The sequence below is a fragment of the Triticum urartu genome, chromosome 2A (genome assembly GCF_056163025.1).
Source record: "Triticum urartu cultivar PI428250 chromosome 2A, HENAU_Tu73, whole genome shotgun sequence".
NCBI classification, from domain to species: Eukaryota; Viridiplantae; Streptophyta; class Magnoliopsida; order Poales; family Poaceae; genus Triticum; species Triticum urartu.
Genome location: NC_141874.1, coordinates 91,681,076 through 91,752,485, shown reverse-complemented (window position 1 = coordinate 91,752,485; position 71,410 = coordinate 91,681,076). Strand labels below are relative to the sequence as shown.

The 71,410-nt window shown below is 48.9% G+C and overlaps 3 protein-coding genes and 1 non-coding gene across 4 annotated transcripts; 3 read left to right on the top strand and 1 right to left on the bottom strand.

The window, feature by feature from the left end:
• Positions 1-29,662: 29,662 nt before the first annotated feature.
• LOC125542015 (U6 spliceosomal RNA) lies at positions 29,663-29,764 on the bottom strand. The gene has a single exon (XR_007297800.2). It is a non-coding gene; the product is annotated as a U6 spliceosomal RNA (small nuclear RNA).
• Positions 29,765-40,297: 10,533 nt separating this feature from the next.
• Positions 40,298-41,320, top strand: LOC147983997 (uncharacterized). The gene has a single exon (XM_087539661.1). The coding sequence runs from the start codon at positions 40,298-40,300 to the stop codon at positions 41,318-41,320; it is 1,023 nt and encodes a 340-aa protein (XP_087395787.1).
• Positions 41,321-41,870: 550 nt separating this feature from the next.
• Positions 41,871-50,050, top strand: LOC125535910 (SNARE associated Golgi protein family). The gene is made up of 9 exons (XM_048698978.2): positions 41,871-42,391; positions 43,784-43,845; positions 44,174-44,228; positions 44,347-44,445; positions 44,779-44,865; positions 45,341-45,457; positions 45,883-45,975; positions 49,392-49,422; positions 49,600-50,050. The coding sequence occupies exons 1-9, from the start codon at positions 42,296-42,298 to the stop codon at positions 49,773-49,775; spliced, it is 816 nt and encodes a 271-aa protein (XP_048554935.1). The 5' UTR covers positions 41,871-42,295; the 3' UTR covers positions 49,776-50,050.
• A 139-nt stretch (positions 50,051-50,189) lies between these two features.
• Positions 50,190-52,752, top strand: LOC125535144 (protein trichome birefringence-like 11). Its single transcript, XM_048698194.2, has 4 exons — positions 50,190-51,522; positions 51,616-52,008; positions 52,083-52,241; positions 52,324-52,752. Exons 1-4 carry the CDS (start codon positions 51,089-51,091, stop codon positions 52,640-52,642), a joined length of 1,305 nt encoding a protein of 434 aa, XP_048554151.2. The 5' UTR covers positions 50,190-51,088; the 3' UTR covers positions 52,643-52,752.
• Positions 52,753-71,410: the final 18,658 nt, after the last annotated feature.

Here is a 71,410-nt window from a genome sequence, read left to right as displayed (position 1 = left end):
GGCACGAATCGAGACTGGGATTTGTCACTCCATATGACGGAGAGGTATCTCTGGGCCCACTCGGTAATGCATCATCATAATGAGCTCAATGTGACCAAGTGGTTGATCACGGGATCATGCATTACGGTACGAGTAAAGTGACTTGCCGGTAACGAGATTGAACGAGGTATTGGGATACCGACGATCGAGTCTCGGGCAAGTAACGTAGCAATTGACAAAGGGAATTGTATACTGATTGATTGAATCCTTGACATTGTGGTTCATCCGATGAGATCATCGTGGAGCATGTGGGAGCCAACATGGGTATCCAGATCCCGTTGTTGGTTATTGACCGGAGAGTCGTCTCGGTCATGTCTGCATGTCTCCCGAACCCGTAGGGTCTACACACTTAAGGTTCGGTGACGCTAGGGTTGTAGAGATATTAGTATGCAGTAACCCGAAAATTGTTCGGAGTCCCGGATGAGATCCAGGACGTCACGAGGAGTTCCAGAATGGTCCGGAGGTAAAGATTTATATATAGGAATTCCAGTTTCGGCCATCGGAAAGGTTTCGGGGGTCGCCGGTATTGTACCTGGACCACCGGAAGGGTCCCGGGGGTCCACCGGGTGGGGCCACCTATCCCAGAGGGCCCCATGGGCTGAAGTGGGAGGGGAACCAGACCCTGGTGGGCTGGTGCGCCCCCCCCCCTTGGGCCTCCCCTGCGCCTAGGGTTGGGAAACCCTAGGGGTGGGGGCGCCCCCCACTTGGCTTGGGGGGGGGAGCCACCCCTTGGCTGCCGCCCCCTTGGAGATTGCATCTCCTAGGGCCGCCGCCCCCCCCCCCAAGGCCCCTATATAAGGAGGGGGAGGGAGGGCAGCCGTACCCTTGCTCTTGGCGCCTCCCTCTCCCTCCGTAACACCTCTCCTCCCCGCTTACGCTTGGCGAAGCCCTGCCGGGATCCTGCTGCTTCCACCACCACGCCGTCGTGCTGCTAAATCTTCATCAACCTCTCCTTCCCCCTTGCTGGATCAAGAAGGAGGATACATCTTCCCAACCGTACATGTGTTGAACGCGGAGGTGCTGTCCGTTCGGCACTTGGTCATCGGTGATTTGGCTCATGACGAGTACGACTCCATCAACCCCGTTCTCTTGAACGCTTCCACGCGCGATCTACAAGGGTATGTAGATGCACTCCTCTCTCCCTCGTTGCTAGATGACTCCATAGATTGATCTTGGTGATGCGTAGAAAATTTTAAAATTCTGCTACGTTCCCCAAAAGTGGCATCATGAGCTAGGTCTATGCGTAGTTTCTATGCACGAGTAGAACACAAAGCAGTTGTGGGCATGGATATTGTCAATTTGCTTGCCGTTACTAGTCTTATCTTGATTCGGCGGCATCGTGGGATGAAGCGGCCCGGACCGACCTTACACGTACGCTTACGTGAGACTGGTTCCACCGGTTGACATGCACTAGTTGCATAAGGTGGCTGGCGGGTGTCTGTCTCTCCCACTTTAGTCGGATCGGATTCGATGAAAAGGGTCCTTATGAAGGGTAAATAGAAATTGGCATATCACGTTGTGGTTTTGGCGTAGGTAAGAAACGTTCTTGCTAGAAACCTATAGCAGCCACGTAAAAACTTGCAACAACAATTAGAGGGTGTCTAACTTGTTTTTGCAGCATGTGTCGTGTGATGTGATATGGCCAAAAGGATGTGATGAATGATATATGTGATGTATGAGATTGATCATGTTCTTGTAATAGGAATCACGACTTGCATGTCGATGAGTATGACAACCGGCAGGATCCATAGGAGTTGTCTTTATTTATTTATGACCTGCGTGTCAACATAAACATCATGTAATTACTTTACTTTATTGCTAAAGCGTTAGCCATAGTAGTAGAAGTAATAGATGACGAGACAACTTCAAGAAGACACAATGATGGAGATCATGATGATGGAGATCATGGTGTCATGCCGGTGACAACGATGATCATGGAGCCCCGGAGATGGAGATCAAAAGGAGCAAATGATATTGGCCATATCATGTCACTACTTGATTGCATGTTATGTTTATCATGTTTTACATCTTATTTGCTTAGAATGACGGTAGCTTAAATAAGATGATCCCTCGTAATAATTTCAAGAAAGTGTTCCCCCTAAATGTGCACCGTTGTGAAGGTTCGTTGTTTCGAAGCACCACGTGATGATCGGGTGTGATAGATTCGAACGTTCGAATACAACGGGTGTAAGCCAGATTTACACACGCAATACACTTAGGTTGACTTGACGAGCCTAGCATGTACAGACATGGCCTCGGAACACAGAAGACCGAAAGGTCGAGCATGAGTCGTATAGAAGATACGATCAACATGAAGATGTTCACCGATGTTGACTAGTCCGTCTCACGTGATGATCGGACACGGCCTAGTCAACTCGGATCATGTTTCACTTAGATGACTGGAGGGATGTCTATCTGAGTGGGAGTTCATTGAATAATTTGATTAGATGAACTTAATTATCATGAACTTGGTCTAAAATCTTTACAATATGTCTTGTAGATCAAATGGCCCATGTTGTCCTCAACTTCAACGCGTTCCTAGAGAAAACCAAGCTGAAAGATGATGGCAGCAACTATACGGACTGGGTCCGGAACCTGAGGATCATCCTCATAGCTGCCAAGAAAGATTATGTCCTAGAAGCACCGCTAGGTGACGCACCTGTCCCAGAGAACCAAGACGTTATGAACGCTTGGCAGTCACATGCTGATGATTACTCCCTCGTTCAGTGCGGCATGCTTTACAGCTTAGAACCGGGGCTCCAAAAGCGTTTTGAGAGACACGGAGCATATGAGATGTTCGAAGAGCTGAAAATGGTTTTTCAAGCTCATGCCCGGGTCGAGAGATATGAAGTCTCCGACAAGTTCTTCAGCTGTAAGATGGAGGAAAATAGTTCTGTCAGTGAGCACATACTCAAAATGTCTGGGTTGCATAACCGCTTGACTCAGCTGGGAGTTAATCTCCCAGATGACGCGGTCATTGACAGAATCCTTCAGTCGCTTCCACCGAGCTACAAGAGCTTTGTGATGAACTTCAATATGCAGGGGATGGAAAAGACCATTCCTGAGGTATATTCAATGCTGAAATCAGCAGAGGTGGAAATCAAAAAGGAACATCAAGTGTTGATGGTGAATAAAACCACTAAGTTCAAGAAAGGCAAGGATAAGAAGAACTTCAAGAAGGACGGCAAGGGAGTTGCTGCGCCCGGTAAGCAAGCTGCTGGGAAGAAGCCAAAGAATGGACCCAAGCCTGAGACTGAGTGTTTTTATTGCAAGGGGAGTGGTCACTGGAAGCGGAACTGCCCCAAATACTTAGCGGACAAGAAGGCCGGCAACACTAAAGGTATATGTGATATACATGTAATTGATGTGTACCTTACCAGTACTCGTAGTAGCTCCTGGGTATTTGATACCGGTGCGGTTGCTCACATTTGTAACTCAAAGCAGGAGTTGCGGAATAAACGGAGACTGGCGAAGGACGAGGTGACGATGCGCGTCGGGAATGGTTCCAAGGTCGATGTGATCGCCGTCGGCACGCTACCTCCACATTTACCTACAGGATTAGTTTTAAACCTCAATAATTGTTATTTAGTGCCAGCTTTGAGCATGAACATTGTATCAGGGTCTCATTTAATTCGAGATGGCTACTCATTTAAATCCGAGAATAATGGTTGTTCTATTTATATGAGAGATATGTTTTATGGTCATGCTCCACTGGTGAATGGTTTATTCTTAATGAATCTCGAGCGTAATGTTACACATATTCATAGTGTGAATACCAAAAGATGTAAGGTTGATAATGATAGTCCCACATACTTGTGGCACTGCCGCCTTGGTCACATAGGTGTCAAACGCATGAAGAAGCTCCATGCCGATGGACTTTTGGAGCTCTTGATTACGAATCATTTGACACGTGCGAACCATTCCTCATGGGTAAAATGACCAAAACTCCGTTCTTAGGAACAATGGAGCGAGCAACCAACTTATTGGAAATCATACATACTGATGTGTGCGGTCCAATGAGTGTTGAGGCTCGCGGTGGCTATCGTTATGTTCTCACCCTCACTGACGACTTGAGTAGATATGGGTATGTCTACTTAATGAAACACAAGTCTAAGACCTTTGAAAAGTTCAAGGAATTTCAGAGTGAGGTTGAGAATCAACGTGACAAGAAAATCAAGTTCTTGTAATCAGATCATGGGGGAGAATACTTGAGTCGCGAATTTGGCACACACTTAAGAAAATGTGAAATAGTTTCACAACTCACGCCACCTGGAACACCTCAGCGTAATGGTGTGTCCGAACATCGTAATCGCACTCTATTGGATATGGTGCGATCTATGATGTCTCTTACCGATTTACCGCTGTCATTTTGGGGCTATGCTTTAGAGACTGCCGCATTCATTTTAAATAGGGCTCCGTCGAAATCCGTTGAGACGACACCGTATAAATTATGGTTTGGGAAGAAACCTAAGCTGTCGTTTCTAAAAGTTTGGGGATGCGATGCTTATGTCAAGAAACTTCAACCTGAAAAGCTCGAACCCAAATCGGAAAAATGCGTCTTCATAGGATACCCTAAAGAAACTATTGGGTATACCTTCTACCTCAGATCCGAAGGCAAGTTCTTTGTTTCCAAGAATGGGTCCTTTCTAGAGAAAGAGTTTCTCTCGAAAGAAATAAGTGGGAGGAAAGTAGAACTTGATGAAGTATTACCTCTTGAACCGGTTAGTGGCGCTGCTCAAGAAAATGTTCCTGAGGTGCCTGCACCGACTAGAGAGCAAGTTAATGATGATGATCATGAAACTTCAGATCAAGTTGCTACTGAACTTCTTAGGTCCACGAGGACGCGTTCCGCACCAGAGTGGTACGGCAACCCTGTCTTGGAAATCATGTTGTTAGACAACGGTGAACCTTCGAACTATGAAGAAGCGATGGCGGGCCCGGATTCCGACAAATGGCTGGAAGCCATGAAATCCGAGATAGGATCCATGTATGAAAACGAAGTATGGACTTTGACTGACTTGCCCGATGATCGCCGAACCATAGAAAATAAATGGATCTTTAAGAAGAAGACAGACGCGGATGGTAATGTGACCATCTATAAAGCTCAGCTTGTCGCTAAGGGTTATCGACAAGTTCAAGGGGTTGACTACGATGAGACTTTCTCACCCGTAGCGAAGCTGAAGTCCGTCCAAATCATGTTAGCAATTGCCGCATTCTATGATTATGAGATATGGCAAATGGACGTCAAAACGGCATTCCTTGATGGTTTCCTTAAGGAAGAATTGTATATGATGCAGCCGGAAGGTTTTGTCGATCCTAAGAATGCTGACAAGGTGTGCAAGCTCCAACGCTTGATTTATGGGCTGGTGCAAGCATCTCGGAGTTGGAACATTCGTTTTGATGAGATGATCAAAGCGTTTGGGTTTACGCAGACTTATGGAGAAGCCTGCATTTACAAGAAAGTGAGTGGGAGCTCTGTAGCATTTCTCATATTGTATGTGGATGACATACTGTTGATGGGAAATGATATAGAATTCTTGGAAAGCATAAAGGCCTACTTGAACAAGTGTTTTTCAATGAAGGATCTTGGAGAAGCTGCTTATATATTAGGCATCAAGATCTATAGAGATAGATCGAGATGCCTCATTGGTCTTTCACAGAGTACGTACCTTGACAAGATATTGAAAAAGTTCAAAATGGATCAGTCAAAGAAGGGGTTCTTGCCTGTATTGCAAGGTACGAGATTGAGCACGGCTCAATGCCCAACCACGGCAGAAGATAGAGAAAAGATGAGTGTCGTCCCCTATGCCTCGGCCATAGGGTCTATAATGTATGCTATGTTGTGTACCAGACCTGATGTAAACCTTGCCGTAAGTTTGGTAGGAAGGTACCAAAGTAATCCCGGCATGGAACACTGGACAGCAGTCAAGAATATCCTGAAGTACCTGAAGAGGACTAAGGATATGTTTCTCGTTTATGGAGGTGAGGAAGAGCTCGTCGTAAAGGGTTACGTCGATGCTAGCTTCGACACAGATCTGGATGACTCTAAGTCACAAACCGGATACGTGTACATTTTGAATGGTGGGGCAGTAAGCTGGTGCAGTTGCAAGCAAAGTGTTGTGGCGGGATCTACATGTGAAGCGGAGTACATGGAAGCCTCGGAGATAGCACAAGAAGCAGTCTGGGTGAAGGAGTTCATTACCAACCTAGGAGTCATACCCAATGCGTCGGGCCCGATGACTCTCTTCTGTGACAACATTGGAGCTATTGCCCTTGCCAAGGAGCCCAGGTTTCACAGGAAGACCAGGCATATCAAGCTTCGCTTCAACTCCATTCGTGAAAGTGTTCAAAATGGAGACATAGAGATTTGTAAAGTACATACAGACCTGAATGTGGCAGATCCGTTGACTAAACCTCTACCTAGAGCAAAACATGATCAACACCAGAACTGCATGGGTGTTCGATTCATCACAATGTAACTAGACTATTGACTCTAGTGCAAGTGGGAGACTGTTGGAAATATGCCCTAGAGGCAATAATAAAATGGTTATTATTATATTTCTTTGTTCATGATAATTGTCTATTATTCATGCTATAATTGTGTTATCCGGAAATCGTAATACATGTGTGAATACATAGACCACAACACGTCCCTAGTGAGCCTCTAGTTGACTAGCTCGTTGATCAAAAGATAGTCATGGTTTCCTGACTATGGACATTGGATGTCATTGATAACGGGATCACATCATTAGGAGAATGATGTGATGGACAAGACCCAATCCTAAGCATAGCTCAAAGATCGTGTAGTTCGTTTGCTGTAGCTTTTCCGAATGTCAAGTATCATTTCCTTAGACCATGAGATTTTGCAACTCCCGGATACCGTAGGAGTGCTTTGGGTGTGCCAAACGTCACAACGTAACTGGGTGACTATAAAGGTACACTACAGGTATCTCCGAAAGTATCTGTTGGGTTGGCACGAATCGAGACTGGGATTTGTCACTCCATATGACGGAGAGGTATCTCTGGGCCCACTCGGTAATGCATCATCATAATGAGCTCAATGTGACCAAGTGGTTGATCACGGGATCATGCATTACGGTACGAGTAAAGTGACTTGCCGGTAACGAGATTGAACGAGGTATTGGGATACCGACGATCGAGTCTCGGGCAAGTAACGTACCGATTGACAAAGGGAATTGTATACGGATTGATTGAATCCTCAACATCGTGGTTCATCCGATGAGATCATCGTGGAGCATGAGGGATCCAACATGGGTATCCAGATCCCGCTGTTGTTTATTGACCGGAGAGTCGTCTCGGTCATGTCTGCATGTCTCCCGAACCCGTAGGGTCTACACACTTAAGGTTCGGTGACGCTAGGGTTGTAGAGATATTAGTATGAAGTAACCCAAAAGTTGTTCGGAATCCCGGATGAGATCCCGGACGTCACGAGGAGTTCCGGAATGGTCCGGAGGTAAAGATTTATATATAGAAAGTCCAGTTTCGGCCATCGGGAAGGTTTCAGGGGTCGCCGGTATTGTACCGGGACCACCGAAAGGGTCCCGGGGGTCCACCGGGTGGGGCCACCCATCCCGGAGGGCCCCATGGGCTGATGTGGGAGGGGAACCAGACCCTGGTGGGCTGGTGTGCCCCCCCTTGGGCCTCCCCTGCGCCTAGGGTTGGGAAACCCTAGGGGTGGGGGCGCCCCCCACTTGGCTTGGGGGGAAGCCACCCCTTGGCCACCGCCCCCTTGGAGATTGCATCTCCTAGGGCCGCCGCCCCCCCCAAGGCCCCTATATAAGGAGGGGGAGGGAGGGCAGCCGTACCCTTGCTCTTGGCACCTCCCCTCCCTCCGTAACACCTCTCCTCCCCGCTTACGCTTGGCGAAGCCCTGCCGGGATCCTGCTACTTCCACCACCACGCCGTCGTGCTGCTGGATCTTCATCAACCTCTCCTTCCCCCTTGCTGGATCAAGAAGGAGGAGACGTCTTCCCAACCGTACGTGTGTTGAACGCGGAGGTGTTGTCCGTTCGGCACTTGGTCATCGGTGATTTGGATCACGACGAGTACGACTCCATCAACCCCGTTCTCTTGAACGCTTCCGCGCACGATCTACGAGGGTATGTAGATGCACTCCTCTCTCCCTCGTTGCTAGATGACTCCATAGATTGATCTTGGTGATGCGTAGAAAATTGCTACGTTCCCCAACACAGAGCAACCGGGAATGAACATTGTGTCTGATACCATTATTGATGACCTTTCGGGATGTGGCTCGTGAATTATATACGAGGCCACGCACGAGGAATAGCTTTGGAAACCGGGGGTGTACAGGAGAGTCAGGTTTCGATCCTGTGGAACTGTGGGTTATGGGCCCACCATGTGGGTTAAAAGTAGGAAAGGCGGTGACGTCTTGCACAATCATGTAAGCAAGGCATATCAGAGGATAGCCTGTTGGTTATGTTGGCAACAATGTTGGTACCAAGGGCGAGGGACGAAGAGAACCATTTTCCTGTTCGTTGAACAAGGCGAACCATTAGGCAAAGTTCTCGTCCATCGGTGGCTACCGGAATGTCATCAACAATAGCAATAGGGTCTTGCTGACAGAATTGTACACCGGGGTGTTTACATAAGCAGGAGAATATTACTGGTTATATCATATAGATCACAAGAAACGTTAAACCAACCAATGGAAAAGAAAATATGATTATCAGATTAAACAGAACAATGGAAAGGAAAATGTGTTTAAACACATATTTCAAGGGTATATCCTTCCCAAGGACAAGCATAGCACGATATCCATGTCAGGATGTAATGAAAAAAAATTCTTTAGGTAGGGGAGAGAAATTTCATGGTATTACCCATACAGCAGTGTTTGGATAATTGAGCAGGAAACATTTAGCTTTGGGCTTCAAATGTTCTTGTTGAAAATCGGAGTACCACAGACACGCTTAGAGATAGCATTGGCATGGTCTTCAAGTAAAGATCAGACTTTGGATACACAAATGATCCATCAAGGACAACTTATAGAATAAGTCTTACAATTTCCTCATGGAATAATGGCTAACATTGCTAAAAAGGAAACTATAACAATAGGTCCTCTGGCCAAGGGTGCTAAGCAAAGACACCACCTTACCGGGTTATGTAGAGACCAATGTTATAACTCTTGGAAATATGTCCCAACCATCATATCTGACCGAGATTCAGATCCGATTGGTGTCAGGATACCTCAGACGTCAGGGTGCCTGAGAAGAGAAGGTGCAACACAATTTGAGGAGATGACCTCACAAGATTCTCGGGAAATGAACTATGGAAGCGAGTGCTGAAACTTGAGTTCATCATTAAATCAAGGAGAGGATGAGTCGGTGGCTGATGGACTTGGAGACAACTCATCGAGGTTTCCAAAAAAATGGATGCTTGAGGAAAACACACACAATTAAACGTTGGTTGAAAATTGCACCCGAGATATGGGCTTAGGTAGCATGATCAATTTAAGAATGGTGATGGTGAGAAGTATCATCATGCCGAGAATTTGTAAGAGGTGGAGCAATCCCAACAACATTCTCGACATAATAGACAGTAATACTTCAAGGCAGAACACAACACTAGCTGGAGAGCAAGTTGCATTCATTATGTGGACAAGTTCGCGATGAAAGGAAGTCAAGGGTGTTGTCGATGATAATAAAAATCATCGAGGGCAAGGAGGGTATTTCTCATCATGAACACAGTTGACATCTCGGAAGAAGTCAAAGTGTTGAAGGTGATCTGACACATTTGTCGGGAGGTTTCAAGAGAATGCAATCAAATAACAACGGCAACAAGCAAGGAAATGATGAAGTGGCAAGTTATAGGATCAATATATAAGAGGCAAGCTCGGAACCAAAGTTGCCTTTCAAGGCAAGCAACAAGATGTTGAAAGCTTGACGTAAGTCGTGCTCACACACTGAAGAATACGTGCACCAGAGAAGGACAAGGTAGCACAGTCAAAGGTAGCAAGACCAAGATGCAGCCGATAGTCTAGGAATGACCAGATTGAGTTCAGAATTTCCTAGTAAAATACTAGGGGTATTTGATTTGTAGTGCGGAATAATTTCACTAGTCGGTGTCCTCGGTTGATAACAACCCAGAACCCGTAGAGTGATTACGACAAGGAAATACATTACTTCAACAAAGTTAGTAAGTTGTGGTGCAATGGCAAGACATCTCCGAGATACGAGGAGCTAATCCCCAAAGGTAGAACATGATAGAAGTAGAACCAATTCATTGACCTATGACAGTAGATACTTCAACCTTGCCAAAAATAGACGAGGCACTGGAATGAATTCCCATAAGATATATCAGATCAGGACAGCATGGTCGGAACCATAACTGTAAGGAATCAATTTCAAGAATACCGAATGAATCAAAGCTGGATAATCATTTTGCAAGTAGCTTCCGAGACGGTCTACATCATTATCATGGGCATAAACACAAAGTTCAAGGTCGACTCCCACTTCTTTAATGCAGATCATTTCATTCACCTCTCACTTTGATATAACTGTAGTGTTGGAATTTTATCTGGTAGAACACTGAAAGAGTATGACTTGTGAAAACTTTCGGGTTCTCACGGATTAGGGGAAGGCATAGGTTCAACCCATCGGGCATCTTAGTAACATATACCACAAGTTTTAAAAGTAAATACACAAGCTCGAAAGCAGAGCATGGTTGGCCAAGCAGAGAATACAATTTACCAAAGGCATTATGTATCAGGGAAAGAACTCACAAGGTGATTGAATATGAAAGACACTGTCGGATAAAAAATTCCAACAATGGATCGGGCGATCCACGACAAAGCTGATGTGAGTATCGGTACTCACTCATAGAAAGAAAGAATGCAGAGGCATCAGATTCAAGAATCACCTAATTAGTCTGATGCTTAGGTAGAAAGAAATTATGGTTCCCAAAACGAAGGATTCGAAGCAGACGCTTTGATCAAGGATGGGTAAGTTGAAAACACTTAGTTGAAAAATCAATAGAGGTTTGAATTGCCGAGAACCAACTCATGTCCGGAATGACGCCTGAGCCGGAAAGATGATCTTAAAAAGGATAACCTGATGACTGCGGGCGTACGCACATATTGAATCAATATGCTCAAAATAACTAAGACAGGGGATGTTATAGAGGACTACTATTCATATGGAATTAACCATAATGCAAGCAAGCAAGAATTTCAGGAGCAATAGGTTGCTCAGGATTTTCGGAAGACCGAATGGTATTTCGAAGAATTTTGTGAAATACATGAATCATCTGGGATGAGCGGATACTCGATAAATGCGAGAAATTACCCGTAGGGGTATTCATGTGGCAAAGAACTGCAAGGCAGTAGGCACAAAGTATTATCGGGGTATCTTACAACAACAAGATCGACTGGGAATAAAAGTAAGCACGACAGGTGTAAATACTTATCCATAGGGATATTTCAGTGGTAGGGAATTGCAAAAGCAATGGCACAAAGTCTCAGGAGAACATCGGAGAGTATTGTCAGAATCTTCTGTTGAAGAAGTCGATCATCTGTAATGAAGGGGCTCTCCGGCAGGAAGTGGTAACGAGAACCTAGAGTTAGATTTTAGCAAAATCACTTAACCCGAATAGAAGAGAGATCAGAATCCCAGAGTATGGACGAGGAATAAAAGATCCTAGTACCACCCAATGGCGACATGGGCCCGTAAGGCACACAGCCATGTTAGTAAAAGTTTTGTAGTGTCTAGACTCAACTTCGGCCAAGGAGTTTGGAAGGGGGATTCCTACAGGCAGTCGGCTCTGATACCAACTTGTGACGCCCCCGATTCAATCGTACACTAATCATACACGCAAACGTGTACGATCAAGATCAGGGACTCACGGGAAGATATCACAACACAACTCTACAAATAAAAATAAGTCATACAAGCATCATATTACAAGCCAGGGGCCACGAGGGCTCGAATACAAGAGCTCGATCGTAGACGAGTCAGCGGAAGCAACAATATCTGAGTACAGACATAAGTTAAACAAGTTAGCCTTAAGAAGGCTAGCAAAAACTGGGATACAGATCGAAAGAGGCACAGGCCTCCTACCTGGGATCCTCCTAAACTACTCCTGGTCGTCGTCAGCGGGCTGCACGTAGTAGTAGGCACCTCCCAAGTAGTAGTAGTCGTCATCGACAGTGGCGTCTGGCTCCTGCGCTCCATCGTCTGGTCGCAGCAATCGGGTATAGAAAGGGGGAAATGAGGGAGCAAAGCAACCATGAGTACTCATCCAAAGTACTCGCAAGCAAGGAGCTACACTACATATGTATGCATTGGTATCAAAATGGAATAAGGGTATCATATGTGGACTGAACTGCAGAAAGCCGGAATGAGAGGGGGATAACTAGTCATGTCGAAGACTACGCTTCTGGTAACCTCCATCTTGGAGCAGGAGAAGAGAGTAGATGGTAAGTTCACCAAGTAGCATCGTGTAGCATAAACCTAACCGATGATCCTCCCCTCGTTGCCCTGTGAGAGAGCGATCACCGGTTGTATCTGGCACTTGGAAGGGTGTGTTTTATAAAGTATCTGGTTCTAGTTGTCATAAGGTTAAGGTACAACTCCAAGTCATCCTGTTACCGAAGATCACGGCTATTCGAATAGATTAACTTCCCTGCAGGGGTGCGCCACATTTCCCAACACGCTCGATCCCCTTTGTGCGGACACACTTTTCTGGGTCATGCCCGGCCTCAGAAGATCAACACGTCGCAGCCCTACCTAGGCACAACAAAGAGGTCAGCACGCCGGTCTAAATCCTATGGCGCAGGGGTCTGGGCCCATCGCCCATTGCACACCTGCACGTTGCGTACGCGGCCGGTGAGCAGACCTAGCCTCCCTTATACAAGAGCAGGCGTTCCAGTCCAACCTGGCGCGCGCCGCTCAGTCGCTGACGTCACGAAGGCTTCAGTTGATACCATGACGTCGAGTGCCCATAACTGTCCCCGCGTAGATGGTTAGTGCGTATAGGCCAGTAGCCAGACTCAGATCAAATACCAAGATCTCGTTAAATGTGTTATCTTGAAATAACCGCGAACGCCGACCAGGGCCAGGCCCACCTCTCTCCTAGGTGGTCTCTACCTGCCCTGTCGCTTCGCCACAAAGATCCACACAGAGGGCCGTCGGGAAAGTATGTCCTTCCAGCCCCCAATTCGTGAATCAACCGCGGGTACTCCTCGAGCCAACCCGACTTTAGTCATCACATGTATCATGTATAAAGTATATAGCATATACCCGTGATCATGGCCCGATAGTATAGCATGGAAGACGGACAAGAATGTAGGGCCACTGATGATAAACTAGCATCCTATACTAAGCATTAGGATTGCAGGTAAAGGTAACAACAGTAGTAGCAAGGACAGGCCATGCATCAGGATAGGATTAATGGAAGGCAGTAACATGACACACTACTCTAATGCAAGAAGTAGAGAGAAGAGTAGGCGATATCTTGTGATCAAAGGGGGGGCTTGCCTGGTTGCTCTGGCAAGAAGGAGGGGTCATCTTCGATGTAGTCGAACACACGGACATCGGCAGCGGTCTCGGAGTCTTCCGGAAAGAAGTAACGAAGGGGAAACAAATAAATAACAGAGCAATCAATAGCATTACAAAATATAACAAGGCAATACGCGGTGCCAGGGGTGAGCTAACGCAGGGATAGGTGATACCGACGAAGGGGGAAAACATCCGGGAAAGTATCCCCGGAGTTTTGCGTTTCGGATAGATGAACCGGAGGTGAAAAGTTGCGTGTTTGCTATGCTAGGGATGTGTAGCGGACAAACGGGTTGCGTATCCGGATTCGTCTCGTCATTCTGAGCAACTTTCATGTACAAAGTATTTTCATCCGAATTACGAATTATTTTATATTGATTTTTAAAGTTTTATTCCTTTTCTGGAAATTCCTGGGATTAAAGTTAATTCGAAAATATACATGAAAATGCTAGGTGCACCCAGTCCAGTGCACCCGGCAATGCACCAGAGGCTGACAGTGGGGCCAGGTCAATGGCCCAGTCAGCAGTTGACTAGTCAGTTTGACCAGTCAGAGGGGTCCAGTGGGACCTTCCTGTCAATGACTAGGCTAGTCCAGTCAGCAGTTTGACTTGGTCAAACTGGACAGGGGTCCACCTGTCATAGGCTGATATTTCACTAAGTTTTTTTAGCTAGTTTAATTAACAGTGAAGGCCCACATGTCATGCACTGATTAGCTAGGGGGGTTAGTGCATTAATCCCGTTTAGGACCTAATTGAAATTTAGGCCGGCCTGAGATCCAGAGAGTCTGATGGCCTCTTTGGTTGGGCTGCACGCTCGCGTGGGAGGGCGCCGGCGGCCAGTGGGTGGCCGGGGTGCTGGGAGGCGACGACGACGACCCTGGCCGGCACGGCCAGGCGCCGGCGACGCGGACATGCGGCTAAGGCGATGGGGTGCGGAACGGCGACCAGCGGGGCTCGGCAGCGGGCGCGCGGGGCCTGGCGGCTGCAGCGGCAGTATAGCAGCGGCGGAGCAACACGAAGAAGCAGCGGGCAAGAGCGGCTGCGGGCGCGAGGAGCGGCGGTCGGAGGCGGCAGCGGCCGTAGCAAGCAGCAGCAGTGCGGGGTTGGGCAAGAGCGGGTGCACGCATGCGGGTGGGCACGGCTGTTCAGGGGGCGCGATGGATGGGGGGTGAGCGCGAGCTCGGGCAATGGTTGCTACGGCGGTGGATCAATGGGAAAAAGAGGGGAATCGGCCCGGGGCTCACAATGGTGGTCGATGGCGAGGTCGGGGAGGTCGGGGAGGTCGGGACGCGACGAATCCGCCGCCGAACAGGGGCGGCCGGGCTTGAGGACGACGTCCGTTGGCGACGAGCGGGGGCCTTCAGCTCGAACTTGCCCTCGCGGGTGAAGTGGACGACGGAGGCGCGTCTCCTGGAGACCTTGGAACGGCGAACGCTGTCCGATAGACACAGTGATGACGAAGACAACGATGAGCGCGTTGACAGTAGCTCGGGCGCGAGGAAAATCGAGAGGGAGAGGGGCGAGAGCTGGGAGGGGAGGCGATCTAGGGTTCGGGGCACCACGGGGCAGGTCTTGTAGGCGTCGGGGAGCTGCCGGATGGCCGCCCCGTGGCCATCGGCGCCGTGGATGGATGCTCTGCATCCACGGGGGATGCGTGAACAGGGAGGAAGGGGATGAAGGGGTGTGGGCTAGCCTTCGGGTGATCGAGGCCCAGGTGAGGGGGGTTGGTGCCTTTGTTTCTTTTGCTCTATCTGGCTTTTCTCTTTTCTTATTTTTCTTTCCTGTTTTATTTCTAGTTTTATCTCATTTTAGTTTTATAAAAACATAAAATCTGTACCTAAATGAGTATCACTAATTATACCTTTTCTACAAAAAGTTCAAACCCCTAAATAAGTAGTTTAACATTTTCTAATTAATAAAAGGCATTTATTAAATTGGTTATGCAGTTGTTTTATTCATGTTAGAGTTTTTAAGCATTTTATAAATGTGTGGTTCCTCCATCATAATTACCTATGCAATATCTGGTTCACTCCGAACATTTTGGTTTTAATATTTGAAAACTTTTATTGTTTGCTGGATTTTGAATTTAAATTTAAATGGTTTTCGAACTAACGCGAGATTAGCAACAGAAATCGAAGTGACGTGACATCATTAGCAGAGTTTCACTGTATCTTAATTATCCGGGCGTCACAGGGTGGCCCTGGCGCCTTTCTTATTTTGACAATAGAGCGTCCCAGAGCTGGTTCTGGAGGTCCTTGCTTTGTCACGGCGGCTGACTATGACTCCTTCATGCCAAGTGGAAGCAACCAGGTGAAAGATTGTGCTCTAATGTCGACGACGACCACATCTATGGGTGTCGCCTTCCTCCTTAGGACGTTGTTGTGGTTTCGCTTCGCATGTCAGGGTTTCAAGTAAAAACATTTGTCTGCTCCAGCGAACATGATGGTGGCAACACTTGTCGGGTGGTAGGTGCGACATATGCCAACGGGTGGCTTATCATTGTGGGAGCTAGTAAAACATCGCCGGTGCCTGGAAACGGGATGAGGCGAAGACATGCATGCCGGCGAATCTTACCCAGCTTCGGGGCTCTCCGTGGAGATAACACCCCTACTGCTGCTCTGCGGGGTCTCCGCATGATCACTAGATGAACAAGTAGCTACACAATGCTCCTTGAGCTGTTTGGTGGGAGGAGGAAGAAGGGCACGGCTCGCTCTCTTCTCCTCCTTGCATGGTGTCTAGAACTAGCTGGGATCAACCCTTTGCATGGGTGTCCCGGGGGGTTTATATAGGCCTATCCCCCGGGGTTACAATGGTAATCCGGCTGGGCGCGGGGCCCAGCCGTCTGTGACTACGCTCGCCAGCATTCGCGCCAACCGCTGGGGCCCGCCGGCTGCCGGCTCCTTGGTCAACAGGCTGGCCCCACTGTCCAGGGTCTTGTCGGCGGCTGGTTACTGTTGCTCAATCCTGGTGACGAGGGCTTCGTCGAGGTAAGCGTGGCTACAGTGCCGCCGTCCGGCGGGAAATCACTGTAGCCTCACCGCGTCTTGTCTCCTTAATGGGGCGTCTCCTTCGAGGGAGGTGGCAGGCCGGCTGTGGGGAGCCAGCTCCATCTTGGGTCGACTAGGGGAGGCCTGGCCGCCTTCGGGTGTCTCTCTGCCCGAAGGGGCCCACCGCCCGTGGGCCACGCTGGCGGCCCGTCATGGATGACATCAGGGTCAATGTGGCAACAATGCCGCGCCGGACGGGCCATGTCCGCCCGTACGGCGCACTGTGCCAGTCATGCTCCGGGATTCGGGGGTGGCAGGCTTCACTGTAGCCACGCCCCGTCACATCGCCGTTATGTGGATGCAGACTCCGAGGGTACAGTCTTGACCGCTTTGTGGGAGCCGGCTTCTTGGAGTCGGCCTTCTCGCGGCCGGCTTCTCGAAGCCGGCCCTCCCGTGGCTTTCTTCACGAGGGCTAAAGTCGGGCCGCCTTCCGATAGCCGGCCTGGGAGACAGCCGGCAAGGGGAAGGCGGCCCCATGTCTTGGATTCTTGAGAGCCGAACGGGCTCGTAATTTTTTCAGAAGGGCCAGGGGAAGCCGGCTAGGCTACCCATGGCTATTTACTCCGACAGTAGTCTCCGAAGCTGATCGAGCTTCGAGGCTGACAAAGGGATGAAAAGCTTGGACAGCTTCCTATCCTGAGGGGCCGTCTTTGCTGGTGTGTGCCAACTTCGGAGAGCTCCGTTTCTTGTAGGCGGGAACGCGGTCGACCCACGAGCTGACCGCACGCCTTCCCGCGGGCCACGTGGCAGTGAAACCCTGCCAGTGCATGCGCGCGACGAGACACCGCTGCAGGCCCGGGCCCGCCACTCCTAGGCCTCGTCCCGAGCGCGGATCTTCTGCGGCCCACGCGGACCGCTCGCCTTCCCGTGGTGATTTTATTACGCCATTAGGGCGCAATAATCGCGGGACGTGGGGGAGTGTGCACAGTTGATCCCCACGTTCCCCCACGCCACGCCTCCTCGGCTCCGCCGTGCGGTCTATAAGTAGGGGGAGGAGGGGGAGCGGCAGAGGCTTCGCACACTCTCCCTCGCTCCGCCCCCTTTCGCCTTCATTCTTCTTCTTCTTGTCGCTGCAGCCACCCACCGCTGCGCCGTTCCACTGCCGCATCGTCTCGCTTCCATGGCGCTGTCGAGCTCATGGGATGGCTCCAACGTCCATGAGGACCACGTCGAGTTCCTCCGCCAGACGCGACGCCTGCCCGGCGAGAGCTTCGTGCGGGTCCGTCGAGCGCCGGAGAAAGAGATTTCGCCGGCACCGGAGGAGGGCGAGCGGGTTATCTTCCGCTCGCACTGCCTGCGCGGCTTCGGCCTTCCGGCGAGCGGGTTCCTCCGTTCCTTCCTCGAGTTCTACAACCTTCAGCCGCATCACCTCACGCCCAACGCGGTGATGCTGCTGTCGGCCTTCGTCACCCTCTGCGAAGGTTTCCTTGGGGTCCTCCCCATGCTTGAGCTCTGGGGGGAATTCTTCCAGAGCAAACTCGGCACCGTCGTCGCGGGCGTGCCCGCCCCCTGCAGGGCCTATATCGCCATGAGGCGGTCGGGCGAGAACAACCCGTTCCCGCCCATCCCGCTGATCCAGTCGGTGAAGCTCTGGCAGAAGTCGTACTTCTACATGAAGAACGTCGCCCAGCAAGGCGACTACGTCAACCTGTCGGCTTACGTAGTCGGTCCGCTGGCTGGGAGGCAACCCTCGTGGAGCTACCAAGCCAGGTCATTGTCTCAGGCCGGGAACGCAGCCGTCTCCCGGCTTCGGGTGATGATCCAGGCGGAAGGCCTGACCGGAGCCGACTTGGTGGCCGCCTCCGTGGAGCGCCGGGTACTTCCTCTCCAAAGCCGGCCTCACATGATTTGTCAGATGAGCGGCCGCTTCGACCCAAGCCAGCTGAGCACCAGGGAGATGCCTCATGCAGAGGTGTCGTACATGGTGAATTACATCTCCAACTGCAAGCTCGCCGAGGACTGGCGCTACGGCAAGGCGTCGTACTCTCGCGCCAACCCTCCGCCCGTGGTAAGTTTTTCCTTCTTTTCTCCTGTTGGTAGCCGGCCTTATGATAGCCGGCTTCTGATTAGTTGGTTCTCCCCTAGCAGAACCCTCTCCTTTCGCCGACGACCAGGGCCGCAGGGGTAGAGCGCCAGCTCGTCCCCGACCGCACGGTGGACGACGCCGACAACCCAAACTTGGGAGCGGCCGCCATGGAATACGCCATCGTGGGGGAAAGCGATGAGCCCGGAGGCGCGGGGCTCACGACCGGCTTCGAGGACTGGCCGGATGATGCCGAGGTCGAAGTCGCCCCGCGCCGCCAGCCGGCGCCTGATCATCAAGGCGCGAGCTCGTCCGCCGCGCCGGCTGCTGGCGGCGGCGCCCAGAAGCGCCGGGCCATGTCGATCCTCTTCGGCAGCCGGCCGAAGAAGTTCAAGGCTTCCACAGCGGCGACCAAGCGAGATGAGGCGGCCGCGAAGGCGGCCCGCTTCCGCAAGGCGGTGAAGCAGCCGCAGGCGATCTCGGCGTAAGTCGTCGAATGCTTGGACGCATATTTTTTGTTGTTCTTTTCGATTGAAAACTCTTCTAAACCTTTCTTTGCTCGCCGTGACAGGGCGCTGCTTTCCCTTGAGCGGGGTCCGGGCGGCTCTGTAGTCGGGCCGACTGGAGGGTCTTCAGGCTCCCGCCGCTTGGACCCCCGCGCCGACCTTAGGGAGGCCACGGAGCGAAACGCACATGAAGCGCGGGAGGAGCGGGAGGAGGCGGAGCGAAAGGCCGCCCAGGCGGCGAAGGAGCAGGCCGATGCGGTAGCCAAGGCCCGGGCGGAGGCGGCAGCCGCGGAGACGGAGGCGGAGGCTTCGCACAACCAGCCTCTGCTGCTCGCCATTCCCCTCCGCGCCGTGGCCCCCAACATCCCAGTGCCCCCGTCGGAGGAAGTCGACCAAGAACCGCCGGCGATGGAGAGGAGGGAGGTCCAAGTGGCCTCCGTGGAAGGGACGCCACAGACGGCGCCGACCGGAGCGGGCCAAGGCGGCCAATCTGCTGCGGCGCCAGAGCAGCCGGCCGGGGGTGAGTCGGCAGCAGGAGCCGGCCTCGAGGTGCAGCCGGCAACGCGCCGGTGCGCAGGGGAGGCACCGCCGCGCCGGAGCCACACCGAGTTACGGGTGCCGGCCAGACGGCGGAGGCCTTGGAGGCGGCCAGCACCGCCACGTCCGAGTGGACTCCTAGCAGGGGGACGGGCGAGCTGAACGTGGCGGCCCAAGAGGTTCGGAACCGGCTTCAGGCCCAGGCCGCCTCGCTGCAGCAGTACACCCAAGAATTCCTAGCGACGCAGGCCGTCATCTGGGTGAGTCTCCTAGCCTTGTTTGTTTTGTTTTCTTGATTTCTTCCATGGGGGCGCGTCAGCGCACCCACTGGGTGTAGTCCCCGAGTTCCGAGTCGGCTGCTGCGCAGGCGGCTCGAAACTTACTATGTCCCGACAACCATCTTATACCTGCCTCCTGTCTGTCCTTTCAGGAGTATCATAACCTCCGTGCCGCCGCCTTCAACTCCCAGGCTCAGGAGCTGGGCCGGAGAACCGAAGACCTGGTCAACAGCCGGAGTGCATCCTTGTTTTTGTTCATCTCCTGTGGGGGCGCGTCAGCGCACCCACTGGGTGTAGTCCCCGAGATTCGGGCCGACTGCTGAGCAGTCGGGTCGGATCTTCCCTGACGACGTCTTCCTCATTGGTTTTGTTTTGTCTTTCGTGCTTGCAGGGGCCAATGCCGACTTGAGGGGGCAGCTCAGCGAGGCGCAGGCCGCCCTTCGCGCTAAGGAAACCGAGCACGCCGCCTTGGTCCTGGAACGTGACCGCCTGGCCAAGAAGCTGGTTGACCAGGAGGAGAGCCACAAGGCGGCCCTGAAGGAAGCGCAGGATAGCGAAGCCGCCTTGCAGGCCGAGTTCGAGACTGAGGCAGCGGGCTGGGCTGAGACCAGGCAAGCGCTGGATGAAGGCTTCGGCCATATTGAGGACTTGATTGACGGTAAGCCGCCTTCCTCGCTCCTTGCCTGCCCCTTGCCGCCTGATTTGTGTTCTGACTTGTGCTGCTTTTTATTCTCTGTGCAGACTACTTTCCCGGCTACTCCGCCTTTGCTACTCAAACCATCGAGGCCCATCGCGAAGCGCGCCGTCAGGCGGGGGCCAACATCGCGCCGGACGCGAGCCGGACGCTTGAGGAGCAGCTCTTGGCGGTCCAAGCGCGGCTGCAGCCGGCTCATCGTATGCTCCGCTGCCTCCAGCGCGCCGGAGCGCAGGTGTTGGCCGCCCTCTGGCCCGGCGAGACGATTCCCCGCACCCCGAGCCGGACTGCCGACTGGCTGGAGGTTGCGGTTGGCCGCTTCGAAGCTTGGAAAGCATCGACGGCCCGGCTTGGAGCTGGGCAGGCGTTGGAGTTCGTCCGAGCTTGGTATCCGGGGCTGAACCTGGACCAACTGCGCACCTGGCGGCTGGCCCTCTTCCAGCAGGTCGACGCCGTCTTCTCGTGCCTCCTTGGCCTCCGCCTCCGTGTACATGGCTACTAGAGGTGAGTCGAACTCGATGTCGGTTGGGATGACCGCCTCGGCACCATACACGAGGAAGAAAGGAGTGAAGTCGGTTGACTTGTTTGGAGTAGTGCGCAGACTCCAGAGGACAGTCGGCAGCTCATCGAGCCAACAGCCGGCTGAATGCTCCAGTGGTACGACCAGTCGGGGCTTGATGCCAGAAAGGATGAGGCCGTTGGCTCGCTTAACCTGGCCGTTTGACTGCGGGTGGGCAACGGACGCTAAGTCCAGCCGGATACCTTGCGTTGCGCAGAAACGTGCCAAGGCTCCCTTGGCAAAATTCGTGCCATTGTCAGTGATGATGCTCTGTGGCACACCATACCGAGTTGTTATATCTGCGATGAATGTTACGGCAGTCGGCCCATTCAGCTTCTTGATCGGCTTTGCCTCAATCCACTTGGTGAATTTTTCCACGGCGACGAGCAAATGTGTCATGCCGCCGCGCGCCGTCTTGAATGGGCCCACCATGTCCAGTCCCCAAACGGCAAAGGGCCAAGTGAGGGGAATGGTCTTGAGTGCTGAAGCCGGCATGTGTTGCTTGGAGCTGAAGAGTTGGCACCCTTTGCAATGTTTAACCAATTCTTTGGCGTCATCCAAAGTAGTCGGCCAAAAGAAACCATGGCGGAAGGCTTTGGCGACGAGTGATCTTGAGGCCGCATGGTGGCCGCATTCTCCTTGGTGGATGTCTCTGAGGATTGCAATGCCCTTCTCTTGCTCGACGCATCGCTGGAGGACTCCAGTGACACTGCGCTTAACGAGCTCTCTGTTGACGATTGTGTATGCTCCGGCTCGGCGTTGGACTTGTCTTGCCTCTATTTCGTCAGCCGGCAGATCTTGGTTCACTAGGAAGTTGAGGATGGGCTGCGCCCATGATGGTGCTGTGACTTCTTCTATTGCCAACACTGCTACTGCGACTAGGGAGAGCGGGCTGGGCAGTGAAATGCTGGAGTCGGCCGCCGCCTGTTGTGTTGGCACGGCTCCCGGGCCGGCTACCGCAGTCCCCGAGCCGAGTATAGCAGTCCCCGGGTCAGGCGTAACTACGGAAGTCCCCGAGCCGCTTGCTGACGTCCCTGGGCCGACTGTCGGAGCCCCCAGGGCACCCGTCTGGTTCTTCGAGCCGGACCCGGCTGCGTCGGGGTCAGGCGGCACGAAGATGGAATCGGACTCTGGAGACGGCTTGAGGAGGCGTTGTAGAGAGACACCGGTTGGTATTGCTTGCCGAGTGGAGCCTATTCAAGCCAGGGCATCGGCCGGCTCGTTGTCGGCTCGCGGTACGTGGAGGAACTAGCATCCTTCAAAGTACCCACTGATTTGCTGAACAAGGAAGCGGTAGCTTGCCATATTTGCGTCCTTGGCGTCCCAGTCGCCGGATGATTGCTAGACCACCAAGTCCGAGTCGCCATAACATAGGATCCGGCGAATGCCGAGTTCTTTGGCAAGCCGGAGCCCGTGTATGAGTGCCTCGTACTCGGCTACATTGTTGGAGGCGGCAAAGTGAATCTGCAGCATGTATCTGAGCTTGTCGCCTTTGGGAGAGGTAAGGACGACGCCGGCTCCCAAGCCGGTGCGCATCTTGGACCCGTCGAAGTGCATGCGCCAATGAGTGGAGTCGGGAGCCGGCGGCAGGTACTGGGTCTCAGCCGAGTCGACGAGGAAGTCGGCCAGTGCTTGGGACTTGATGGCGGTGCGGGGCTGGTAGAAGATCGTGTAGGGGGCAGCTCGATGGCCCATTTCGCCACCCGGCCGGATGCATCCCGGCTGCCTATGATCTCGGCCAGCGGGGCGGTGCATACGAACGTGATGGGATGCTCTTGAAAGTAGGGCTTCAGCTTCTTGGCGGTGAAGTACACACCATAACACATCTTTTGGTAGTGCGGGTAGTTCTACTTCGAGGCGGACAGTACCTCGCTCAAATAGTACACCGGCCTCTGGACCGGCTGGGCTCGGCCCTCTTCTGGGCGTTGGACTACGATGACGGTGCTGACCACCCGGCTGGTTGCGGCAATGTAGAGGAACATGGGCTCTTTCTCAGTCGGCGCCGCCAGGACAGGCGGTGTGGCCAGCATCTTCTTCAGCTCGTGAAAAGCTTGGTCGGCTTGGTCATTCCACTCGAAGTGCGTGGTCTTCTTCATGAGGCGGTAGAGGGGGAGAGCTTTCTCTCCGAGCCGGCTAATGAAGCGGTTCAGGGAGGCCAAGCATCTGGTGAACTTCTGGATGTCTCGAAGCTTGGTGGGAATCGCCATTCTCTCAATGGCCTTGATCTTCACCGGGTTGCATTCGATGCCGCGTTCGGAGACCAGGAAGCCTAGGAGCTGGCCGGCTGGCACTCCGAACACGCATTTCTCGGGGTTGAACTTGATTTGGAACCGGCGTAGGTTCTCAAATGTTTCTTTGAGGTCTTCCAGCAAGGTGCCGCGCTTCTCCGTCTTCACCACAATGTCGTCTACGTAGACGTGAGCATTTCTGCCGAGTTGCTTGAGGAGGCACTTCTGCATGCAACGCTGAAAAGTGGCACCGGCATTTCTCAAGCCGAATGTCATAGTCAGGTAGCAGAAGGCTCCGAATGGCGTGATGAAGGCGGTCTTCAGGCGGTCAGCCGGATCTAACTTTATTTGGTGGTATCCTGAGTAAGCATCCAAGAAACTCAACAGCTCGCATCCGGCCGTGGAGTCTATCACTTGGTCAATCCTTGGCAGGGCAAAGGGATCTTTAGGGCAGGCCTTGTTGAGGCTCGTGTAGTCTATGCACATGCGCCACTTGTTGTTCTTCTTTAGCACGAGGACCGGGTTGGCCAGCCACTCTGGAAAGAAAACTTCCATAATGAAGCCGGCTGCCAGAAGCCGGGCTATCTCTTCTCCCACAATCCTTCTTTTCTCCTCCGACAGTCGGCGGAGGGGTTGTTTGACTGGTTTTGCGTCTTCTCGGACGTGTAGTTTGTGCTCGGCGAATTCCTTCGGAACACCCGGCATGTCCTTGGGGGACCATGCGAAGATGTCCCGATTCTCACGGAGGAAATCGGCGAGCTCGCCTTCCTATTTGCTGTTTAGGCTTGCCCCGATGACGGCAAACCTCTCGGGGTGCTCGGGGTCAAGAGGTATCTTCTTCGTCTCTTTGGCCGGCTGGAAAGATCCTTGGGCATCATACTCCTTGGGATCGGGGGACAGGACCGACTGCTTGCCGGCCATGGTCACGACCCGGTCCAACATCTTCTTCTCTTCGGCAATCACAAGGGACTCGGCCAGCCGGCTGCTGGCGGCGGCGCACTCGGAGGACTTCTTGTAATCGCCGGCTATGGTGATGATGCCCTTGGTGCTCGGCATCTTCATCTTAAGGTATGCATAGTGGGGAACCGCCATGAACCTGGCCAAGGCAGGTCGGCCAAGCAACGCATGGTAGGGGCTCTCCAGGTCCACCACTTCAAACCAGATCGCTTCCCGGCGGAAATGCTCCTTGTCCCCAAAGAGTACATCAATCTTGATCTTGCCAATGGGGGTGCAGGACAAGCCGGGTACGATGCCATGGAATACTGTCCGAGTAGGCATGAGTTGCTTCGTCTTGACATTCAGCTTCTCCAGGGTGTCACGGTACAAGATGTTGATGCTGCTCCCGCCGTCTATCAACACACGGGAGAAACGGGCGGCGCGTCTGTCCGTTGCGAGGGTGGCATCCAGAACCAACGCGTAAGAGCCGGGAGACGGCATCACCTCTGGGTGGTCAGCCCGGCTCCAGCTGATAGGTTTTTCTGACCAATGCATGTGCTCGGCGGGGTTGGCAGCGACCATGCTGACTTCCTGGTGCTCTCGGCGTTTGCCGCGCCGGTCTTCGGGCTGGCTTGTAAAGACGATATAGGCTGCATGCTTGTCGGGGAACTCATCATGCACGGCTCCGACTGCGGGCCAAGCGGTCGGCGGCTGCGGAGCCGGAGGCGGCGGGCCGGCAGGCGGAGGCGGCGCGAACCCTTCGCCTTTGGAGATTCGGGTGAGCCAATGGCACTTTTGGGTTGTGTGGTTGGACGGCTTCGCGCCGCTGTGGAATTTGCACGGGGCGTCGAGAGTTTGCTCGTAGGAGAAGGCCGGCTGCCAAGCCGGCCGCCCGCCCTTGGGTTTCTTGGGCGCGGGCCGCCCTTCGGGCGGCACGTCTTCGACTGTGGCCACCTGCCGACTGGCAGGAGGCGGCGCGGGGCCCTTGCGCTTGTGATCGTTCGGGTGTGGGCGTCGGCCGGAATCCCCAGCCGGCGTCTTGGGCGCCGGGTTGAGTACTTTCCTGGACGCGTCTACTCGGAGCTTGGTCTTCATCGAGGAGTCGGCGGTGGCGTACTTGTCCGCTATGTCCAGAAGCTCATCGAGGGTAGTCGGCTCGTCGCAGAGAAGCTTGTGCTTGAGGAGGGTGCCTTCTCGGCACCCGGCAGTGAAGTATTCTATGGCTTGCACCTCGTGCACCCCCTCGCAAGAGTTGCGAAGCTCGGCCCAACGCGTGAGGTAGTCGCGAGTAGACTCGGCGGGACCTTGTACGCACAAGGAGAGCTGTCTGGGCTTGGGAGCCCGCTTGTAGGTGCTGGTGAAGTTGCGGACGAAAGCTTCTGTGAAATCTAGCCAGCTGTTGATGCTGAAGGGCTTGAGGCTGTTGAGCCAGGTCCGCGCCGTGCCTTGCAGCATGAGGGGCACGTACTTCACGGCAACGCGCCTGTTGCAGTTGGCTATGCTAACCGCCTGGAGTAGTCGATCAACCAATCTTCCGGCTTCACGGAGCCGTTGTACTTGGGCGTGTCTCTCGGGAGCGAGAACCCTTTGGGGAAAGGCTCGTCGCGGATGCGGGGGCCGAAACAAGGCAGACCGACATTCTCTTCTTCTTCCAGCGCCAGGGATCGCGCCAGGCGGTCGATCCGATGGCGGGTGTCGTTCTCGCCGACTCCTTCGCGGCGACCTAGTCGGCCGCTGAGAGTCGGATGCGCCACAGGCGGCAGGGTGGGATATCTCTCTCCACGGGGCCGAGGCGGAGGCGGGTTGCCCCGCCATTCCACGGCCCGGGGATGGTCTTCTGCGTCTCGCTTGATGGAGATTCGGGTCTGGCTTCGGCTGGCAGCCGGCTCTTTCTCGCGCCGTGCGCGGGTGTTGCCCGTAGTCGGCGTCCGGGACGTCACGCCGTGATCTCGGCGCGGGGGAGGGCTTTCCTCGCGGGCGTCGGCTTCGTGCCGCCGCGCGGCCGCATCAATTAGCTGCTGGATGCGTCTGGTCATGTGGGGAGTTCTTCGGCCCCCAATCCGTCTAGCTCGTCTACGGCCGCCTGGGCGGCACGCAGGTTCTCGGAGTGGCATAGACTGCGCGGTCGACCCTCAGCGTGTCGGCGATGACAGCGCCGCGCTGCCTGACAACACCGGCCCGTCTTGGCCCGCCCGGAGCCGGCGTGCCAAAGGCGACACGGTCGGCTTCGCGCTGGTGAGCCTCAGTGAGGCGTCTTATGGAGGCCAGCCTCCGGCCCTCCGCGAGGAGAGCGAGGCGGCGCGCCTCCGGTGCTTCATCGTCGGCATCAGCCGGGAGCGGGATGGACAAGTCGTGGACCGCCGCGTGCGGGGCGTCGTGGGCGCTCTCATCAGCAGCGCCGCCGTGGCCGAAGACCATCACCTCGGTGGTGACAGCGTCGCAGCCATCGGTCCGGGGAAGCGGGTCGTTGTAGATCGTGACGTTGGTGGGGAAGGTGTCGAGTGAGGCCGTGTCGGAGTCGACAAGCATCGGGTCGGTGGAGCCAACCGACTCCAAGTCCACAGCAGGCTCGCCGGAGACATGGAGCTGGCCGAGGAGGTTGACGAGGTGGTCGGTGCCCGCATCGGAGGCGAGCTCGTCGGAGATGAGGGTTTCGTCGAGGAGGTCGGCGAGGTTGCTCGCCACGCAGATGCTGGTGACGCCTTGCAGCGCGTCGTGGCAAGCGCCATCGGGCGTGCCGGGCTGGCTACGCTCGCTGGGGAGGAAGAGGGTTCCCGTCCAGAACAAGTCTCCGGACGACGGTGCACCTGGCCCCACGGTGGGCGCCAAATGTCGGGTGGTAGGTGCGACATATGCCAACGGGTGGCTTATCATTGTGGCAGCCAGTAAAACATCGCCAGTGCCTGGAAACGGGATGAGGCGAAGACATGCACGCCGGCGAATCTTACCCAACTTCGGGGCTCTCCGTGGAGATAACACCCCTACTGCTGCTCTACGGGGTCTCCACATGATCACTAGATGAACAAGTAGCTACACAATGCTCCTTGAGCTGTTTGGTGGGAGGAGGAAGAAGAAGGGCACGACTCGCTCTCTTCTCCTCCTTGCGTGGTGTCTAGAACTAGCTGGGATCAACCCTTTGCATGGGTGTCCCGGGGGGTTTATATAGGCCTATCCCCCGGTGTTACAATGGTAATCCGGCTGGGCATGGGGCCCAGCCGTCTGTGACTACGCTCGCCGGCTTTCGCGCCGACCGCTGGGGCCCGCCGGCTGGTGGGCCCCGCCGGCTGCCGGCTCCTTGGTCGACAGGCTGGCCCCACTGTCCAGGGTCTTGTCGGCGGCTGGTTACTGTTGCTCAATCCTGGTGACGAGGGCTTCGTCAAGGTAAGCGTGGCTACAGTGCCGCCGTCCGGCGGGTGATCACTGTAGCCTCACCGCGTCTTGTCTCCTTAATGGGGCGTCTCCTTCGAGGGAGGTGGCAGGCCGGCTGTGGGGAGCCGGCTCCGTCTTGGGTCGACTGGGGGAGGCCTGGCCGCCTTCGGGTGTCTCTCTGCCCGAAGGGGCCCACCGCCCGTGGGCCACGCTGGCGGCCCGTCGTGGATGACATCAGGGTCAACGTGGCAACAATGCCGTGCCGGACGGGCCATGTCCGCCCGTACGGCGCACTGTGCCAGTCGTGCTCCGGGATTCGGGGGTGGCAGGCTTCACTGTAGCCACGCCCCATCACATCGCCGTTATGTGGATGCAGACTCTGAGGGTACGGTCTTGACCGCTTTGTGGGAGCCGGCTTCTTGGAGTCGGCCTTCTCGCGGCCGGCTTCTCGAAGCCGGCCCTCCCGTGGCTTTCTTCACGAGGGCTAAAGTCAGGCCGCCTTCCGATAGCCGGCCTGGGAGACAGCCGGCAAGGGGAAGGCGACCCCACGTCTTGGATTCTTGAGAGCCGGACGGGCTCGTAATTTTTTCAGAAGGGCCAGGGGAAGCCGGCTAGGCTATCCATGGCTATTTACTCCGACAACACTTCTTGTCGTTTTCCTGTTGAGGGCGTGGCCCTGGAACTCGGTGACGTTAGTCGTGTTGTGGTGTAGTCTTTATGCCCTCCCGCATTCTTGCTCGGCAATGTCGTCGTTCCAATGTGTGTTGTCCATTTGTTTTCCTAGGCCCTACTTCTTTGAGGGATTCCTTGTCATCATGTGTCATTCAACTATAAAGCAGGGTGAAAGTCTGCTTCGTGTGAGCAGAGGAGGGGGGGACAAGGGAGATTGCAAAAGGCGAAGAGGAGGAGGGTGAGGCAGATCGGCAATGACCTCGACATGCTAAGACAAAGCGCATGTGTTCTCCCACCTTTGTCATCACTGCTCCTCACAGCTGCTCTATCCTCGGGCTTCAAGGCTGCGAGGCTCGCCGAGGAGATCAGCTTAGTTATTAGGACGGCAGTGCTGTCATCAAGAACGGCGACAACAAGATGGTGGGGGCAACTCCCCCAAAAGATTTGGGTTTTACAAGTGGTTTGCGCGAGGAATTTCACGAGTTGTACGCAAGTTCATGGTTGTGATTATATACGCAAAGTTGGTCTGTCTTTGACGGGATGTGTCATGGGGAATTTTTGTAGGTGAACATGCATGGGACTATTCTGTGAAAAAAAATGTTTACATGTCGCCATGGAAATCGAATGGCCCAATTGGCCTTGGGGAAAAAATGAAAGAGGGTACAGCTATGCCCAGATTGCCTAATTGCTTCGATCGCTTCGTATGTCCCTCTCCCTCTCCTATATGCGAGCCGACGCACACACTCAGACCAGCGATCAGAGCGACTAGGCCTTCCTTCCTCGTGCAGTTGTGCCCTTCACTTAAAATTGAAACCAATCTAGCGGTTGGCGAGCCAGAAGAGCACGGCAGAACACCAAGCTATCTCCTCCTTACGTGCCTCAGATTTCCTTTTTTCTCTATGGAACGTACCTCAGATTCTGTTGTGTGAAAAATAGATATAACTCTTTGCAAGGAAAAAAATTGTGTTAAAATGATTTAGTAAAAAACAATGAAGAATATTCAACAACCATAAAAGAACGAATAACTTAGCAAACCCAGGAACATACAAGGTGAAGGGACTTGATTGAAGAGAAGTGAATGATGGAAGGACCTTATTGCATAGGGAAAAATGAAGGGCAAAAAGGCAACAGAGGAAGGCCTAGGCATCTACGTAAGATACAGGGACCAGTGTGCAAAATTTTAAGCGAACACGAGAAAGGCCGGGGCGTGTCTGTAAGATGATAGGGACCGGTGCGCAAAATCTTAAAAAAATTAAACCATTACTCAATTTGTGCATGTCATCAAGGGCCATGCTAATCTTCTCTATATCGTTCCAATTTTATCAGAGACCAGGCAGCGAGCGCGGGGCTTATAAACTGGTTGAAATGTCTGTTGCCGGGCGATGTGGTACTAAAGAGGGGTGCTCTGCTGCGCCCCACGACTCCACGCGCACCGGAGGCGTGGAATCACACCAAACGGGCAAGTGGGCTGCATCCTCGTGCAAACTGGATCTTTCTCAGCTGGCCCATTGGCCCAACTTAAGGGACCGACGAGCTGCAGGGCGCTCGTTCGATTTTGCTCATAAAAAATAGACCTGCATTCGAGGTTTGAAGTTACGTGAACTCGTTCCATAAAAAAAAGGTTACGTGAACTCGTCCTTCTCAAAACAAAAGTTACCCGAACTCGGTGTTGCACGGCCGAAGGAGGGCTCTGATCATTCTCGATGTACTTGGGATTGGACGGAGGGAGTAGGATCTGGATTTTTCCTTCTGTTCCATGATCATTCGTGATCAAGAATTCATATAGAGTAGCTTAATTTTATATCGCTCAGGTTTGTAATCTTTTGTATATCCATAATAGTTAGTTTTTTTTCCAATGACTAATAGTTAGTTCTCACAAACATATTTCAAATGTATTTCTCTCAATATGCAAGCAACCACATTGTAGATTTTTTAAAAGTTATTTGTTTAGATCGCTAGTTTCCACGGATTCGAGCAGTATTGTAAACTCTTCAACACATCGTTGTGCTGTATCATACATTGATATGATCATGGCCTTTCTGAATTGCAGTTTGCATTCGGATATGCTTCTGCTGAATGAATAAATGCCGGACTGCGGAGCTTAAAAGAACATTTTACAACTATACAGTAGTAATACACAATAAATCACATCATTTTTTCTCATATTATTGATCTGAATATTTATGTTTCATACAATTAAATCTCATTAAAATATACTACAATACATGTGAGCCACGAGTGGAAAATAGACATTTTATGTGGGACTCTTTGAGGAGGTTGTCAAGACACAGTACACTTCCATGAATGTTAGTTGGCGACTTTAATGAAGCTATGTGGGATTATGAACACATGTCAGAAACACCAAGGGCACCGGGTCAGATGTTGAGTTTCAGAGAGGCTTTGGAAACATGTGGGCTGATTGATATGGGCTTCATGGGTTATCCCTTTACCTATGATAATAGGCGGGGTGGTAGAGCCAATGTTCAGGTGAGATTGGACAGAGCAGTGGCCACTAATACTTGGAGGGATATGTTTGCTGATGCTGTTGTACGTCATCTGGTCTCACCGGCGTCAGACCATTGTCCAGTGTTGGTCTCATGTATTTTGGATACGGCCCCTCGTCCAGGCCGATGTCGCCGTTATGAATTGATATGGGAAAGAGATCATGCTCTTAATGAGGTAGTGGCGGAAGCATGGGGTGCAGCAGGAACTAAAAGAAACTTAAGTGATGTTCAAAAGGCTCTTGGCCATGTGATGGGTAAGTTGCATACTTGGAGTAATAAAAAATTGGGAATGTTACAAGACAACTTGAGAAATCTAGATCAAGATTGGAGGAACTGATGCTTATGAATGCGGACAGGGCAGATATTAGGAAGCACATGACGAAATGAATGAACTTTTATTCAGGGAGGAGATGTTGTGGTTACAGCGCTCGCGCATTGCTTGGCTCAAGGAGGGGGACAGGAACACTAAGTTTTTTCACAGAAAAGCGGTGTGGCGAGCCAGAAAGAATGCAGTACGAGGACTATTGGATGCTAATGATGTTTGGCAAACTAATAAAAACGTGATGTTGGATATGGCCCGTACCCATTTTATGCAAGTATTTACAGCTGATCCGAACGTCAACCCAGAAGAGGTAGTGAATCTATTCCAAGCTAAAATAACGGATGATATGAATACTGCTCTTTGTGCTCCATTCACAGATAAGGAAATAGGCGATGTGTTGTTCCAGATTGGGCCACTAAAAGCTTCAGGTCCAGACGGATTTCCAGCTCGGTTTTTTCAGCGGAATTGGGCTTTAATGAAAGAGGATGTAATGGTGGCTGTCAGGTTGTTCTTTGAGACTGGACACATGCCGGATGAGGTAAACTCAACTACTATTGTGCTTATTCCTAAGGTTGCGAATCCAAAGAAGCTAAATGAGTTCAAACCAATCAGTCTATGTAACGTAGTTTACAAGGTCATCTCCAAGTGTCTGGTAAATCATTTGAGACCTCTCCTTGATGTTATTGTTGCTCCTGAGCAGGGCGACTTCGTCCCTGGTAGACTTATTACAGATACTGCTTTCATAGCTTTTGAGTGTATGCATACAATCAAACAGGAAAGGAATCAGGAGAATAGTTTTTGTGCTTACAAGCTGGACCTATCAAAGGCATATGACAGGGTAGACTGGAATTTCCTGGAGCGAATGATGCAACAGTTGGGTTTTCATCACCGGTGGATACAGTGGATTATGGCGTGTGTAAGCTCGGTGAGATATGGTGTTAAACTAAATGGAGCCCTCTCAGATTCGTTCGCACCGTCGCGTGGACTTCGGCAGGGTGACCCTATATCCCCGTTTTTGTTTTTGTTCGTAGCTGATGGACTTGATGCTATTTTGAAACAGAAAGTCAGACAAGGAAGGATTTCTCCTATTCATGTGTGCCCAAGGGCGCCAGGTATCTCACACGTCCTATTCGCAGACGACACATTAATGTTCTTCCGTGCTACTCAGGAAGAAGCTACCCAGGTGGGAGATGCACTGGCTATTTATGAGCGCACCACAGGACAATTCATTAACCCGGCGAAATGTTCTATTTTATTTGGCCCATATTGTGGTGACAACGACAAGCAGGAGGTTGTGCATACCTTGCAGGTTCAGACGGTGGATTCGATGATAAGTATCTCGGTCTCCCCACACCATCTGGTAGAATGTCGAAGGGCAAGTTTTAAAATCTACAAGAGCAACTTACTAAGCGTATCTTACAATGGGGAGAAGCGACGTCACAAGGGGCAAAGAAATTCTCATTAAGGCGGTTGCGCAGTCCCTACCTACATATATCATGGGGGTTTTCCGTTTGCCCCGGAGTGTTTGTGATGATCTTACTCACATGGTACGCATTTTTTGGTGGGGGCCAAGGAAGGGAAGAGGAAGACACATTGGCGTGCATGGGATACATTGATTAAACCGAAAGTGCAAGGCGACATGGGGTTCCATGAATTCAGACTCTTCAATCAGGCACTTCTGGCTAGACAGGCTTGGCGTCTTATTGCTTACCCTGACAGTTTATGTGCGCAGGTGCTCAAAGCAATATATTACCCGGCGGGACGTCTGGAAGATACGGTCTTTTCGGGCAACTCATCCCAGACGTGGCAGTCTATTGTCCACGGTTTTGAACTTCTCAAGAAAGGTCTAATTTGGCGCATTGGTGATGGTGCTTCTGTACGTATTTGGCGTGACCAGTGGATACCACATCCACTTGCGAGGTTGCCAATACCACCCCAGGGGCGCTGCCGCCTTCGGCGTGTTAACGAGCTCCTGGACGACTGAGGAAATTGGAACGTGCAACTACTTAATCAACATTTCATGTCAGTAGATGTCATGAAAATTATGAAGATCAAGGTGGTGCCACGGTTGGACAGAGATATTATCGCTTGGGCACCTGAGCGTTCTGGATCATTCACAGTCTGGAGTGTTTATCGTCTATCATATGATGAGATTCACCGTCAGACTACAGTCGCATCGAGTAGGGCACCGGACGGACGACGTGTCGTCTGGGCACTTATATGGAGGTGCCCTGCTCCACCAAAGGTGCGTATCTTTGCATGGCGTTTGGTCAAAAATTCACTGGCAACTTGGGTGAATAAAAAATCACGGAAACTTGAGGTGTCTGACCTTTATCCGCTGTGTGCGATGGAACCGGAGGACACGTTCCACACATTCTGTAGATGCCCATTGGTTGTTGCTTTGTGGAACGTGCTACCTCTTGAGCACTGCGTTGGATTTCCCCGAAGAGGAGAGGATGATGCAGCAAAGTAGCGTAAGTATTTCCCTCGGTTTTTGAGAACCAAGGTATCAATCTAGTAGGAGGCTACGTGCGAGTCCCTCGTACCTACACAAAAACAATAGCTTAACGCAACCAACGCGCTTAGGGGTTGTCAATCCCTTCACGGTCACTTACAAAAGTGAGATCTGATAGAGATGATAAATAATATTTTTGGTATTTTTGGTACAGAGATGCAAAGTGAAAAGTAAAAGTCAAAGTAAAAGCAAAGCAATAATAAAGTGATGGAGATTGATATGATGAGAAAGAGACCCGGGGGCCATAGGTTTCACTAGTGGCTTCTCTCAAGCGCATAAGTATTCTACGGTGGGTGAACAAATTACTGTTGAGCAATTGACAGAATTGAGCATAGTTATGAGAATATCTAGGTATGATCATGTATATAGGCATCACGTCCGAGACAAGTAGACCGACTCCTGCCTGCATCTACTACTATTACTCCACTCATCGACCGCTATCCAGCATGCATCTAGAGTATTAAGTTAAAAATAGAGTAACGCCTTAAGCAAGATGACATGGTGTAGATGGATAGTTTCATGCAATATGGTAAAAAACCCATCTTGTTATCCTCAATGGCAACAATACAATACGTTCCTTGCTGCCCCTTCTGTCACTGGGAAAGGACACCGCAAGATTGAACCCAAAGCTAAGCACTTCTCCCATGGCAAGAAAAACCAATCTAGTAGGCCAAACCAAACTGATAATTCGAAGAGACTTGCATAGATAACCAATCATACATAAAAGAATTTAGAGAAGATTCAAATATTATTTATAGATAGACTGGATCATAAACCCACAATTCATCGGTCTCAACAAACACACCGCAAAAAGAAGATTACATCGAATAGATCTCCACGAGAGAGGGGGAGAACATTGTATTGAGATTCAAAAAGAGAGAAGAAGCCATCTAGCTACTAAGTATGGACCCATAGGTCTGAAGTAAACTAATCACACTTCATCGAAGGGGCTTGGATGATGATGTAGAAGCCCTCCGTGATCGATTCCCCTTCCAGCGGAGCTCCGGAACAGGCCCCAAGATGGGATCTCGTAGATACAGAAAGTTGCGGCAGTGGAATTAGGTTTTTGGCTCCGTCCCCAATCGTTTGGGGGTACGCAGGTATATATAGGAGGAAGGAGTACGTCGGTGGAGCTTCGAGGGGCCCACGAGGCAGGGGCGCGCCCTAGGGAGGCGCACCCTCCACCCTCGTGACCGCCTCGTGGCTTTCTTGACGGAGGGTCCAAGTCTCCTGGGTCTTATCTGATGAGAAAATCACGTTCCCGAAGGTTTCATTCTGTTTGGACTCCGTTTGATATTATGTTCTCCGAAATACTGAAATAGGCAAAAAACAGCAATTCCGGGCTGGGCCTCCGGTTAATAGGTTAGTTCCAAAAATAATATAAAAGTGGAAAATAAAGCCTAATAATGTCCAAAATAGTAGATAATATAGCATGAAGCAATCAAAAATTATAGATACGTTGGAGACGTATCAGAACGCCATGCGGGAAAAATGGCTATTGCCGGACTTAGCTTCAGTGAGGAATACAGGCCCTGAGTGGCTTTTTGATCTTCTGTGTAAGCTAAATGAAGATGATCACATGCATGTGTTGATGGTGCTGTGGAGGAGTTGGTATGTACGTAATGAAATAGTACACCATAAGCTACCACCTCCAATTGAAGCTTCCTGTAGATTTCTAATTAGCTATGCTGAATCTCTTCGATGCATCAATCATTTTCCAACCACTGACAACATCAAAGGGAAGATGGTGCTGCCGCCGATTGGGTATAGTTCTACAATGATAAATACAACAACACAACATGCAGCCACAGTCCAGTGGTCTGCCCCGCCAGCCGGTCGCGTGAAGCTGAATGTTGACAGGTCGTTCGTTGATACCGATGGTGGATTAGCAGGAGCCGGTATGATCCTACATGATAATGATGGCAACATTATCTTCTTCGCTTGTCATTCTATCTTGCATTGTTCCGGACCGCTCCAGGCTAAGCTGTTGGCATGTCAGGAGGGATTAAGCCTTGCTCTACAATGGTCTACTCGCCCGGTAGACATCGAGATGGACTGCATGGATGCAGTCAAGTTGATCAAGTCGCCTACCCTTGACAGATCGCCACATAGAATGATAGTTCAGGATATTAAGAGGCTCTTTGGTGAAAGGGATATCTCTATTACTCATGTAAGTAGGAATCAGAACGTTGTTAGCCACACACTTGCTGTTTTCGGGCGATCAGAGGGTCGAACTGCAGTTTGGTTGCACTCTGGACCTGCAGACGTTCCTCTGCTATGTAGGAACGAATATTCCAACAGTTGAGTAATGAAATCCTTTTAACCCCGCATTTTTTTACTACAATGCACTTTCACAATAATGTACGGGGTATCATCTAGTTGAACAAAGGGCATTGACTTAATTTATACCTTGAGAGCGCCCAGTAAGAGTTCTTTTTAAGATACAACAAGATGTATTAATCCATCACGAGAAATTGAACAAAGTTGCTTGTTTAGTGTTTATAAAAACATCCTCGAATATATTTTCTCAAAACAAACAACCACATTGGAGATTTTTTATCTTTTCATTTTTTGTGAACGTGTAAGCTAGTGTGCCGATTCATGACAATTAGATGCAACAGATGAAAAATGGTCACTTAAGTATAGGGTTCCTCTGCCTCCCGCCACGCCGCCGCCGGTTTGTGTCGTGTCCGATGGCCTTAGGGCCATGGGGGCGCGGTGGATCCCAGCCCTTGCCGGTGGGGTGTTCGATTTTTAGACGTTTCTTTGAGTTTTTTTAGGGTTCATGTCCTACTCAGGATAACTAGACGAAGATGGCTCCTTAAAGATGGAATAAGGTTCTCCACGCCTAGCCCCATCCCGTTGATGCGTTTAGCATCGTCAGTGAGCATGCGGAGGTGTATCTCCGGCGAATCTGTCTTTGATAGATTTGCTCAAATCTGTTCGTCGTATGTCTACGTTCATGTGTTTTTAGCTTGGGTCCTTCCAATCTACGCTACTTTTCATCGACGGCGGTTGTTGTTCTGTGAGCTAGTCCTATGGGGCCTCAACACGACGACTTCCCGACTATCTACTACAACAAGTTTTTCCGGCTCCATGAAGGGAGGAATGATGACGACGGCACGCCTTCAACTCACTTCAATAGTCGACGGCTCGTCGCTAGGTGGTCTACGAATCTAAATGTAATTTTTATTATTTTCTGATGTTCGTTGTATCACCAAAAAACTTATGATTTCTAAGTTTAGTTTTGATGTCACACATGTAACATGTTCCTTACCTTTCCATTTTCTTCTGATGCATGTTGCAGAAACTTGCAACCCAACTGTTTATCAAAAAGTTTTAAAAACTGTGAAACATCTTACAAATTAATGGTCAAATGAAAATGGTGTATGACACTGTTTGAGTTAAATACACCTGAGGTGCCTCAACTTGTCGAGCACGGCCACTTTAATATTCAAAGTTGTAATATACGCGAAATTGTTGATATAACTTGTCCTATGATGCAAATACGGTTCCTCCGTATGTATCCGGTTGTACGTCCTGCCCACGTGGCCTTGGCCCACATGTCAGTGGATGACAGCTGATGAGGTGCACGTGAGAACTTTTTGCAAAAAAATACCCGCATATTTTTTAGTAATATTACATAAGAAAGCCAAACACGGGTCCCATGAGTCAGTCGGTTAATACCGCAGAAAAACAAACTGCCTCGCTGATGGGTTTCAAAACTGGGACGTCCAGGTTCAAAACCTGCACGCTAGCCACCGGGCAGAAGACTACTGTAGCTGGTTTCCTATATAGATCAGTTCTACCTATCGCTTTCCCGCAAAAAAGAGAAAAATTCTGACTGGCACTCTGCAATTTCCTTTTATGTTATTTACCTTTTTTTCAATTTACTACTATTTAGTCATACATAAATTACACTAATTATCAATATTTGATTATTGTCTATTTTAAATATTTATTCTATTTTCATTGTTGTGTAGGTTGAATAGGTAAACATGAACATTTCCGAAAATTTATGTGAATTTAAACAGTTTGACGTATATTATAAAATACTGAAAATGTGTTAAAACATGTCAAACATGTCTGTAGAAAACATGTTTGCAGAAATATAAAAATAAATTTATACAATAATGTTTTTAATACATGTTGAACATTTTTAAAATATATGTTGTCAATTTTTTGAATGCATGACATACTTTTTTAAAACACGTTTACAATTTCTTAATACAGCTAAGACTTTTCCAAAAATATGTTGATTTTTTTTCAAATGCACTAACACTTTATTTAAGTTTATGTCAGTTCTAGTGTTTTCTTACATTTATTTTTTAACAGGAGAATAATATAGAAAATAAACATGAAATTGGAATAATAGCGCCATATATTAAAAAAACGCTTAGAGACATAAACACCAATGCAACATCTATGTCTAGCTCATAAATGTTTACTTAGCTCAGGCTTACCTGCTGATCACGTTGGGCGGTCTGTACAACGAGGTCCCAGGTTCAAAACACTTGTCTGTGTTTCTCTCTCTCTCTCTCTGATTTATCAATCATACTAACCTGTGTGACCCATGTTTCTAATTTGAGATGTTTCTTACATAATTAAATAAAATATATGAGGGTTTTCTGTAAAAAGAATCCTCATGTGCGGGCCACCCACTGCCACCCACCGACATATGGGACATGGTCACTTTTTTTGAATATCAATACAGACACAAGCGCTCATATACACGCGTATACACTCATTCCTATAAACACACGCACGCACACCATGCCACATATGTAGGACATACACGTGAATACATATAGAGGCATCGTATTTGCACCATAGGACAAGTTATAGCATCAACTTTGTATTTTACAACTTTAAGCACCAAACTAATCACACAAGACAAGTTAAGGCATCACTGGTGTATTTAACTCAAAACTATAAATATTGCAATGAAGAGGACACCCGGGATTGTGGGAAGGTTATTATTGATATCTCCGATCTCTGTGGTTATAGTTTGGACAGAGTTTAGAGAAAAGTAAAAGCTTCATTCAATGAAGGAGTTACTGCAACTAACCATGACGCGTCACCTTCGCCTCCTTTTGTTACGAGCAACGTGACTAGGGTTTCTCCGCCTCCCGTTGATGATGTCACTAGTCCGCCTCGTCTTCGGTGGCCTTAGGACTATGGAGGTACGATGGACCCTGTCCGTTGCCGGCGGGAGGGTTCCTGCTTCATTTTTAGGTATTTTTTTAGGTCGATCAGGGTTTGTGTCCTGTTCAAGAAGGCGAGAAGGCGATGCCGCACTAAAGATGGGATAAAGTCCTCCCGCCTAGCCCCCGTCCTAGCGGCGCGTTTAGCATCATCGGAGGGTGTGTGAAGGTATCTGGCGGATGTCGTGGGATTTGACCGGTGTTGGTCCTTTTGTGGATCCAATCTTCGTTCTTGTGTCTACATGTTGGATTCTTTCAACATATGCTTCTCTTCATTAGTGGCGGTTGCTGCTTCGATGTGTTTGGTCTTACGGATCCCTAGCACGACGACTTTTCGACTGTTTACTATAACAGGGTGATGACGGTGACGTACCTTGGGCGCACGCCAGGGCTTGTAGTCGCTGGCTCGTTGCTAGGTTGTCTAGAGACCTACTTCCTCGGTTCCAAATTACTTGTCGCATGTATGGATGTATCTAGATACTAGTCGCTGGCTCGTTGCTAGGTTGTCTAGAGACCTACTCCCTCCGTTCCGAATTTCAGTGGTGCCTTAACGGGTCTCTAGACAAGTAATTCGAAACGAAAGGAGTACATGCAATTTTTGTTATTCCTTTCCTTGACATATGATGAATAGATCACTAATTTTTCTAACAAAACAATTTAGATCGCGACATGTCAACGGATCCTTTCCATAGTATATTGACTAAATGCCAACCAAACGCGGGATCACTCTTTAATTTAATTAATGGACAAGAATCAGCTTTTGCATGGAAACATTCGGAGAAAGTGCAGCTTGCAAGTTTGTACTACTAGTACAAGATGAATGAAAAGTAGATGGAGCTCATAAAAGTGGATCGTGGTGACAATTCAGTCTGCTCCCGCCCTCGGCCCTCCTCAGCCGGGACCGAATTTAGGCCAACTACACCGCGCGACCCTATTCTGTCCGGTCCCGTCCATTTGGAATAAAACGGATAAAGTAGGCGGCCCAGCGCGCGACGGCCCGGACCCATCTTGTTCGTTTTATGTCCGGACCGACCCATTTCGAGCGCAAACTTGCGTCTGATTTGGGTCGCAGCGGATACCAAACGGACGCGCGCTCGTCCGCGTTGGGAACGCGTGGCAGGCGGCCGCCCACCTTCCACCCACCCACTTCAATGCGCACGAGCGGACGGCCCCACCTGTCATCCGTACGTCGAGCGGTCGCCGTCCTTCTTTAAGTGGGAAGCGTGGACGGGTCGTTGTCCACACTGCCCCACGCCACCCAGCGGCCTCCTCGAACCCCGACAGCCCCGAAACCCTAGCCCGCTCCTTGTCGAGCTCGCCGGCCGCCCACCTCGCCATGGGATTCTGGAACGGCAAGGGGAAGCACGACCGCGAGGCCGGCTCCTCCTCGAGGCGCCGCCGTGGCTCCGTGAAGAAGGAGGAGCCCGCGTCTCCGCCGCGCTCCTCCCGTCGGGCCCCCGCGCCACCGCCGCACTCCTCCCGTCGAGCCCCCGCGCCGGCCCCCTTCACCATTGCCCCTAGGCCCTCCGGCGAGCGCGACCGTAAGTACATTAACGCGGACGTGTGCCGGAGGTACTGGGAGACGAGGACGCCGGTCCCGTGGAGCGACGCCCACCTCCCCAACGGGTGGCATCTCTCCGCGGACCGGGTGCCCATCCCGCCAGTGCCGGCGACCAGCCGTGCACGACGCGATGAGATCAACCGCCGCCGTCGCCTCCTCCCCGACGACCTGTACTACGACCACAGGTACGCCCCCGACTCGCCGCTCTGGGACACATGGCTCCAGGACGAGCACGACGTGCGGCGCGCGTCCTACTTCGCCGGCACCGTGTCGGGGCCGCGGAGGCCACGTGCAGAGCCGCGCGGGCGTACGCGGGTGCGTGGCCTGACGCCCACGCCGTCGCCTTCCCCGTCTCCGTCGCCCCCTCCCCCTCCTCGCATGACAGCGGAGAAGGAGGCCCGTCTCCTGCAGCGTGTCATGGACGATTCCATGAACATGCACGACGAGCGGCAGTGGGACGCCCTGGAGGAGGCCATGGCCCTCTCTGCCGCCGGGGACGTCGCCTTCCCCGTCAAGGAGGAGAAGAGGGACGACCCGCCGGCCGCGTTCGAGCAGTTGCTGGGCCAGGAGTGGGGCTGGTCCTGCACTGCTCCGGAGATGGCCGCCGGAGTGGGCGTGAACTGGTGCCCCACTCCGCCGCGGTCACCGGAGCGGGAGGCCTCGCCACGGGAGGAGGTGGTGCAGGCACCTCCGGCCGTCCAGCCGGCCCCTCTCCACCACGCACCTCCGGCCCACCTCTGGACGCCGCCGGACTATGTCGACCTCGTCAGTGACGACGACGACACCGGCGGCCAGTGAAGACGGCGACGGCCACGGCACCGACGGGCGCGGCAGGAGCGCGCGGGAGGCGGAGGCGTTTTTTTATTTTGTTTTATATGTTAATTATGAAAACTAGGCCTTTTAAGTGGCCATGGAAACTGGGCCGTATTGTGGCCGCCCCCTATATATATTTTATGTTTTTTTAAAATGTGTTTATTTAGTTTTTTAGTTATTTCGTTTTAGTTTTAATATTTCTTTTATTCACGTCCACCCCGGACACGATTTGGGGTGCGGTCACGCGGTGCGCGCACGCACGACCCATCTGACAAAGGCGGACACAGGCGAACCCATCGGCGTTCCAAAGGGACAAAAATCCAGCCAAAACGGACGTCCGTTTGGAGTCGCGCGGTGGAGTTGGCCTTACACACCGTGCCTCCCGCGAAGTAATAATAAAATAATAAATAAAACGAAAAAAAGAGAGAGGAGAAGAGCGCCGGATCACACCGCCGCAGCCGCACACGCGTCACATCCGTCGGTGCGGTGGGCGGCGAGGCCGGAGCCGGTTGGTGGAAGGACTGGAAGCAAAGCCAAGCGTGCGAGCGACAGCACCTTCCCCCCCCCGCTCCCCCATCAGCGAGAAAAAAAAACGAAGCTCTGAGGCAACACGCCACGCAACGCAACGCGCGGGACGCGTGCTCGGCCCTCGCCCCAGATCTCTCCCCGTCCCCATCCGCATCCCCTCCCTCCACCCCCCGCGGGCGAGCGCAGCGCACCAGGTGTCGGATGAGTTGACGCGGCGGGGCGAGCGGAGGCGAGGGCGAGGCGAGGCGAGGCAGCGCGGGAGGCGGGGGTGCGGCCGAGGCGGGGCGGGAGGCAGATCTGGGGAATCTGGCAGGAGCGGCGGTGGGGCTGCGGGCGCGGGGGCGGGCGGGGGGCTGGGCGGACGGCGCGGACGAGGGCGGCGAGGGGGAGGACTGCAGGCTCAGGCCCTGGCGGCGGAGGCTGCTCGCGTCCATGGCGTTCTCGTGGCCCTCGGCCCTCCGCCTCGCCGTCGGCGCCGCCCTGCTCACGGCCGCCGGCGTCGCGCTCTTCACGCTCCCCGTCGAGAAGGTGCGCGCCTCGTCCCCTCCCCATCGCCGGCCTGATTCGGACCCTGCTACCGATGATAAGATGTGATGACGTTAGGGCGTCTGCTTTGTGTACCGCTTACGACATGCGTGCTGTAGTGGGGCGCGGGAGAAGTCCTCTGGGTTGCCGAAATGTAGCTCTGTCCTGGCTCCTGATTAGATGTATTCCACCCATCGATTACCCTTAGTTTCGTCATGGTGGTTTTGCGGAAATAGAACTTTTGGTATGGCATTGTGTTGTATGGCTGAAAGTTTCCTAGCAAATGTAGTCACCGGCTGCTGTCATGCGGTCATAAGCTCAGATCGTTAGAAATGTAGGCTTGTATAGAGTAGACTGTTCATTTGCGTTCCAGTATAGACGATAGTGTGACCTAATCAGTGAAATAATTTGTAGGAAGAAATTATCTCATCTATGTAAATACTATTTTGCAAAGCATTTGACGATGTAACATGTGTTCTATCAAGGCTCTAAAAAAATCTGTACCCGTTACTGTCTGTTCACCCATCTAGTAAGTATTGTGCGACGGAATTGGTAATTACATGCAAATGTTAGGGCTGTAAGGGTTCCTTTCACAAGGACACTGGTATCCATTTGTTATAATCTATTCGAGTGGATCCTTCTCCAAATAATAGCAATATAGAATGTAGTTTGATATGTTTATACACTTCTATAGCAGTCTTTAATGTTCTCCTTTTCCGTAGTGGAATTCATAGCGTAATTTCAAAGCAGAGTCAGGATTATAATTTTCAATGCGAAACCATTTCCGTAGATACCTTTTCCCCATGTTTTAATTAGTTAATTCTTCTAATGCTAGTTCTAATAGGCCACTTAATACGGCAGAACTTTCTCATACTATCACATTTGTCCTTTCAAAGAACCGTTTGCTTAGTCTTCATATTATCAGATATGATGGCATGTTGAGTTAGATTGGTAATTTGAGAGGAAAAGTATGCAGGTTAATGGTCCTGTTGGCTTTCGTACTTCCATTTGATAATGTTAGCCTTTGTTTATGGAACAAAACCGTCTATTGTTTGAGATCTCTGTCAATTAAGTATCAGTGATAGGCTTCAGATTTCACTTTCTCTAGAATTATTGAAATTAAATCTAATCTGTGTCTAAAATTTCTCCTTTAGCCTATTGCGTCTTATTTCGACCATAATCCCATATCCTCCAATATTTGTTAATCCATGGATCTTTACATATTATTACCCTAGGACTACAGTTCTAAGCATTTTTCTTATTCTTTCATTCTTTGTTTATCTTTCTACTAGATGCCACAGTTTAATGTTTTTCCTTAACACAACATACATGTTTTGCTTCAAATACTTAATCTTCTCATTTTATTCATGATGAGTCTCTGTATGACACTAACAGATTTTGAAGGATTTTCTTCTTTGGATCAAAGAGAACCTGGGTGCATGGGGTCCTTTGGTATTGTAAGTAATCTTTCCCCTCTGTTACATAACTGTATTGGCATGGTGAATTCAACTGAATACAATGTCCTCCACTCCTCCCTACTACACTCACTACTTAGGTATTCCATTTTCGCACTCCTGACTTGTGGCCACCTTCCTAGCACCCTTTGAGTCGACCAATTTTCCAGCACAACCCTGAAAGAACTCGAGGCCTACACCACACACCACACTTACGCATAAACAAGGAGGGTGGTTTACACAGCTGTTGCTCAAAATCAAAATTTCAGTTTCATATTTGAAAGAATATTTTGAGATATATTGTTCATAATTGCCATGTTGTACATTGCAGGGCCCTTGCTTACATCCCTTTGACGGTCTTAGCTGTTCCAGCCTCAATACTCACAGTAAGCGCGAACCGGATTTTCTGTTAGCAGTCACTTCTTGCAACTTTCGTTTGTTATGCCCTCCTCTTTATTTGACAGTATTAATTGGTTGATTGGTGTGCATTCTCTTCTTGTTTAGCTTGGAGGTGGTTATCTATTTGGCCTGCCCGTTGGGTTTGTTGCTGATTCTATTGGAGCAACAATTGGTGCAACTGCTGCATTTTTGCTTGGTAGAACGGTAAGAATGAACGATAATACTCTTATACGCAAATTGCATGTTGTCACAGATAACAAATGCACTGCTCAAGAACCAGTCGCCGATTAACTGCAATTCTGTCTTCCTGACAATGTTCTCTCATATATTGTTGAACCTATATGTTGCATTTTCTTTTTCTTTATCAACTGTAATTACATAAGAAGATAGTATGACAAAATACACATGGCTAGCTCAATACGTATAGGTATGCTCCCCTGGTCTGCAGAAACTTTAATTTCTGCCTCTTAGTTTCATCTTTAATGGCACGTTTGCATTACTTAATGTTTATATCTCATAGTTCCATATGATTTGCAGATTGGAAGGCCGTATGTTCTCTCCAAATGCAAAGATTACCCCAAGTTTCAAGCAGTAGCTATAGCCATCCAAAGGTCTGGCTTCAAGGTAACTTCTTGCGGATTGGATGTTATAGCTGTGTGATGTGAAAACACAATAACTTCCAAATGTTCTGCAAATGTTTCAGTTCCACATGATTGTTAAAATTTAAAAAATTAAGACTATTGCTATGAATAATGTCCAAAAGTGGTACTAGAAACCGGAGATTTCCGACATATAATTATCAAGGAAAGCATATTGTCTTGTTTTAATGATTTTGTTGGGGTAATTTATGTGATTTTGTGGTTTTTCGGTGCTGGTTCTTACCCCACAATTTACGAATGCCCAAGGACTTATTTTCGTTTTAACTCGTGCGTGTATCAATATATGTGTCTTTTTTGTGCTGGTTCTTACCCTACAATTTTGCTATTTTGGTGACTGTTTTACAGTTTTAACTTGTCGTGTTTCAATATAAGTTATTGGAATTCTCCTGCATATCACAATAAACCTAATTATGTTACACTTTTCATATTTTTGTTCACAGATCGTGTTGCTACTACGGCTTGTACCTTTACTTCCATTTAACATGTTGAACTACCTGTTGTCTGTCACTCCTGTTGGCATTGTGGAATACATGCTGGCTTCTTGGCTGGGAATGATGGTATGCTTCAAGTTCTTCTCTTCATTGTCTAATTTTCAGTCATGTGTCTAGTCTTGTAATACTGTGGGCCAGGGTGCCGGCACAGACTGGTTGGCCAGTTGACCTAATGAAACGTCACATTGTTACCATCAGCAACCTTGTCTTGTGACAATGCATTCACCATCAGGCTTTGTGTTATTTTCTGCTTCGTGCACTGTTGTATGAGTAGACATAATTATTTTCAGAAATTCGTGTTCGATTCCGCAGTTTCTTAATCAGTAATTCAGCATATTACTATATCTCCGCACAAAACGTGGTCACATGTAACATGATACTACATCTGCTCTGCTAACTTGCATGTTTTGTTGCCTTTAACTAAAAGTGCTGATCTTAAACTATCAGGTGTTTGTGAGCTTTGTTGCTAATCATATTTATTCTTTTGCCAGCCAATCACTCTCGCCTTGGTATATGTGGGAACAACACTAAAAGATCTATCAGATGTGACACATGGATGGAGTGAGATCTCCACTACCAGATGGGTGAGCAATTGAGTATTATAGCATTTTCATGTGTTATTTTTTTGGAGTAGGTATCATGTTTGTCATAGAAAATAGAGTCCATAATTATTGTTGACGTTTCCTCTGTTGTATGGCTTGGGTTTCTTCCAGGTTCCTTTTCAATCATTCATGCTTGGTCATGAGCCATGTGATGTTTATGTGCAGAATTTAGATCAGTGAAATTTATTCATAGCAATTTTGTAGTATACACTTTGTTTGCACTAGATGATTCCCCGCGCGTTGCTGCGGGAACTATTGCCTAAATAGATAGTTTACTCCGCAAAAACAACTCTGCTAAAAGGACCATCACGATAATGAATAAATGATTCTCTGTTGACAACCATACTTCAGAATGATATGGCTGTAGTGGTCCATATGCACTTAGGCAAGATCGATCCTCGTACCATTTATCATTCAAAGTTTGAAGAATAGACGAACAATCAAATTAGATGTATATGGTCATTTACCCGCAGACCAAACCTTCAAGCTTCAACTAAAACATCACCATCTAGCTGTAACTCGAGTCTTCATTGTGCAAACTCTCCATCAAAACTTCCATGTACATTTACTTTGATCCATCCAACAACAGGGGGTAAACAAATGTTATTAGTCATGACAGAATCGTAAGGTTTATCCTTCTAAACATACCACATCAAATGCGTAGTGAAGTGTGCTTCCCAACAATTTTTCAACAGCAGAATTTGTAGTCGACACTTGAGCCAGAGTGAAAAAGAGAGAACATAATTAAAATATTGCATAGTAACTTAGTAAGGGTAGATATTTTTCTCTAAAAAGTCAAATTTCTTAGTATGTGTAACTATTTACATACAGCATCATTCATCAAAGAACACTTCTGCATGTTTACAAAGTAAATTCAACGGACATCTTCAGCAATGCACGATAGTAAGGTATGTGCAAATGTGAACCCAAAAAAGGAATGAAAGAACAGAAGTTGCATCAACAGGATGATAGCATTGTCTTCATGAATGGTCTGGTAACATGGTTAATAAAATTTTGTGTTCTGTGCAAACACAATGCACCAGGGAAAATTAGAGCATTGATAGAATGTTTGCAGGCCTTAATTGTTTTGGGATCTCTGGTGTTACCTAAATAGTCATTACACCGGTATCTTTTCTGCCATAGCTGACTGCATTGTAGATGTGTGAATCCCGTTGCCATAATAGTTCTCCTTCTCCTTACCAAGCCGATGCTTCAACCGGCTGTTACTACTGCTAGACACGCGGTCATCGGATGGTGAGAGTACTCCATGAGAATCATAATCAAAATACAAATTAAGCAAATGAAATACCAATAGGGAGAAATATACTTTGCAGAAGAATCATAACCCCATACCTCTTTTATTTGTCATCTTGTGAATCAGACAACCTAAATTTTGTGAACTTTAAGTGAGCTTGTGACACCTTCAGGGAACTCTTGAGTGTGAGTAAGCAAATAAAATGAGCTAAAGTAGCACATGAGTGTCGAAACTTGAATCTTTGTCTTAAGAGGCCATAATTATCATATTTTCAGTTCTCACAAAATAAGTACATGATTTCTGGAACAATGTTCTCAGTTTCAGAGATCTGCCCTCGACCATGCAAATGATGAAACTCCAGAATAATCAATTTTATGCATCCATGGTATATTCTCTTTACTTAAATCTACCTGGAACACTTGTATAGAGGAACTAATTATTGTGGAATTCCAGCGAAGAAAGGAAGCGAGCCATGATGATTACCGGTAAAACATGTATATGACTTGCCTTAGAAACATAAACTTACATATACCTTCAAACTGTTGCACGTGTGGGATGTAATCTTCAGGAAGAAAAGGAAAATTAGAAAATGGTTCAGAGTTAGACACCACTAAGTATCATGTCACTTCAAAATTGATTGATTTACTTCGTTTACCAGGTAGCACGTGATGTTTTATAATCTGTCCACCGGAAGCATGAAGAAATGGAAATAGTTGCAAAATTTCAGCAACTTCTTTTTTCTTGCTAGTGGTTTCAGTGACTTCAGTTCCCCTTTTTGTGTGTACGCATAAGATCTCGAGGAAAAATAGATTGAAATACTTACAACGGGTGCCATATGAGCGCACATCAAAGTTGCAAAAATTCAATGAAACAATGAATATATTCACAATATTATCAGAATCAGTCAAATCTAGTAGCTGCATAACATTTTAGCACATCAAAAGAGAATGCATAGCACTGAAAAACACCAAAATTATTCTATGAAAATCAATAGTTAAATCACCATAAATATACTACAAGGAGAGCGGGGAGTCAATGGAGGCGATGGTACCCACCTGGAAGTCAGGAACCCACCGCACCGGCAGCAGCGTCTGTCTCTCCGGTGACAACCATGAGACCATGGCCAAGGAAGGAGTAGGAGGGATGTTCTTCAGAAAAAGGCTTCCTACAACACCCAACTCAGAGCACCCAAACAAAGCTATAAATCAAAATAATTGCTCAGATCGGAGGACATATAAGAGGAAGGAGATCCATCCACCTTTGGTGCAGGCGATGTTGGAGGAGGACACCGATGGTGGCGCATGTGACTCATCGGGAGCTTTGGTGGACATCGGGGCACGGGGTTTGGTCCAGCGTAGCTTGCGGGGCTCGATTCATCTGCAGCAAGAATCAATTTAAGGGCGGTGATCACGTGGACCGATCGGCAGCCGCGTGCGGCTCTGCCGGCGACGACCAACGAAGGCTTGTCCGGCAGCGGTACGACGCCATCAGCACCCCTGGCGCTTCTGAAGGCGAGGATCTTCCCGTAGCCGTACAGAGGAGAAGAAGATAAAGGGGAAACAACGCTGGTTGTGGGAGAGGATGAGATCTGCGTGGAGGTGGGATATGATGGATGTGGGCTGTTCTGTTCTAGTGGGCTTCTGTTACGAAGAGGAAACGGCAGGTCGCTTATGTTCCAGTGACCAAGGCTGGTTGCGTACTAATGAAAATTAAATCCCACTTGTGTAACTAAATGCAACACATGGCATTAGCTAGAAAAAAATAGAGTTGCTGATGTGGCAAGGCTGCTGAGGTGGATAGGCTGCATGTCAAGATAAATCAAGTAGTTGGGGTGAACTTCTTAAGTATATAGGATTTGGCTTCTTTTGATGTCTGGTCAGGCTTTTGCAAAAACTTAAGTTGCATGCATGAGCATGATCTATCAAGTTCCAGAGTTATTTTCAACGATGCAAATTTCATCACAATCCACAAGTATGTTGTAGTGGCATATTGGTGTATGTATGCTAGGAAAATATGCTTGGTATTTCCTGGTAGCACTAAAAAGCAGTCGTCTAAAGTTGATGTCCTTAAAGTTGTTTGATCGTTTTTAAAAGTAGGTGCCACTGTTATACACAGCTTTTAACGACTTCTTTGTTCTTCACAGGTTCTCATAATTTCTGGCTTTGCAATGTCCAGTAAGTGCCAGTTCCTCCGTTATTCTTTGTTGTCACTCTACTGGTGCTTACATTTAAAATTGTCTTTTGAGTCGCATGTGATTTTCATTTTGTTTTACTCATTCTTGATGCCTTGAAAATTGACAACACTACTAATTGCAAGTATATGCTGATGATTTTCCTTGTGCCATGCTGCAGTTCTCTTGATTGTATGCGTCACAAGAGTCGCAAAATCTGCTCTGGACAAGGCGCTGGCAGAGAATGGGGAGGCGGATCTAGGAGCCCCGCAGCTTCCGGTGGCGGCCTCTCCCTCGGATCTGCATCAACCTCTTGTAATCAGGATTGACACCTCGAACGAAGATCACGAGAAGTAAAACCTGTTGCTTACAACTTTACATGTACATTCTGTGGGATCTGTAGCGTTGTACTCCTTATATTAGTTCTGGTTTAAGGAAGACATGGGTGTTAAAAGGTTAAAAAGGAAGGGGGAAAAAGAGAGGGAGATTGACTGATAGGTGATACTACAGTATACATTGTTTCCTTTTTGTTTTAATCCACGTGCTGCGACTCTTATTGTTGATGCCGTCACAATTGTAGCTGTACTTTATTATATTGACGCGTTCAAGCTCCAGAGCTTGATTATCATCAATACCCCCTCTGTTCACTTTTATAAGACGTTTTAGATAGTTCAGACAGCTTGCAAAACAGTTCAAAATCAGCTGTCTAAAACGTCAAATGGAGGGAGTAGCCAAAAAGTGTTGTACTCGCTCCTACTCCCGATGAGGTATTTAGCTCATACAGGTGCGAACATTGTGGTGCGAATGGATGTAGAGGGACAGTGATAGCAGGGTTGGGTGAGGAAGTGGAGACTAGCGAGACGAACCTGAGTGATTTTGGACCAACTTGTTCATGCTTAAACACGAGACGAGGCTACTATAACACGACGAAACATGATGATTGGCACTTTGGCAGTCGAATAGTTTTTCAATCAGGAAGCCAAAGACACGGCTTGAGCATGTGCACGGCTTTGCGGCCACACCAGCTCTCTGCCTGGTGCAGGGTGGCCGGCCGATGAGAGCGGCCAGACTCCTGGCGATCGATATCGTCATATCTAGCACGCGGGCGCCCGTCACCAGCCCCCTTGCCTTCTCCGGGCGAAGGCATCGCGACCGGCGTGGTGTGAGGGCCGGGCACGGCGAGGCCGGAGGCTCCATCGTGCATGCGCTCCCGACCGGGCAGCGGAGCTAGCTGCCGGCGTGGCTGGCATGTACTCCGTAGTACGAGCATATCTCATCTCTTCTGACATGTGCTCACAAATGGCAGTGTCACACAAACCCCAGGTATATATACGCCACGGCGCAAATACTTCCAACGGCACCCCGCCATCGCTTCTTCGGGCTCTCCGCAACCGGAACGCACTCCGCCAAGTTTCCTCCACTACCAGCGTCTGTTCCTCCACTGAATCCAGGAGCAACCGAACAACAAAGCAACCGTTCTCTCTTCCTTCCTCACTTTGTTTCAGGGAAAGCAACCGTTCTCAAAACACAAGAAACAACAAGAGCAGATTTTCCACGCCAGCAAGCGATCAAACCCAAGCGATCGATCCTCTACACTACGTGCCACTACTACGTGACATGCCACGCAGACACGGCCAAGTCTCGAGCGGCAGCGGGGAGGAGAGCGCGCCATGGTCATGGAGATGGCGAGCGCGAGGAGGCGGGCGAGGCAGCTCAGCGGCGACCACGCCGTGCTCTGGAGCTCCTGCGTCCTCCTCTCCGCCGCCTCGCTGCTCCTCGCCGCCACCCTCTCCTCGGGCTTCGGGGCCGCCAGGCTCTCCGCCGGAGAGGTCAGCGTGGTCGTGAGGGCGAGCACCGGCGCTGTCGTCGTGACGACGGACGGAGACGCTGCCGTCGACAACGGCCGCGGGCACTGCGGCGACGCTGATCACGACGGCATGCTAACCGACGGCGAGTGGGTGCGCGAGGAAGCGGGCGTGGCCCCTCTCTACGACTCGAGGGAGTGCCCGTTCGTCGACGTGGGGTTCCGGTGCCGGGAGAACGGCCGGCCGGACGACGGGTACGCCCGGTGGAGGTGGCGGCCGAGGCACTGCGAGCTCCCGAGGTCTGCACCATGGCGGCATGCATGGTGTCATGGACGGAACTGCACTCTTTTTGATCTGTTAATTAACACACATTGCTCGTCGATCACTTGCAGGTTCGACGCCGAGAAGCTGCTGGAGGTGCTCCGGAACCGCCGGCTGGTGTTCGTCGGCGACTCCATCGGGCGCAACCAGTGGGAGTCGATGCTCTGCATGCTCTCCTCGGCCGTCGCCGACGCCGGGGCCTCGGTGCGCGAGGAGCACGGGAGCCCCATCACCAAGCACAAGGGCTTCCTCTCCTTCCGGTTCCTCCGCCACAACCTCACGGTGGAGCACTACCGGTCGCCGTACCTGGTCCGGCGCGGCGGCCGCCCCCGCCGCGCGCCCAGGCACGTCCGCTCCACGCTCCAGCTCCGCGCCATGGACTCCAGGGCGCACCTGTGGAAGGGCGCCGACGTGCTCGTCTTCAACTCCGGCCACTGGTGGAACCACGACCGGCTCCAGCAGCTGTATGCATATTTAATTTTATGGATATAGCTTGAAATGTTTGCTCGGGTTCCATGGCTTGACCTTGCTGTGCCAGGCATTGCTACTTCCAGGAAGGCAAGAGGCTGAGGCTGGACATGAGCGTGGAGGCGGCCTACCAGAGAGCCATGGACACAGTGCACGAATGGGTCCAGAAGGATGTGGACGGCAGCAAGACCCTGGCCGTGTTCAGAACCTACTCGCCGGCGCACAATAGGCAGGTTTCCTCCGTTGGTCTTGTGAATTTCAGCCATGAACCATGATTTGCACAGATAAGTAATTTGCTTGTTAATGTGCAGGGGCACAAATGGCGGGAGCTGCGGCAAGGAGACGCTGCCGGAGCTGAACATGACGCGAATCTCGCTGGGCCGGTGGCCGGGAATGCTGCAGCCGGCGTTTGGGGGACCGGAATCGGCCGTGGTGAGGGACCTGCGTGTGATGAACGTGACGCTGATGACGGCGCACAGGAGGGACGGCCACCCGGCGGTGTACAATGTGGAGCCGTCGGCGAGGATGCCGGTGGGGCAGAGGGAGGACTGCAGCCACTGGTGCCTGCCCGGTCTGCCCGACGCGTGGAACGAGCTCCTCTACGCCATGGTTCTCGCCAGGTTTTCTTAGACGTTCTCTTGACAGTGTGTATGTACATTTACTTCGCATTTGGATTTTTTTTTTCTTTTCAAAAAGGAGTAATTATTCACCTAGAATTTACAAAGTAATACATTAATAAGTTTGGGACGCCAATAACTCGAACGTTCGGGCTGGGAGACCCCCAACCCGAACGACTCGTTCGTACTGGAGGAGAGATCGATGCGAACGAATCCGTTCGGCAGGAGAGCCCCCCAACGCGAACGCCCCTCCCCGTCAACCCTACAGCTCGGTATCAAAAAAAGCCTAATATTATTTTTTGCTGTGCCAGATTAAAGCCCATATTTTTCCTGTGCTATGAAAAAAAAATGTGATCAACTTTAAAAGCACAAAAAATGCCATGGGTAAAAAGAATTTGTTTTTCTTGCAATGACCCAGAAGAAAAATAGTCTTGGAATTTCCATCATATAAATAGAAAACATTACCATGGAAAATTCATAGTAAAAAATGTCATGGTATTTTAATTAAATTTTCATATATTGTATGCACAAATTGAACACAAAACTATGTGCGAGGAATTTGCCATGGTGTGGTAGTATAAATTGCCATCGTTAACAAATACAATTGCCATGGCACTAAAGAATAAAATTTCCATCATGAAAATTAAAGAAAAGAAAGGAATTTGCTATGGTCCATGATCTCATACATAAATTTCCATGATCTCAAAACATAAATTTACATTTGTTTAAAAAAACTAGCTAACTACAATGAAATGGTTACACATGGCAAATTTAGTAAGTTTTTCTTCAGAAAAAGATGGCAAATTTAGGAGACTTTTCACTAAACCACATGGCAACTTTTTGGGAAAATGTAACAGGTACATGGATTTTTATTGGAAAAGATGGCAAAAAAACACTCATGAAAAATAATCTAGGAAACCCGTCCTACACGACAAAAAATTTGCCATGCTATGTAGTGAATGAACTTTTTTTTGCCATGGAAATAAAAGTTAAATATTTGCCATGGCGATTTGGGTAAATTTGCCATGGCAAAAATAAAAATAAAAAATTGCCATGGCGATAAAAGTTAAGAGTTGCCATGGCGATTTAGGTAAATTTGACATGTCAATTAAGGTAATTTTGCCATGGCAAAAATAAATAGCTAATTTTATTGCCATAATATTTTACTATATACATGAAGAAACAAAAAAATGTGGATTGAAAAATGCCATGGCAAATAAAAAAGTAAAATTTTCCATGGATGTAAAAGTTAATTTGCCATGGCAAGTAAAGAATTAAATTTGCCATGAATAAAAGTAAAAGTAAAAAAAGTTCCCATGTATGTAAAAAAAGTAAATTACCATGTATGTAAAGGTTAAGTTGCCATGGCAAAACAAAAAAAGTTTAATTTGGCATGGCGCTTTAAAAAAGGCAAAAATTGCCATTGAAGAAGAAAGCTAAAATTGCCATGGCTATAAAACTAAATTTGCCATGTTGCAAAAAGAAATAATTTCACCATGCCATTGTTCCAAAAATTTGACATGGTCCATGCACTAGAAATGCCATGATGCATAAAAAATAAATTTGCCATCACAATGAACTCCATTTGTCATCGTCCCATGAAAATGTAATTGCCATGGCAAAACATTCTTTGGATGGACTTTGTAAAAGACAAAAAACGAACCATGGCAAAAATACTTTTAGTTGCCATGGCAAAAAACACATCCATAAAAAAACTGATTTTAGTTGCCATGGCAAGTTTGCCATGTTTTTGAACATCTTAGATTGCTATGTCTTTGGACATCTTAATTTGCCATGTTTTTTAACATCTTAAAAATAAAGAATTTTGACATGTATGCCATGGCAAGTTTTCCATGATTGAGACAGGCCATGATATTAGGACAAAAACAATCAAATATATTGTCATGTGAATGAACTGACAAATTATAAAGTTGCCACGGTCTGAGAATTTGTAATAATCTAAGAAATTGCCGTGTATTATAGGACCAAAAAACTAAATTTGTGTACTACTCACATGGCAAAGTTAGTAACTAAATAAATCACAGCAGAAAATTGTGTTCTACTCAGATTTAAGCGTAGCATGACAAATTTAGGGACTATCTCATATACAAACCGTGGCAAAATTGTGTTAAAAAAGCTCATAGTAGCATCTAGCAAAAAAATCATCAGACATCAGTAAAAATGGGACCTGTCGGATCCCTTCGGCCGTGGTGTTGCTCGAGCTCGATGAGCACCTCCCCGCCGGGCTCCCTTCTTAGAATGGACGCCGACACGCCGTCGGTGAGGAGCCCATTGCCCCCTCCACGGACACATGGCACTGTCCCAGGGAACTCGTCGCAGGGCACCCGCCTCCGCTCTCCGCCCGGTGCACGCCAGGAAGCCGTCGCTGACTCCCCCAAGTCACCTGACGAGAGCGAAGATGGCACGATGCTTCATTGCTCCGCCGCCGTTGCTGCTCCTGTACGGCCCAGCCACCATCGCGCCCGCCCTCTCCGTGTGATTGCACCTCGAGCCGGTCGGTGAGTTTGAGGAGGAGACAACCGAGATGCCCGCCGCCGCGGCGCAGGCGAGCAGGCAGCGCTCTGCCTCCGCCACGGCCGCACCTCTAGCCGGTGGGTGCGGACCAGTCACGCCGCGCTCCAGTCAGCATTGCTTGTGGAGGGGAGACGGCTGCCGCGACAGCGTAGACGAGCAGGCGGAGCTCGCCCTTCGCCACGACCGCGCCTCTACGCCGGCGAGGATTCATGCGGATGGATGCGGTCTCGACCGCCCAACGCGGCAGCGCGAGGAGCTGGCGACAGTGACAATCTAGCTCACAGATAAGCTGTGGAGAGGAAGAGTGGGTGAGAGAAAGAAAAGGATAAGGCTGGGAGGTGAAGATTATTGACCAAGATAGATGCAGGGTAAAGATCGAGGTTCTAGTTTATGAGAGGTGGTAGAAGTGATGTTGGGAAAACAGAGACAACCAAAAACGCGGAGAGAAAGATAGTCGGGATGTGAAAGAAAGAGGGATTGAAAGGGAGTGTAGAGAGGACATGTTTTGGTTGGTCTAATATTGAGAAGAAGTGTGGCAGTACGTAATACTTCAACCCAAAAACAGGGAGGAAGAGAGGCTTGAATAAGCAAGGTGCGAAGAATATCATTGATAGAGCGAAGAGAGCGTTCTGCTTTACCGTTTTGAGGGGATGTATAGGGGCAAGAAAAGCGAAGGAGTATGCCGTGAGAAAGAAAGAAAGTGCGATTGCGAGTATTATCAAATTCTCGTCCATTGTCACATTGAATAAAGCGTATTGGAAGACCAAAGTGGGTTAGAACATATTGACGAAAATTGAGAAAAATTGGGTGTACATCGGACTTGGCTCGGAGAGGAAAGGTCCAAACATAATGGGAATAATCATCAAGAATTACAAGATAGTATTTATAACCAGAAACACTAGGAATTGGAGAGGTCCATAGATCACAATGTAGTAATTCAAAAGGAAAAGTACTAATAGTAGAGGATGTACCAAAAGGTAGTCTAACATGTTTGCCACATTGACAGGCATTACAAAGAGAGGAATCATGAGAGACACTAGAACTAGGGATACAAAATTCCTGTAATAATGATGATAGTGTAACTTTATTAGGATGACCAAGCCGACGATGCCATAGATGAACTGATGCAAGCATGGCGCGAGGAGTGGAAGTGGGGGCGCCATGAAGAGGATAAAGATCGCCGGTGCTATTGTACCGAGCTAGAACCTCCCCCGTTGTCAGATCCTTTACAGATAAACCAAAGGGGTCAAAGGCAAGAATAACTTGATTATCGATGGTAAACTTGAAGGAAATATGCCCTAGAGGCAATAATAAAGTTATTATTTATTTCCTTATTTCATGATAAATGTTCATTATTCATGCTAGAATTGTATTAACCGGAAACATAATACATGTGTGAATACATAGACAAACAGAGTGTCACTAGTATGCCTCTACTTGACTAGCTCGTTAATCGAAGATGGTTATGTTTCCTAACCATAGACAAAGAGTTGTTATTTGATTAACGAGGTCACATCATTAGTTGAATGATCTGATTGACATGACCCATTCCATTAGCTTAGCACCCGATCGTTTAGTATGTTGCTATTGCTTTCTTCATGACTTATACATGTTCCTATGACTATGAGATTATGCAACTCCCGTTTGCCGGAGGAACACTTTGGGTGCTACCAAACGTCACAACATAACTGCGTGATTATAAAGGAGCATTACAGGTGTCTCCAAAGGTACATGTTGGGTTGGCGTATTTCGAGATTAGGATTTATCACTCCGATTGTCGGAGAGGTATCTCTGGGCCCTCTCGGTAATGCACATCACATAAGCCTTGCAAGCATTACAACTAATATGTTAGTTGTGAGATGATGTATTACGGAACGAGTAAAGAGACTTGCCGGTAACGAGATTGAACTAGGTATTGGATACCGATGATCGAATCTCGGGCAAGTAACATACCGATGACAAAGGGAACAACGTATGTTGTTATGCGGTCTGACCGATAAAGATCTTCGTAGAATATGTAGGAGCCAATATGGGCATCCAGGTCCTGCTATTGGTTATTGACCGGAGACGTGTCTTGGTCATGTCTACATTGTTCTCGAACCCGTAGGGTCCGCACGCTTAAGGTTACGATGATAGTTATATTATGAGTTTATGCATTTTGATGTACCGAAGGTTGTTCGGAGTCCCGGATGTGATCACGGACATGACCAGGAGTCTCGAAATGGTCGAGATGTAAAGATTGATATATTGGAAGCCTATGTTTGGATATCGGAAGTGTTCCGGGTGAAATCGGGATTTTACCGAAGTACCGGGAGGTTACCGGAAACCCCCCGGGAGCTATATGGGCCTTAGTGGGCTTTAGTGGAAAGGAGAAAGGGACAGCCCAAGGTGGCTGTGCGCCTCCCCCCTTCCCCTAGTCCTATTAGGACTAGGAGAGGTGGCCGGCCCCCTCTCTCTCTTTCCCCCCTCAAGGAGTCCTATTCCAACTAGGATTGGGGGGGGGGGAATCCTACTCCCAGAGGGAGTAGGAGTCTCCTGGCGCGCCTCCTGTGGCCGGCCAGCCTCCCCTCCCTCTAGTCCTTTATATACTGAGGTAGAGGCACCCTAGAACACACAAGTTGATCCACGTGATCTATTCCTTAGCCGTGTGCGGTGCCCCCTGCCACCATATTCCTCGATAATACTGTAGCGGAGTTTAGGCGAAGCCCTGCTGCTGTAGTACATCAAGATCGTCACCACGCTGTCGTGCTGACGGAACTCTTCCCCGACACTTTGCTGGATCGGAGTCCGGGGATCGTCATCGGGCTGAACGTGTGCTCGAACTCGGAGGCGCTGTAGTTTCGGTGCTTGATCGGTTGGATCGCGAAGACGTACGACTACTTCCTCTATGTCGTTTCAGCGCTTCCGCAGTCGGTCTGCGTTGGGTACGTAGACAACACTCTCCCCTCTCGTTGCTATGCATCACATGATCTTGCGTGTGCATAGGAATTTTTTTGAAATTACTACGAAACCCAACAGTGGCATCCGAGCCTAGGTTATTTATGTTGATGTTATATGCACGAGTAGAACACAAGTGAGTTGTGGGCAATATAAGTCATACTGCCTACCAGCATGTCATACTTTGGTTCGGCGGTATTGTTGGACGAGACGACCCGGACCAACATTACGCGTATGCTTACGCGAGACCGATTTCCCCGACGTGCTTTGCACACAGGTGGCTTGCGGGCGACTGTCTCTCCAACTTTAGTTGAACCAAGTGTGGCTACGCCCGGTCCTTGCGAAGGTTAAAACGGAGTCTATTTGACAAACTATCATTTTGGTTTTGATGCGTAGGTGAGATTGGTTCTTGCTTAAGCCCGTAGCAGCCACGTAAAACTTGCAACAACAAAGTAGAGGATGTCTAACTTGTTTTTGCAGGGCATGTTGTGATGTCATATGGTCAAGGCATGATGCTGAATTTTATTGTATGAGATGATCATGTTTTGTAACCGAGTTATCGGCAACTGGCAGGAGCCATATGGTTGTCGCTTTATTGTATGCAATGCAATCGCGATGTAATGCTTTACTTTATTACTAAACGGTAGTGATAGTCGTGGAAGCATAAGATTGGCGAGACGACAACGATGCTACGATGGAGATCAAGGTGTCGCGCCGGTGACGATGGTGATCACGACGGTGCTTCGAAGATGGAGATCACAAGCACAAGATGATGATGGCCATATCATATCACTTATATTGATTGCATGTGATGTTTATCTTTTATGCATCTTATCTTGCTTTGATTGATGGTAGCATTATAAGATGATCTCTCACTAAATTATCAAGAAGTGTTCTCCCTGAGTATGCACCGTTGCCAAAGTTTGTCGTGTCCAGACACCACGTGATGATCGGGTGTGATAAGCTCTACGTCCATCTACAACGGGTGCAAGCCAGTTTTTGCACACGCAGAATACTCAGGTTAAACTTGACGAGCCTAGCATATGCAGATATGGCCTCGGAACACGGAGACCGAAAGGTCGAGCGTGAATCATATAGTAGATATGATCAACATAACGATGTTCACCATTGAAAACTACTCCATCTCACGTGATGATCGGTTATGGTTTAGTTGATATGGATCACGTAATCACTTAGAAGATTAGAGGGATGTCCATCTAAGTGGGAGTTCTTAAGTAATATGATTAATTGAACTTTAATTTATCATGAACTTAGTCCTGGTAGTATTAGCATATCTATGTTGTAGATCAATAGCTCGCGTTGTTGCTTTCATATGTTTATTTTGATATGTTCCTAGAGAAAATTGTGTTGAAAGATGTTAGTAGCAATGATGCGGATTGGATCCGTGATCTGAGATTTATCCTCATTGCTGCACAGAAGAATTATGTCCTTGATGCACCGCTAGGTGACAGACCTATTGCAGGAGCGGATGCAGACGTTATGAACGTTTGGCTAGCTCAATATGATGACTACTTGATAGTTTAAGTGCACCATGCTTAACGGCTTAGAATCGAGACTTCAAAGACGTTTTGAACGTCATGGACCATATGAGATGTTCCAGGAGTTGAACTTAATATTTCAAGCAAATACCCGAGTTGAGAGATATGAAGTCTCCAACAAGTTCTATAGCTAAAAGATGGAGGAGAATCGCTCAACTAGTGAGCATGTGCCCAGATTGTCTGAGTACAACAATCGCTTGAATCAAGTGGGAGTTAATCTTCTAGATAAGATAGTGATTGACAGAATTCTCTAGTCACCATCACCAAGTTAGTAGAACTTCGTGATGAACTATGATATGCAAGGGATAACGGAAACGATTCCCAAGCTCTTCGCAATGCGGAAATTGACGAAGGTAGAAATCGAGAAAAACATCAAGTGTTGATGGTAGACAAGACCACTAGTTTCAAGAAAAGGGCAGAGGAAAGAAGGGGAACTTCAAGAAAAACAGCAAGCAAGTTGCTGCTCAAGTGAAGAAGCCCAAGTCTGGTCCTAAGCCCGAGACTAAGTGCTTCTACTACAAAGGGACTGGTCACTGGAAGCAGAACTGCCCCAAGTATTTGGCGGATAAGAAGGATGGCAAAGTGAACAAAAGTATATTTGATATACATGTTATTGATGTGTACTTTACTAGTGTTTATAGCAACCCCTAAGTATTTGATACTGGATCAGTTGCTAAGAGTAATAACTTGAAACAGGAGTTGCAGAATAAACAGAGACTAGTTAAGGGTGAAGTGACGATGTGTGTCGGAAGTAGTTCCAAGATTGATATGATCATCATCGCACACTCCCCTATACTTTCGGGATTAGTGTTGAACCTAAATAAGTGTTATTTGGTTTTTGCGTTAAGCATGAATATGATTTGATCATGTTTATTGCAATACGATTATTCATTAAAGTCAGAGAATAATTGTTGTTCTGTTTACATGAATAAAACCTTCGATGGTCATACACCCAATGAAACAAGTTCATTGGATCTCGATCGTAGTGATACACATATTCATAATATTGAAACCAAAAGATGCAAAGTTAATAATGATAGTGCAACTTATTTGTGGCACTGCCGTTTAAGTCATATTGGTGTAAAGCTCATGAAGAAACTCCATGCTGATGGGATTTTGGAATCACTTGATTATGAATCACTTGATGCTTGCGAACCATGCCTCATGGGCAAGATGACTAAGACTCCGTTCTCCGGAGCGAGCAACTGACTTATTGGAAATAATACATACTGATGTATGCGGTCCGATGAGTGTTAAGGCTCACGGCAAGTATTGTTATTTTCTGAACTTCACAGATGATTTGAGCAGATATGGGTATATCTACTTGATGAAACATAAGTCTGAAACATTTGAAAAGTTCAAAGAATTTCAGAGTGAAGTGGAAAATCACCGTGACAAGAAAAATAAAGTTTCTACGATCTGATCGTGGAGACAAATATTTGAGTCACGAGTTTGGTCTTCAATTAAAACAATGTGGAATAGTTTCACAAACTCATGCCACATGGAACACCACAGCATAATGGTGTGTCCGAACCTCATAACCGTACTTTATTGGATATAGTGCAATCTATGATGTCTCTTACCGATCTACCACTATCGTTTTGGGGTTATGCATTAGAGACAGCTGCATTCACGTTAAATAGGGCACCATCTAAATCCGTTGAGACGACACAATCTGAACTGTGGTTTGGCAAGAAACCAAAGTTGTCGTTTCTTAAAGTTTGGGGTTGTGATGCTTATGTGAAAAAGTTTCATCCTGATAAGCTCAAACCCAAATCGGAAAGGTGTGTCTTCATAGGATACCCAAAAAGTTACTGTTGGGTACACCTTCTATCACAGATCCAAAGGCAAGACATTCGTTGCTAAGAATGGATCCTTTCTAGAGAAGGAGGTTCTCTCGAAAGAAGTGAGTGGGAGGAAAGTAGAACTTGATAAGGTAATTGTACCTTCTCCCTTATTGGAAAGTAATTCATCACAGGAATCTGTTCCTGTGACTACTACACCAATTAGTGAGGAAGCTAATGATGATGATCATGTAACTTCAGATCAAGTTACTACCGAATCTCGTAGGTAAACTAGAGTGAGATCCGCACCAGAGTGGTACGGTAATCCTGTTCTGGAAATCATGCTACTAGATCATGATGAACCTACGAACTATGAAGAAGCGATGGTGAGCCCAGATTCCGCAAAATGGCTTGAAGCCATGAAATCTGAGATGGGATCCATGTATGAGAACAAAGTATGGACTTTGGTTGACTTTCCCGATGATCGGCAAGCCATTGATAATAAATGGATCTTCAAGAGGAAGACGGACACTGATAGTAGTGTTACTATCTACAAAGCTAGAATTGTCGCAAAAGTTTTCGACAAGTTCAAGGTGTTGACTACGATGAGAGTTTCTCACTCGTATCTATGCTTAAGTCTGTCCGAATCATGTTAGCAATTGCCGCATTTTATGAAATCTAGCAAATGGATAACAAAAACTGCAATCCTTAATGGATTTCTTAAAGAAGAGTTGTATATGATGCAACCAGAAGTTTTTGTCAATCTTAAAGGTGTTAACAAAATATGCAAACTCCAGCGATCCATCTATGGACTGGTGTAAGCATCTCAGAGTTGGAATATACGCTTTGATAAGTTGATCAAAGCATATAGTTTTATACAGACTTGCGGTGAAGCCTGTATTTACAAGAAAGTGAGTAGGAGCACTACAGCATTTCTGATAAGTATATGTGAATGACATATTGTTGATCGGAAATAATGTAGAATTATTCTGCAAAGCATAAAGGAGTGTTTGAAAGGAGTTTTTCAAAGAAAGACTTCGGTGAAGCTGCTTACATATTGAGATTCAAGATCTATAGAGATAGATCAAGACGCTTGATAAGTTTTTTCAATGAGTACATACCTTGACAAGATTTTGAAATAGTTCAAAATGGAGCAGTCAAAGAAAGAGTTCTTGCCTGTATTACAAGGTGTGAAGTTGAGTAAGACTCAAAGCCCGACCACGGCAGAAGATAGAAAGAGAATGAAAGTCATTCCCTATGCCTTAGCCATAGGTTCTATAAAGTATGTCATGCTGTATACCAGATCTATTGTATACCCTGCACTGATTTGGCAAGGGAGTACGATAGTGATCTAGGAGTAGATCACTGACAGCGGCCAGAATTATCTTTAGTGAAATAAGGATATGTTTCTCGATTATGGACGTGACAAAAAGGTTCGTCGTAAAGGGTTACGTTGATGCAAGTTTTTGACACTGATCCAGATGATTCTAAGTCTCAATCTGGATACATATTGAAAGTGGGAGCAATTAGCTAGAGTATCTCCGTGCAGAGCATTGTAGACATAGAATTTTGCAAAATACATACGGATCTGAATTTGGCAGGCCCGTTGACTAAATTTCTCTCACAAGCAAAACATGATCACTCTTTGGGTGTTAATCACATAGCGATGTGAACTAGATTATTGAATCTAGTAAACCCTTTGGGTGTTAGTCACATGAAGATGTGAACCAATCACATAAAGATGTGAACTATTGGTGTTAATTACATAGGGATGTGAACTAGATTATTGACTCTAGTGCAAGTGGGAGACTGAAGGAAATATGCCCTAGAGGCAATAATAAAGTTATTATTTATTTCCTTATTTCATGATAAATGTTTATTATTCATGCTAGAATTGTATTAACCGGAAACATAATACATGTGTGAATACATAGACAAACAGAGTGTCACTAGTATGCCTCTACTTGACTAGCTCGTTAATCAAAGATGGTTATGTTTCCTAACCATAGACAAAGAGTTGTTATTTGATTAACGAGGTCACATCATTAGTTGAATGATCTGATTGACATGACCCATTCCATTAGCTTAGCACCCGATCGTTTAGTATGTTGCTATTGCTTTCTTCATGACTTATACATGTTCCTATGACTATGAGATTATGCAACTCCCGTTTGCCGGAGGAACACTTTGGGTGCTACCAAACGTCACAACGTAACTGGGTGATTATAAAGGAGCATTACAGGTGTCTCCAAAGGTATATGTGGGGTTGGCGTATTTCGAGATTAGGATTTGTCACTCCGATTGTCGGAGAGGTATCTCTGGGCCCTCTCGGTAATGCACATCACATAAGCCTTGCAAGCATTACAACTAATATGTTAGTTGTGAGATGATGTATTACGGAACGAGTAAAGAGACTTGCCGGTAACGAGATTGAACTAGGTATTGGATACCGACGATCGAATCTCGGGCAAGTAACATACCGATGACAAAGGGAACAACGTATGTTGTTATGCGGTCTGACCGATAAAGATCTTCGTAGAATATGTAGGAGCCAATATGGGCATCCAGGTCCCGCTATTGGTTATTGACCGGAGACGTGTCTCGGTCATGTCTACATTGTTCTCGAACCCGTAGGGTCCGCACGCTTAAGGTTATGATGACAATTATATTATGAGTTTATGCATTTTGATGTACCGAAGGTTGTTCGGAGTCCCGGATGTGATCACGGACATGACGAGGAGTCTCAAAATGGTCGAGACGTAAAGATTGATATATTGGAAGCCTATGTTTGGATATCGGAAGTGTTCCGGGTGAAATCGGGATTTTACCGAAGTACCGGGAGGTTACCGGAAACCCCCCGGGAGCTATATGGGCCTTAGTGGGCTTTAGTGGAAAGGAGAAAGGGACAGCCCAAGGTGGCTGTGCGCCTACCCCCTTTCCCTAGTCCTATTAGGACTAGGAGAGGTGGCCGGCCCCCTCTCTCTCTTTCCCCCCCTCAAGGAGTCCTATTCCAACTAGGATTGGGGGGGGGGGGGAATCCTACTCCCAGAGGGAGTAGGACTCTCCTGGCGCACCTCCTGTGGCCGGCCAGCCTCCCCCCTCTAGTCCTTTATATACTAAGGTAGAGGCACCCTAGAACACACAAGTTGATCCACGTGATCTATTCCTTAGCCGTGTGCGGTGCCCCCTGCCACCATATTCCTCGATAATACTGTAGCGGAGTTTAGGCGAAGCCCTGCTGCTGTAGTACATCAAGATCGTCACCACGCCGTCGTGCTGACAGAACTCTTCCCCGACACTTTGCTGGATCGGAGTCCGGGGATCGTCATCGGGCTGAACGTGTGCTCGAACTCGGAGGTGCCGTAGTTTCGGTGCTTGATCGGTTGGATCGTGAAGACGTACGACTACTTCCTCTACGTCGTGTCAGCGCTTCCGCAGTCGGTCTGCGTTGGGTACGTAGACAACACTCTTCCCTCTCGTTGCTATGCATCACATGATCTTGCGTGTGCGTACGAATTTTTTTGAAATTACTACGAAACCCAACAAAACTGACGAGCGGAGATAAGATTAGTAATTAAAGATGGGACTACAAGAATATTACGTAAAAGAAAATTGTTAGAAGAATAGGGGATGTAAGAGTCACCGGTGCAAGAGACAGGAATAGTGGAACCATCACCGATGGTAATGGAAGAAAAAGAAGGGAAACAAGCTGACAAAAAATTCATATTTGAAGACATATGCGTGGATGCACCAGAATTGAAAATCCAATCCGTACCTTCGTTGTTGAGGGTGAAATTGTTCATGGCGGCGATGAAAGCGGCCTGATCCCAGCTTGGCGATGTTGTCGTAGGAGAGGGGGCAGGCATGTTGATTGGTGCATGCTGACCGTATGCGTACGGTGACGGAGCCGAAGGAGCACCGGGCGCATAGGGAACCAGGGCGTAGCCGGGCGGAAGCACGGGGCCGCCGGGCGGGGTCGGTGTATTGGTGGCGGTGTAGACGTGAGCCAGCGGTCGGGGTCCGAGGAGACCAGGAGAGCCGGTGGCAGGACGATGGCCCGGGCTCTAGGCTCCCGTGTATGCTGGAGGAGCGCCGCAAGGAGACGGAGCAGACCAAGGCATGGGCCAGGCCTGAACAAGCCCGGTCCAGGGATCTTGCTGCGGGTTCCATGCCGGTGGAGTAGATGCCGGTGTAGACGATGATGATGATGACGCCGAAGAGCTGGCGGAGCGAGGCTGGGGCGGCCGATAGACGGGATTCTTCCCGCGGTAGTTAGGTGTAACGCCCTGAGACCGATGTGCCAGGTGTCTTCCAGTTATTCGTTGTTGTTGCCGTGTCATTCGCTTGCGTGTTGCATCTTTCCATGTCATCATGTGCATTGCATCATCATGTTTTCAAAACTTGCATTAGCCCGGGTTCTCCCAGTTCCGTCCGTTGTCCGTTCTGAGCCCAGACACACTTGCACGCGCCCGCGGCATGTCTGAAATAGTATTTTATAAGTGGCCGGAAAATGTTCTCGGAATGGGATGAGAGTTGACGTGTGGACTTATTATAGTGTAGATAGACCGCCTGTCAAGTTTCATCGCATTCGGAGTTCGTTTGATGCCCAAACGATTAACTATAGTGGCAGTATAATCGGTCTAACGCCGGACGTTTTCGGTCTCCGAAAACAGTTGCCGGGCTGCACTCCTCTCCTCTCATCTCAGCCCAACCTCTCTTCACAGCCCACTAGCCCACCTATGTAACCCCCCTTTGCTCCGGGTCGTCCGATCGAGATCGAACGGCTCCGGAACGGACTAAATTCCCCTAACCTAGCCCCCTTGTCTATATATAGACCTTCCCCTTCCATTTTTGGAACCCTAAACCCCCTCCACCTACTTCTAGCCTTCCCCTCGGGATCCCCGCAGCCGCCAGCCACCCTCTCCTCAAATTCTGTCGTCGGCCACCTCGTCCCTGCCACTTGGCGCGTGGCCATTGGCTGCGCCGCCACTCAGCGCCGCCCGTGGCCAGTGGCAAGCCGCCACGTCGCCTTCCCGTGCCCCACTTCGTCGTGGCCCGCCCGAGCCCGCAACCGGCCCGCCCGAGCCGGATCTGGGCCCGTCTGCCTCAGCCCCCGGTGCCCTGTCTTCCTCCCCACGGTCAAGGAGCCCGAGCTCCCTCTGCGCCGACCTGCCGCCACCTCGCCAAACCCCGATGGCCACCGGGAGCTGCGCCGGTGACCGCCACCCCTGCATCAGGCTAGCCCTGTCGCCCCGCCTCTCTGCTTCCTTTTCCTTCGGCCGTCCTTTCTAAACTCTCCCTCTCGCGCACGCAGGAGAGATCACCGTCACCGGAGTCGCCCATTCCATCATCGTCGAGGACGTTGCTGGCCTCCTTGCCCTAAAACGTCGTCAGATCCGGGACCCCCTCGCCAGGATCTGCTTGTTCCCGACCTCGCCGACCGCGCCCGTCGTCGTTTCCCCGTGCGCCGCGCTCGCCGGAGTTCGGTCGCCGCTGCCGGGGTTCTTCGCTGACCGCGCCTGCGTCGACCGCACGCACCTGGGCCGCCTCCTCTTCCTTCGTTGACCGCGGCCACCTCCCCATGGGCCGATACCCAGCGCAGGGCCCGGCCTGTGCCAAGTTGGCCTACTGCACCCGCTCCATCCGCACCAGGCCGGATCTGCCAACCGGCCCAAGGCCCGCTGTGAGCAGATCCCCCAGTCCCTCCTCTCTGTTCAGCCCAGCAGTGCACCAGATTCAGCCCGTTGATGTTTTTTTCAGGATCTGTGAATTTGTCTATTTATCCTGAGACTGCAGTTTTACAGAAAAGACCCTCATGTTCATGCATATAATAACTCACAATTCGTGCATCGGTTTAAAATGAATTATATATGAAACTTGCTCAGAATTTTGTCTAGTTTAATAATATGTCATTTTCACCCATGTTTAAAGTGTCTAAGATGATGTTGGTTTAAATTTGCTCCTATGCCATGCTAAAATGATTTAATTCATAACTAAATAACCGTAGCTCCGTTTTTAACAAACTTTATATGTAAATGGGGTAGAATTTTGCCTAGTTTAACATGGTGGCCTCATTTTGCATGTTTAAAAACTCTAAAATATTGTTTAGGGCAGAACAGTACCAAATCTAAAATATGCTATGGGGATTTACCGGAATTGTTGTTCGTTGCTTCCGGCCTCATTTAAACTTGACTAGATAGGTAGTTTTACTTTGCTTCACCCTCTTGCCATGCTTAACAACATTTAATATTGTTGAGTACCTAACCGGGAGAGAACTAAATAATTGACGTGGTGTTCCGTCAATATGCATCCCGTTGCATATTGAGCTCCACTTAATTTGTAGGATTGTTTGTACACTTTGCCATGCCATGTATCATTAAACCGGACATGCATCATACTTGATTGTGCATCATGCCATGTTGATGTGTTGGTTGTTTACTATGTTGTTTGCTTCTTTCCGGTGTTGCTTCTTCGGGTTGGTTCCGATAACATCGTGTTTGTGAGGAACCGTTCGACTACGTCTGTTTATCTTCTTCATGGACTCGTTCTTCTTCCTTGCGGGATTTCAGGCAAGATGATCATACCCTCGAAATCACTACTATCTTTGCTATGCTAGTTTGCTCGCTCTTTTGCTATGCCAATGCTACGATGCCTACCTTTTGCTTGCCAGCCTCCCAATTGCCATGTTGAACCTCTAACCCACCTTGTCCTAGCAAACCATTGATTGGCTATGTTACCACTTTGCTCAGTCCCTCTTATAGCGTTGCTAGTTGCAGGTGAAGATTGGAGACCGTTCCTTGTCGGGACATTTATTTACTTGTTGGGATATCACTATATATCTTATTTACTTAATGCATCTATATACTTGGTAAAGGGTGGAAGGCTCGGCTTTATGCCTGGTGTTTTGTTACACTCTTGCCGCCCTAGTTTCCGTCATATCGGTGTTATGTTCCCAGATTTTGCGTTCCTCACGCGGTTGGGTAATAATGGGAACCCCTTGACAGTTCGCCTTAAGTAAAGCTCCTCCAGCAATGCCCAACCTTGGTTTTACCATTTGCCGCACCACCACCTACTTTCCCTTGGGAGTCTCTCTCTCGAGGGTCATCTTTATTTTAACCCCCCCAGGCCAGTGCTTGTCTAAGTGTTGGTCCGAAATGGGCAGCCCGCGGGGCCACCTCGGGGAAACTTGAGGGCTGGTTTTACTCGTAGCTTGACCTATCCGGTGTTGCCCTAAGAACGAGATATGTGCAGCTCCCATCAGGATGTCGGCGCATCGGGCGGTGTTGCCGGTTTAGTTTTACCCTGTCGAAATGTCTTGTTGTACCGGGATACCGAGTCTGATCGGAACGTCTCGGGTGGAGGTCTATTCCTTCGTTGACCGTGAGAGCTTGTGATGGGCTAAGTTGGGACACCCTGCAGGGATTTGAACTTGTGAAAGCCGTGCCCGCGGTTATGGGCAGATGGGAATTTGTTAACGTCCAGTTGTAGAAAACCTGAAGTTGACCGTAATTAAAATGAATCAACCGCGTGTGTAACCGTGATGGTCTCTTTCCGGCGGAGTCCGGGAAGTGAACACGGTGTTGGAGTTATGCTTGACGTAGGTAGTCTAGGATCACTTCTTGATCATACTTTTATCGACCGTGCTTTGCCTTCTCTTCTCGCTCTCATTTGCGTATGTTAGCCACCATATATGCTAGTCGCTTGCTGCAGCTCCACCTCATACTTTTACCTTACCCATAAGCTTAAATACTCTTGATCGCGAGGGCGCGAGATTGCCGAGTCCCCGTGGCTCACAGATACTTCCAAAACCAGCTTGCAGGTGCCGATGAGTCCGTGCAGATGACGCAACCAAGCTCAGGAGGAGCTTGATGAAGATCTTGTCCTTTGTGTTGTTTCGTTCTAGTTGATCAGTAGTGGAGCCCAGTTGGGGTCGATCGGGGACCTTTGTCGCATTTGGGGTTCTTCTTTTATTTTGGTTCCATAGTCGGACCTTGATTGTATCTGGATGATGTAATGCTTTATTCATGTAATTGTGTGAAGTGGCGATTGTAAGCCAACTATGTAACTCTCTTTCCTTATTATATTACATGGGTTGTGTGAAGATTACCTCACTTGCGACATATGCCTTCAATGCGATTATGCCTCTAAGTCGTGCCTCGACACGTGGGAGATATAGTCGCATCGAGGGCGTTACAAGTTGGTATCAGAGCCTTCCCCGACCTTAGGAGCTCCATTGCTTGATCGTTTTTAGCGGCCGAGTTGTGTCTAGAAAAATGTTTTGAGTCTTTTAGGAATTATATATCGGAGAGTTTAGGAATTCTTTTTACTTCTCAGTCTCCTCATCGCTCTGGTAAGGCATCCTGACGTAGAGTTTTGACTATTTTTCTTCTCAAATTTCACTAATTTTTTTTTAGGATCACGCGGGTATCTTGGAATTGTTCCGATGGTTTTATGACGAGAACATTGTCTTGGTGCCTCCTGTCAGGGGTTTTGTGGAAGTGTCCCGGGGAGTTGAGCTCTGAGGTGTTGTCCTCATAATTTTATCGTTGCAGTTCTGGAATACCTGAGTTTAGTACGCCGACATCGAAAATCTCTTTTATGCAGTTCGTTGGTGAGATAACCTCGACGCCACCCAGTACTGGGGCGGGAGTTCGGGAGTATTGCCATAACTTGTATAATGGATGATTTTCGAAGGTTGAGGTAGATGGTTTCCGAAGTTTTTCTTGGTTATGTGTTGAAGGATGGATACAGCTGGATGTAGGATTTGCTAGTTTGGGTGAGATATTATGCTTCCCCTGTATCCCCAACACCTGATTGCATAACCGGAAAGGTTCGGGAGTTTCATAGGTCGGAATTCAAGTAGCTCTTAGGATATCTTTCCGACAGATGTATGATACGAAATTGGGGTTCGACGTCTAGTGGTCCGCCTATTCACGGTCGGTTTTACAGTGGTCTCGTTGTGTCTTAAAGAGTCCTTGGCTATGCCGACTCGGGGATGCTTCGTATGTCATGTGCACTACCTTGTACATGATGGTGCTGTACGATCGAGCCCGTGTAGGCCCCACCACGAAAACTTCGGACGAAATCTCTATCATATGTTTGTTCCGGCTTATTTTGCAAGCCAATCCTTTGTTTTGTTTTGAGTTGTGGTATTCGAGTTGCTTCAATGTCAAATGTTGATTCCATACCTTTCCTAAATGGTGTTCTCATACTTCGGTGTGAATACTAATCCTTCTCGCTCTTCGAGTTTGTCATATCAATCCTTTTTCACCGGTGTGTTTCTCTTCTCTAGTGGATCCGACCATTTCAACTTCCGCAAGATCAATTATCACTTCTTCTCAACGGTGTTTTCTTCATCCGTTCCAAGTGGTCTTTGTTTTTCCCGCCCTCCCTTCCTCTGTTTTCTTCAAGGATTCAGATTTCTTAATCAAGTATCTTTTTATTCGTGTGAGGTCTCTCCTTTTTTTTCTAGCAATGTTCTTACCTGGTGATTTTCATGAAGATTCTAACGGAGCCTCTAGTTCATCATCCTTCATTCTTTTCTTTTCTCCGGTGGTTTTAATTCTAGTTTTTGGTGTTGATCATATCCTTTTTTTTCCTCGTTTCAAGTACCTTCTCTTACCGGTGCACCTCTTAATAATTAATTTCTCGCTATTCAATTGTTCCGGCGTGCTCAAGATATCTTAGAAGGCTCATCTTTTCATTCAAGACCAGTTGAACCTATTTCGAGGTTGTTATCTCATTCAAGTCATTTAATTCAACTGGTGCAATCTATCTTTTAAATCATTCAACGGTGTTTCTTTTGAGTGGGCCCTAGCCCACAGGTCTTTTCCCAGGGTCTTACCTGACTCTTCTAATCTCCCCGGAGCTATCATCAAATTCTTTTTGAAGTTTGACATAAGAATGAATTATCATCAGTCAAATGTATTTCTCCAAGATCTTTCAAATTATTTTCATAGTTGGCTC

Coding starts and splice junctions, on each gene's coding strand:
- LOC125535910 (XM_048698978.2), top strand. CDS start 42,296: ATGGCGTTCTCGTGGCCCTCGGCCCTCCGCCTCGCCGTCGGCGCCGCC. Junction 44,866..45,340: donor TCCAAAGGTCTGGCTTCAAG/GTAACTTCTTGC, acceptor TTTTGTTCACAG/ATCGTGTTGCTACTACGGCT. Junction 45,976..49,391: donor AGATCTCCACTACCAGATGG/GTGAGCAATTGA, acceptor TGTTCTTCACAG/GTTCTCATAATTTCTGGCTT.
- LOC147983997 (XM_087539661.1), top strand. CDS start 40,298: ATGGGATTCTGGAACGGCAAGGGGAAGCACGACCGCGAGGCCGGCTCC.
- LOC125535144 (XM_048698194.2), top strand. CDS start 51,089: ATGGTCATGGAGATGGCGAGCGCGAGGAGGCGGGCGAGGCAGCTCAGC. Junction 51,523..51,615: donor AGGCACTGCGAGCTCCCGAG/GTCTGCACCATG, acceptor GATCACTTGCAG/GTTCGACGCCGAGAAGCTGC. Junction 52,009..52,082: donor CACGACCGGCTCCAGCAGCT/GTATGCATATTT, acceptor TTGCTGTGCCAG/GCATTGCTACTTCCAGGAAG.